Source organism: Nuphar pumila, chromosome 6, assembly GCF_984573655.1.
Source record: "Nuphar pumila chromosome 6, dmNupPumi1.hap1.1, whole genome shotgun sequence".
NCBI lineage: Eukaryota > Viridiplantae > Streptophyta > Magnoliopsida > Nymphaeales > Nymphaeaceae > Nuphar > Nuphar pumila.
In genome coordinates, this window is record NC_143254.1 from 98,688,586 (window position 1) to 98,760,674 (window position 72,089).

At 39.2% G+C, this 72,089-nt stretch overlaps 1 protein-coding gene across 1 annotated transcript; it reads right to left on the reverse strand.

Annotated features, from left to right (window-relative positions):
• Positions 1-3,957: 3,957 nt before the first annotated feature.
• On the reverse strand, positions 3,958-32,175 carry LOC149835362 (uncharacterized). The gene is made up of 8 exons (XM_090010507.1): positions 31,590-32,175; positions 29,733-29,817; positions 29,569-29,637; positions 7,270-7,382; positions 5,513-5,624; positions 5,286-5,429; positions 4,290-4,464; positions 3,958-4,209 (listed from the first exon to the last, which is right to left on the reverse strand). The coding sequence occupies exons 1-8, from the start codon at positions 31,639-31,641 to the stop codon at positions 4,084-4,086; spliced, it is 876 nt and encodes a 291-aa protein (XP_089866633.1). The 5' UTR covers positions 31,642-32,175; the 3' UTR covers positions 3,958-4,083.
• Between the last annotated feature and the right edge of the window lie 39,914 nt (positions 32,176-72,089).

The following is a 72,089-nucleotide window of genomic DNA, read 5'->3' on the forward strand; positions in this document are numbered from 1 at the left end:
AAATCCGAGGGTCAGAATTTTGTTTCCTTAAAGAGTTTTGAAAAGCATGCCGCTTGGAATAATCCCCTCGTCTGAAAAATAAAAACATGGAGGGTGAGATGATATATCACAGGGATACTCCAACTTACCTCTATGTTGTGTCCTTTCTTTTCTTTATACCTGGTGTCGTGTCCCTTTTTATACCTTTCCTAAAGAAAGTTACACGAATTATGACGTGTCTCATGTCCATGTGACATCATGGGTGAAAGGGAGGAGATTGTTGTGTTTATCTTGAAGTGGGGTGGGTATTATCTCTTGTACCAAACAGAGTTGCCATGTCGAACGCTGTGCACGCAAACAGAATCACAACACACACACACAACACAAAGAAACGGGTTATGCAGAGAAAGCCAACACCATGTTTGGACTGCGTGGTGGGCCCCACCGAAAAGATGCTCATTTGCCATGGAAAAGGTCCTCGAACTTCCCCCACCCAAAATGGGAAAGTTAATTGCTGAGGGCTTTCGGTGAGGAAAGGGATCTCGTTGGTGAGTAGGGATGGCAGTGGGGCGGGGCGGGACGGGGGACAAGGTCTCCACCCCCGCCTCCGTCCTCGTTTCATGTCCTCCATCCCCCGTTTAAACGGGGATGAGGAGGGGCGGGGCGGGGAAAAGTGTATGTCCATCCCCGAACGGGGATGAATTTTAACCTTTGTCCCCGCCTCCATCCCCGTTTCATACCCTTCATCCCCGGTCCAAACGGGGCAAGGCGGGGCGGGGCCAGCTTTCCCCCTGTCCACTGCCATCCCTATTGGTGAGTGTTGTGGAGGTGGGCCTGCTGAAACGCACGGGCATGTATCAGGTCAGAGCGACCTCTGGGGATAGTAAGGTTACCCTGATTGTTGTCCATCGATGCGATTAACGACATCCGGAATACCATGGTGGAACTTTGCATCCTTTAGATCGGTGTCACGTTTTTTTTTTTCAGAACCGTTGATGCTTTGGATGAGAGAATTAGGACCGTTCATCGCATGGATGAATAGCATCCGGGCGACCTCGGACGGATTACTGTCAAAGGTCGATCTGGCCTGATGATACACACTCGATAAATAGAGAAAAGCTTATCTTTACCCATTTGTAAGTTCGAAAAATCAGTCCAACTTTTTGTTGCCGCTACCAATGGGGGCGCTCCGCTTGTCTGGCAGGAGCAGTTAGTGTACGTCACTTTGTGTTGGGACGTTGCAAGTTCGAATCCCAATCCCAATGGTATGGTTGACTGGTAGGAGTCTGCCTCACCCCAGCTTTATCTGTAGAAAAAAAAAAACTTTTTGTTGTCCCTAAATGTCAAATTCATAAAGTCTTTTTTACATATAAGAAATCCTTCAACATTTCTTAAAATCCAGAAATATTGCTGCTGGAATTTGATTTTGGGATTCGAGTCAAGGAATCATTCCTCAATAACTACAACCACTAAACCCTTTTTTATTTCAACCATTTATTTTGTACTAATTTTATGGTCATTGAAAGCGATCTCCCACAGCCACCAACCTTTATAATTTCGTTTTTGAATTGTAAATGCGATTTCTTGTCGCCGAGTGGTGGAAAGTGGGCTTTAAAACCTTACCTGGGATTAACAAGACTAGGAAATTTGGGCTCAAGTTGTGAATGACGTGAGCTTAGGGTCAGCTCCAAGAGCAAATTGTGTTGCGAGGCTAGTGTAAACTTGTTTTGAGCGAGCCCCTTCCAAGCCCACTTTTTTTTTGATAGGCAAGCTGGGGTTAGGTAGACCCCTACCCATTACAAGAGAAGAACCTATTCAAATCAACATACTGAAGGAAATCAATCTGGTGGTTTATCAGCAGTCCCATTCTGAGTCTAACCTGATTGGTGTCCGTACCCGATAAGATCCATGTAGACCCAATTAAGCATAATCTCTTTACTATGCTTAATAGGCTCTCAGGGTCCTTACTGAGTATGACAGAATGGCCAGGCTTCGTTTGGGATCCTAGGGATGGCAATGAAATCTCAAATCTTGGATATGCCTTGGGAGAAGCCTTATCCTTTCCTTGTATGGTTAGTCAAGTAAGAGGCAGTAATGAAATGCATTAAGGCTCTCTTTGGAAACTCGCAGTGGAAAGGCGCTGAAGAGCTTTTATGGAATCCACCGCTTCCTCCTTGTTTGGGAGAGAGGGGAAATTGGAGAAATAGGAACTGGCATAGCAATTGCCAACGCCAGTTCCTCACACAAACTACCACCGTGAGGAGGTGGAGGTGAAGGTGGTAGTTGTCAAATACTGTGCCAACTGCTCTCCCAACATACACTTTCTAATTTATGGCAACTCTATCCACTTAACGCATGAGCTTTCTCCAATAAATGCATGAAGTGAAGGCTCTCCATTCCAAACAACATTAGATGGAAGCGGTTCTCGGTGATTCCAAACAAACTAGTGGGAGCTGCGAAATCCACCAGCTCCTCAGGCTGTTATGGATTTCACAGTTGCATATCCAAAGGTAGGTTTTCAAGCAGACCTTAAAAAGAAATATGGGTTGGGTGTTGGACGTTTGAAATGGCACCTACAACCTCTTGAAAGTTGTGGTTGAAATGGGAAGATGCGAGGGCATCACCCATCTCACTTCCATGTTATTGGCATATCCAAGATCTCAAACGAATGAGGGAGATGCGGATTCCACATCTCCTCCCCCAATTGCATATTCGGGCTACCAAACAGAGCCTCATTGGTGTCAAAGCTGTGGCTTCCGGTGCCATTATTTCTGGCTTGGTTTTTGTGTTGCCTTCACCTTTTAGGCTATGTTTGGGAGCCTTGCAGGGGCGTAGCTAGGATTCATGTGAAGGGGGGGGGGGGGGGCAAACAGGGGTGTAGGAAAAAAAATTTATTTGTGCGATAGTTGGTGGTTCGGGGGCAGCGCCCCGGAATTTTTTTTTTTTGAAGTAAAATAAAAAATGGCTACAATTATTAATAAAAATCTATTTCATATGGACAAATCAAACTATTTGCTGCAGTCAGGGCTGGGCTAGGACTGGACTAGGCTAAAAAATGGATAAAAATCTATTTCATATGGAATCAGGGCTGGGCTTTTAAAAAAAAAAACAAAAAAAATTAACTGTTTCGCCCCCCTAGCTACGCCCTCAGCCTTGTAATGGGATGGAAACACAACACGGTTTCAGTGTGTTGCCAAAATATAGTTTTGTCAATCCGTGATGTTGAGAGATGGAGTTGAGAAAACCATTCCCTCGTGAAAGGTTGAAATGTGGTGTTGGGCCTGACAACACCAGTCCCAAGGCATTGCTTCAGCAACACCATTGATCCCAAACAGCAAGAGAGTATGGGAGCATGGCGGAAACCACAACACAACCGCTGAATCAAGGCTCCCAAACATGGCCTTATTTACAATTTGTGTTTTACTATTGTTGACAAGTATACAGAAGAAGCGTGCGTAGTTTTATCTATAATTGGTTGTCTCTAAGATGTATTGGGATACGGGTGATTGAGAGATTTTAGATCACCAATTCCCCTGATCAATACCACAATCTTTAGGCTCTGGTTGGGAACATAATGTCAGATGTTGAAGGGAAACTGGCAAATTTCCTGTCAAAATCTGCTTGGTTGAGTGGAAAAGAAAGGATTCAAGGCATTACAGTAGGAACCGGCAGCTCCAGTTCCTCAAACAAACTACCATCGCTGGTATAGCAACCCCGAGTCAAAATATGTTTGGGAGAGCGGAAAACAAGGATTCAAGGCATTACAGTAGGAACTGGCAACTCCAGTTTCTCAAACCAACTACCATCTCTGGGATAGCAACTCCAGCCTCCCACACCGACGCTCACCTCCGACGGTGCATTCAATTCCACAGGCCTCCGTACTACCATATTCACTATTATTACCTATTGAACTTCACAAGCTCTCCCTCTCTCTCTCTCTCTCACACACACACACACACACATCACCAGAAGTGCATATAAGTGAATTCAGTTGAATTTTATGGAAGATGCGATGAGATGGTCTAAAGTAACAGCAAGACGAAAAGCAGCAAAGTTGGGTATACATGCAAAACACACACATACTTTGAACCATGAATATAAGCTTCAACCATCTACCCTTGCTGCTGCAGAAGCATAGCTTACACTGCTGTCCCTCATGCTTCTGCATTGGCTAGATTGCTCATAGCGGAGGAAACTAATCTTGATCGCTGTTGTGCTGTGTTTCAACATCTGGAGAAAACACAATACAGGAAATGATCAATTTTAAGCTAAGCCTGAAAGTCAATATGCACTAGGCTGCAGTCACTTACATGAAGAAAAACACTAATTGGGTGCTGACCACAGATCGTATTCTCAAATTCCAGTAAGTATTCCTTGAAAGAATCAGGATCTCCGGTCTCTACTATATCCATGCCCATTCTGTCTAGAGCCTCAATAGACTTGTAGACGGCCCCATGTTTCTTATCCGAGTGCATGTAGTTAAACCTGCGGAAAAATAGTCAGCAATGGTCAGGAAATCTTAATGTTGAATCATTTATCTAAAAGTACAAACTGAGACAAAAAAAAAGGTGGAAAGAAAGCCCAGAGTGGGAGTTAAAAAGGATGTGGAGATCTTACCGAAGTGTCCAAGGAAGACCTTAATATTTTAGAAAAAAATAGCATTTGAAGGGAAAGGGCAACTGGAATTCTTCTGATGATGACACTCAGCACCTTCACTATATCTAGCTTACTGGCAACACAGTTCAAAACCATCCCTCTAATGGACCAGAAGTTGTACTCCTCATGGGACACTAACTGCAGTTACCAGAAAAGGATAGCCTCAAAATTGTCTATCTAGTTGCTACCACCCTCTATAGTCTTTTCTCTCTTGACCAAGGTGGGTTCCATCCATGAGTTCAGAAGATAAAAACAAACAAAAGGATCGCTCTCAGAATTGCTTCCCTTCAATAACACGTACAAAATTTCCATAAATAGTGGGCACATGTCTCTTGGTATGCGAGTAAAGTTTCATGAGTTCTGTTATAGTGCCAGAACGAGGAGAAAAACATTATGAAACATGATTGCCACCTTGTTTGTAATATTTATAGACAGCAATGCAGTTAGGTTGTATGTGTAATTATTCTCCTAAAAACAACAATCATTCAAAAGTTACGATCCATTCAAAATATTTTCCTCAATTGTGTGAAGTATTGTTTTGCAAGTAAACTTAGTGATCAAAGAATAGAAGACTAGAAGAGAGAAAATCAAACTGCATGAAGATAAATAATGATAACAAAGTATAAGGTAAATTTTTTAGAGGAACAGACCGTGAACCCCAATGGCAAAAGTCTGATGATACAGAAAAGAAAGTCTTAGGATCATCTACATATTTAGCCAGCAACCGCCCATACATTGCTTCATTTTCTGCATTAAGAGCACCAACCAGAATGGGTACAATTTTCACTGGCCAACTGCACAAGCAAGAAAAAGAACTTTGTTTCCATAAAACAAAACAAAGGAAAACTCTCTGTACTGTAAAATGACATAAGATTACCCATGGAAAATTTTGGCCAAGTAAGGCAAATGCATTTCCATGCTGTGTTCTGCTTCATCTACTTGGAGATTCATAAATTCAAATTTCCCCGTTGCCTTCAGTTCCTCAATGACTGGAGTTTACATAGAAAAATAGATCCAATATACAACAAAATAAGATTCAAAATTGCCATATATGAAAACTTAGTGCTACACCAACTTACATTTTCTTTAAAAACATTTACTACTTAACATGCAAAAGGTCAGGAAAAAAAGAAAAGAAAAAAAAAGAATGTGCCATACTTCAGTCTTACACTTCTTCAATCAACTTCAGTAAAATGAACCTGTTATGCTTTCCTATAGACAGAGAAATATTATATCAAAAAGTAAGGAAAGCTTCCATCTAAGGACTTAACTTTTACATGAAATTACAAAAAACAGACAGCCCTCTCAAAAAGGACATGTTAAGGTGTCAGGCTTTCAGAAACCGACAGAGGAAAACAACTACCATTAGATTCACCCCATCAACTATAGACTATAGTATTTTCATCTCATCATGGTTAGACATATGCACGATAATTCTAGATTATACAAATCATAAAATAGGAGGCAACCAGATTCTCTAGGCATATAGAACAAACTGATAGTTTTACATACCCCATTAACATTTCTATTAACAGAGATGGAAGATAACCGAAGGTTTGGCTTTGATCATTTTTACAAAACTTTAGGTGCCAAATATTTGTTACATGGGTATGAAGTTGACCCTTCTACAAAAGTAGCACGTGTGTGGAACGCATATGTGCTGTATTTGTTTTTCTTTGATTTTTTTGGGCGGGTGAGAGGTTGGTTGTTTTGTGTTGATCGGCTACTCTACATCTAAATATGAAATGAACTAATCCAACAACAGAAGGTAATCTACTAAACATTCAGCCATAGATAACGATTAGAGGAGGCCTTTGTGTTGATAATTAAACCCTAACCGAGTCTAAAATTTAAAAAAGTGGTCAAGTCAATGTTGATTTGAGTCCCTAAATTGGACAAATTTGTCAAGTCATCACACTCATCTCCTTGTTCACCCACAACCAGTCGTTTTCCATGCTCGTATCTATGTTACACCTGGAGCCACACATGACTCAAGCCAAGCTCTAGCATGGGCTGTTCAGGCTCAACCTATTACATGCAATGAGTAAGTTTGAGCTCAGTTCAGCACGAGCTTAGCCAACTTAACACACACACACACACACACACACACACACACACACACACATATATATATATATATATATATATAGAGAGAGAGAGAGAGAGAGAGTCTTGAAGGAAATTGGTTTCCAGTCTTTCAACCCATCATCAGCTGTTTGAGAGAGAACATCCTTACCACTATCTTTTTTTTACTGAATGTTCTTAAACAAACTTAACAAGCTCTCCACAAGCTTAGGCTTGAGCTAGAGCTCAGCTCGTTTAACTAAAAAGGCCTTCAAACTGAGCTCCATTTCAGCTCTTTCATTTAAATAATTGAGCTTGAATAAAGGACGACTGCACAAGCTTATTGAGAGAGCTGAGCTCATTGTTCACCCTTGTTGCACCCTGTGGACATGAATTAACATATCAAAATGCCCTTCTGAAAAGGATGACCTGTATTTGGAATTTCAAGTGAAACTGTGAAAGGGTACACCTCTAAATTGATTTCTAACCCAACTAAGACTTCAAAGTTCAAAAAGTCCTTGCCGAATGACATAAAACAAATACAAAAGAAAGCATTCAATATGTTCATACCTTCCAAATCAATTGGCAGGTCACCAAGAGGAGTCTTGTAGATTGTAGCTCTTGTAAGAGCACATTTTGGAGTATAATAATGGTGAGAAGGGCCAAGTAGAAACACCCGAGCACTGCAAATTTGATTATTCAATAAGATAATGACTTATAAAAAAATACAATTATGATGCTTATTATAAGACAAATTTGTGTAAATTTCCTCATCCAATTCAGCAGAATCTTCAGTGCAATATAGTGCAGTTTATCCTGCGATGGCTATCATAGGAATTTTATGCCCCATTGCCATACTCAGGTTGAAAGTTTTTTTCTAATTGTCATGCTTATTGATAGTCTAACTAGCAGTCAAGCATGTAAGAACTGCAAACTATTTCTTGCGGTTTGGTCCAAACCAAAGATATAAGAAACATTAATATTTTCTGAAGATGATGTGGTTAAGTTTTCCCAACATTTCTATTGCATCTACAAAGCAAATGAAATCCGACACACAAAAATTCTTTAGCAAATTGTCATATATGGTATCTAGACCAGGATTTTGTTTACATCTTCAGGCAATCAAATGATGGAACTTGGATAGAATTTTTTGTAGAATCTAACACCTATTAAGGTTGACAAGCATGTAGACTAATGCAAAAAATGATATAGAAAGACAATTTAGTTGATGCATCATTCTTTCAGAAGAGCCTTCTTGAGGGGTGTAATGTCTAAGGTGTAACACAAGCAATGTAGAATTACTTTAATCCAACCTATTAAAGTTGCCCTTCAGGGAAAAAAAAAATAACTGTTAAAGTTGAAGTGCATGTAGATTGTAAATATGACCCATTTAGTTTTTTAAAAAATGACATAGAAAGACAATCTGTACATCTGTCAATGTTTTTCGAAGAGCCATGTTGAGGGGTGTAATGCACAAGGAAGGGATGAAACACAACATGAGATACAGGGTCCAATTCAACAAAGAAAGGCAAACTTAATATGATGTTTTGAATTAACAAATTGGGATAAAAAATAGAACTCATTGTAATCTTTAAATTTTAGGCAAAAGAGATATACTAACATACATACATATAAGGTGCAAAAAATGACAAAATATTTTTCTTTCTACTAAGGCAGAGAACACCAAGGTTATTCATCACTTTTATATTTTGGCCAAACGTAAACGCCCACTTATCAAGTTTGATCTATATTTAATTATTGTAATAGTACAATATACAATTTTTTCATGAGCACAAAAAGCATCAATGTCACTTTGGCAAAGGAAAAAGTCATCACTACACCATGTCTTTTCTAAGCTTTGTAGACTTCTTCATGAAGTCATTGCCCAATTTAGCTTCTAACCACCCACAGGCTTTAGGCTTGGTAGATTGTTCTTAGATTACTTTAGCCTTTGGCCACTATTTTTGTACTCATTGTATTTACTGAACTTATTAAAGCATTTGGTTACCTACCTCTTTATATAGCATTGGGATATGCACAGCCTTGATGCATCCTTTTATTGAGTTATGCCTGTTATGGCAATGAAATCCATTTCAGCTCCATATCCTAGTGTATTTCATAATATTGCAACATTGGTTGAAAGAAGAGATAGGTTGAGTGAATCCTATCATTCCTAAAAAGGTTGACCAAGGTGACCTCACATATGGGATATTTTAACAATTAAAAAAATATAAGAAAGAAGAAGTAGAGCAAGAGCTTTTTTTTTCCCTTTTCATTGACATGCAAAAAAGAGAGAAAAAGGAAAGAGAAAGATGAAAGAAGTAAAAATATAAAAGGAAGAACTAAGGACAAATTATGAGAATGAAACAAAAAGCAATCTGTTACTTGGAGATAATCTCTACCAATGTCCACTACCTTACAAGTCATTGATAAAATGTGTTTTGATGTCATCGGATCTGGATCGGATCCAGATCAGTGCGTCTTATTATTCTTAGGGTGTTTTCTTGATGTAATGGCATCTCTGTTATTTTGTTATATTTTAAACCCTTTGTAATATATGTTGCATAATAAAGCATTAGGGCTAACCATCTCTTGAGTGGCTGCCGTTTTGAGCATTCTCTTTCTCTCTCTCCTTCTATCTCCTTTTCCTCTCATTTCTTGATAGCTGAATGCAATTGTGGTAGATTCTTACATGGTATCAGAGCGGGATTCCGATTTTCTTCCAAAAGGTATGCCCATTTAGATCAAATCTTGGTTTCTTCCGGTCCAAATCTTTCTTTCCCTTCTTTTCTTCCCTAATCTTTCTTTCTTCTCCACATTTTCTTCTACTATCTTATCTGTTACTTCTTTCTAACAGCTGGTTCTTCTTGGTTTTATTTATTCATTTTCGTGATCTTCGTTCTTGACGTCAATTTCTAACAAAAAAAAAACGAAGAAGGGTGAAACATATTTGACGTCAAATAGTGATTGTTTTGCTTCTTTATCTTAATCTGAATATTTTCTGACTGTTTTATATCCTAATCTGAAATTTCTAGGTTCAATTTTGTCCAGATTTATTTTCTGAAAAACGTGATTGATTTTGTAATTAAGTTTTTTAATTTCTCTCCATTATTTTCCATATTTTCAGCCGACATATTCATATTAGCAGCATCTTATTGTGACCATCAAGTCTGGTGCAGGAATCAGACTGAGTCTGGAATAGTGCCATTCTAAAAAAAAAAGGCACGTTTTATTTTATGTCATATTTCCTTCACTTCGCCTAATCTTCCTTGCAGCTCCATATTTTCTCTTGGCTGATTTTTTATTCTATCCCTCTCTTTTATCCTCTTATTATTGTTTTCATCAATTTTAATGGATTCCTCTACCTATGTTGGTCTCTCTTCAAACTTTTTGAGTCAGCTTGTTTCCAAAAAGCTTAATCTAATTTTCTGACCTGGAAGAGACAAATTGTTCCTTTTATAAGGAGCCAAGATCTGTTTGGGCATCTGGATGGATCAATTCCGGTTTCACCACAATTCATTCTACAAGAATCAAAGGATGATAAAAGAGATGTTTCGGTTAACCTTATTTTGAATCCTGAATTCACTGCATGGATGAAGCGCGACCAGGTATTAATTGCATATATTACTTTCACTCTATCTCAGGAAGTATTAATATCTATTTTGAATGATTGCACTGCTAGACAATTATGGAACAAACTTGCACAAACCTATTCTCAGATTTCAGAGGCAAGGGTTTTATTTCTAAAAAGAGAGTTTCGGAGTCATGGAATTTTTAAACAAAGTGAAATCTGTTACAGATCAACTTACTATTATTGGATGTGCCGTTTCTGACAAGGAAAAAGTGCATCAAACTCTCAATGGACTGGGTCCAAAATATCATGTTTTTTTTCACTTCTTTATCGGTTCTACCTGTGTTAACTAGTTTTGAAGATCTTCAAGCTAAACTTCTTCAATATTAAATGAACATAAAACATCTGACGGAAGGTAGTGAAGATACAAATACACATAATGTTTTAGCATCAGGTATATCTCATGGTTTTGGACGTGGAAGTAGTAGCCTTCAAAGTGGTAGAGGTCGAGGACGCTTTGGTCAAGGAGGTCGTGGAATTCTCCCTGCTAGGATTTTTCAATGCAGAAAATCAAAAAAGAGTGCCTACATGTTTTCAGTGTAATAAGAAAGGACATGTGAAAGTTGATTGTTGGTTTAATCCTCAAAACAAAGGAAAGAGTAATAAATAAGGGAACAAAAGAGAATATGATGGACAAAGATTCTCTGGAGATATGCAACAACTTTTGCTTGCAGCTTTATCACAGATGAGTATTAAGCAAAATGATGAAGGAGAATGGTATGTGGATTCTGGAGCAGCCACTCATGTCACAGGAAAAACAGGTAAGCTCTCAAATTTATCTCCCTATTTTGGAAAAGGTAGTATAGTCACTGAAGATGGAACACATCACCACATTTCTCATGTTGGAAGTGCACAAATTCCTTTGTCTTATTCTTCTCTTATCCTTTGCAATGTTCTTTTTGCTCCCAATATTAAAAAGTGTAACGGCCCCAACTCATACCCTTTGAAAATGCAGATTTTTTTTTTAAACACAGGTTTTACATCCTACCCCTCTTAAAAGAATTTCGTCCACAAAATTAGAATGTATCAAATAAATGTGGCTAGTGTTGACGCATATCCGCCACAGGTTCTCAAGTGTATTCCTCCAACCCGTGATGCTGCCAACGAACTTTAATAAACGAGATTGTCCTATTACGCAACGCCTTTTCTTTACGATCTGCAATCTCCACTGACTTTTCTTCAGTAGTCAAGTCAGGTTGTACCTCGACATCGAGACATGGAACACATCGTGAATCTGCAAAAACTGAGGAGGAAGTGCTACGGGTATGCAGTCTCTCTGACACGTCCAAGGACTTTGAAGGGTCCAACATACCTAGGACTCAACTTTCCCTTCTTTCCAAACCGAAAGATACTTTTCGTCAGCGAGATTCGAACAAACATGTGGTCGCCTACCTCAAAACTGAGGTCTCTACGCCGCTGATCGGCATAACTCTTCTGCCTACTTTAAGCTGCAATCAACCTTTGCCGGATTAAACGCACCTGATCCGCATAGTGCTGGATGATTTCTGAATACTCCACTTCTCTCACTCCAACCTCATCTCAACACAAGAGATCTACATGGTCGGCCATACAATGCTTCATACGGAGCCATACCAATACTAACATGAAAGCTATTGTTATAAAAAAACTCTGCAAGCTTCACATGCTTGTCCCAATCACCTGGCCAATCCAAAGCACACGCTCTCAACATATCCTCGAGCGTTTGAATCGTTCGTTCCGACTGTCCGTCTGTCTGTGGATGGAAAGCGGTACTGAACTTCAAGGTAGTGCCAAGGGCCTTCTGAAGCTGGCGCCAAAATCGAGATGTGAACCTCGGATCTCGATCTGACACTATCGAACGAGGCACTCCATGAAGTCTAACAATCTCAATCACGTAGAGATCGGCCAAGCTTTTCAAGCTTTGACTAATCCTGATCGGAAGAAAATGAGCAGTCTTTGTCAAGCGATCCACAATCACCCAAATGACATCTCACTATCGTCGGGTTTTAGGCAACCCTACGATGAAATCCATTGAGATATCATCCCACTTCCATTTCGGAATCTCGAGTGGCTGCAGAAGTCCACCAGGCCTCTGGCTATGTAACAGGGATTCAGCTAGTAGGGTGTCGCACCCGCGTCAACGCGACTCGACGCAGGTGCGGCACCGGGTGCGGTCAACCCAACCCTGGGTGCGTTGACCACACCCAGGATCATTTTGGTCCATTTTTTGGATTTTTTTTTAAATTTTCCCTATGAAATGGGCTGCGAAATTTAAAAAAAAAATTCTTGGACCCGCGACGGGAGGAACCCCAGACCCCCTTCTATATATATATTTTACATTTTTGCCTCTGCCGCACCCAAGGTTTTTGAAAGTGTCGCACCCCTGCACCCGCACCTATGTGACATAGGTCTCTGGTGTTCGATCTTCACCGGCTGACAGGTGAGACATCGAGACACAAACTCCGCGATGTCCCACTTCATCCCATTCCACCAGTAAGTCCCCTGAAGATCTTTAAACATCTTGGTGGAACTAGGGTGAACGAAATATTTAGACATGTGAGCTTCACTAATCAGCTCCTCCCGCAATGCTTTCGGAACCCACCATCTGTCTCCGAACATGATGGCTCTATCCTCCTCTCGGTGAAACTGCGCTTCTGGCTTCTGGGTACTTTCGCATAACTTCTCAAAGTCCGGATCTTCTAACTGAAGTTTCACAATTCGATCTATGATCTCTGATCGTACCTTCATCCCAGCACAAAGGATGCGTCCGGTGTTATCAACAAAAGGCTGCCACCTGACGAACTCCTCGACCAGATCCCAACTGCGTTCAATCAAGCTAGCAGATGTGACCGACGCCTTTCTGCTCAGTGCATCCACCACTACATTTGCCTTACCCGGATGGTAAGCGATGGAGAAGTCGTAGTCCTTCAAGAACTCCAACCACCTCCGCTGTCTCAAATTCAAATCTCGTTGAGTGAAGATATACTTGAGGCTCTTGTGATCGGACATGACCTCAAACTGCTCCCCATAAAGGTAGTGACGCCAAATCTTCAGCGCGAAAACTACTGCCGCTAGCTCCAAGTCATGCGTGGAGTGATTCTTCTCGTGCACCTTTAGTTGTCATGAAACATACGCTATGACCTTTCCGTGCTACATAAGAACACAACCCAGTCTAATCCCCGACGCATCACTGTATACCACAAAACCACCCGTCCCGGAAGGCAATGTCAAAACCAGTGTCGTGGTCAACCTCTTCTTTAGCTCTTGAAAACTATCCTCGCATCGAGGTGACCACTCAAACTTTACTCCCTTCTGCAGTAATCGAGTTATTGGGGCAACTACACGTGAAAAGTCTTGAATGAATCAACGGTAGTAGCCCACCAATCCCAAGAAACTCCTGATGTCTGTCACCGTCTTCGGTTGTTCCCATGACAAAACGGCTTCCACCTTAGCTGGATCAACCTCGACTCCTCTCTCGGATATCACGTGACAGAGAAACATCACCCTATCCATCCAAAACTCATACTTTGAGAACTTGGCGTAAAGCTGATGTTCTCTCAGTGTCTGCAACACAACTCGCAAATGCTCTTGGTGATCTTCCACACTCTTCGAGTATATCAGAATGTCATCTATTAACACGATGACAAAAGAATCCAGTCACAACTTGAACACCCGATTCATCAGATCCATAAATGTCACAGGGGCATTAGTAAGTCCAAAGGATATTACCAAAAACTCACTGCCCATATCTGGACCTGAATGTTGTCTTAAGAATACCCTCCATCTTGATAATCAACTGATGGTAACCAGAACGAAGGTCGATCTTCGAGAATACTTTTGCCTTTCTCAACTGATCGAATAAATCATCGATCCTAGGCAGAAGATACTTGTTCTTCACCGTCACTTGATTCAACATGCGGTAGTCAATACAAAGTCGCATTGAGTCGTCTTTCTTCTTAACAAAGAGGACCAGTGCACTCCAAGGGGACACACTCAGTCTAATAAATCCTTTGTCAAGAAGCTCCTGCAATTGCTTCTTCAATTTCCCTAACTCTGCAGGTGCCATGCGATACGGAGCGCGAGACACTGGTGCCGTACCAAGCACTAACTCGATCGAGAACACAATTTCTCAATGCGATGGCAAACCCGACAAATCCTCGAGAAAGACATCCGGGAACTCGCGAACAACATCTAACTGTTCCAAGAACACTGCGCAACCCTGCTTGTGGTACTTGGAGATCTTCAAAGCTGAGACGATCTTTACCCCGCTCATCGGTCTCGTCGAATGATATAACAATACAGACAAGTCGGGACACTCAAAGATAACTTTCTTGCCCCGACACTGGAGGGTCACATTATGCTTGGACAACCAATCCATACCCAGAATGACATCATAAAATGTCATATCCAAAATGACCAAATCGGCGGACAACTCATGGCCTTTTATCATAATAACTACTGCTGGGAAATACTCCCCGCAAGAAGAGGATGCACCCATAGGTGACATCACATCAAGAGCCCTTTCGAGACTAGATGGAACTGAATCGAGCAACTTTGCAAACGAAGAAGAAATAAAGTTGTGGATTGCACCCAAGTCAAACATCACACGTGCAAAGTGTTTAGCAACTAAGAAGATACCTTCGATCAGATCAGTCTGCTTGCCCTGAGAGGATGTTGTCGCCGCGTAGACCCGCCATTGGTCTTGCGCTGACCCTGCTATTGCTAAGGCCTCTGCTGCTGCATCCGCTCCTGGACGTAAGAAGGGAAGTAGGTGTCTAGGAACTCCTCCCTAAACATATCCCAAGGGGTCACCTCCATATCCGCGTACTTCACCCTCCGCAGAGTGTCCCACCACTTTTTGGCATCGCCCTTCAGACGATACGTGCCAAACGGTGTCTTCCTGTCCTCGGGGACTGGTAGGACGTCGAACGCCCGTTCAATCTCCTCGACCCAGCTCTCTATAGCCTCTAGGTCTGCCTTGCCTGAAAAGGTCGACGTGTCCATCTTCAAGAATCTCTCAAAAGTCACTCCCCCAGAGTTTAGAACCATCTCGACCTGAGGTTCTCGGGTTGTTGCCTGCGCAGCCTGTGCCTCCTGTAAGACCTAGGCCGCGTGCATCGCCTGCGGCCTCTGCTCTACCTGCGCCATCATAGCCTCAGTCAGGGTGTGGATAGCACCCATCATGAAGTCCCTCTGTTCCAGCCAGTTCGCAGGAACACTGGCAGAAGACGAAACATCACGACGATCGTACATCTACAATGTACAAAATTTATGCAAAATTTATTCTTTTGTTTTTCGATCCTACCCCCTTGGGGTTGATCCCGTACAAATACTTTTAGAAAGTCACATAAAATTACTAGTGTATTCTATAATGAAGTTTACCCATGGATACAAACAAGCATACAAAATGTTAATGCTTAAATGAAAGTATTTAAACAACCCTACCAATGAAGAAGATTGCCCTGGAGGACGAGGCAAGACTTGTTGACGCTTCACGACAGGGCTCACATACAAAAAATTCAAAATTTAGCACTAAAAAGATGATAAAAGTGTAAGTCTTTGTGGTGGCGCTGATACCAAACCTATAACGACCCCAACTCATACCCCTTGAAAATATGGATTTTTTTTTAAAACACGGGTTTTACATCAAAAAAAAAAATCTTTTAAAAGTATTCAGACCCGGATCGGACCCGACCCGGATTCGTAACCCGGTAGGGTTTTAAGTAAACCCTGTAACTGCCTGACCCTCTCCCTTTTAAAAGAAATCGCAAGGGGGGGGGGGGGGGAGAGGCATCATGCAACCTCTTCCCTCTTCCCCCCCCCTCTCTCTCTCGTTCTTCTCCCTGCGTGCGGCGGCACCAACCACGCCGACCGACGACACTGGCCGATTCTAGGTACGCCGTCCTTCCTTCTTCTCCCTCTCTTCTCTCCCTCTGTCGGCTCTCAGGGTTGTCGGGAGGCCAACAGGGAGGCGACGGCCCCCCTGCTGCGCCTCTCTCCCCTTTTTGTCTCACCACGTTTGCCGGGAGACCGATGGCCCCCCCTGCCATGTCCAGCTCCTCTCCCCCTCTCTGTGTTCGCCGGGAGGTCGGCAGGAGGCCGAAGGCCCCTGCCGTGCCTTTCCCCTTTTCTTTTCCCCCTTTTTGGGGACTTATCGAGGGTCGGCAGGTGGCCGACGACGCCTCTGTCGCCCTTGCCACCTCTTCCTTGGGGCCCTGCCGCCTTTTTTCCCATATGATCTGGCCAACAGGCAGGGGTCCCTGCCTGATCCCACTTGTCGGGGAAACCCACAGGGGCTCAGCTTGGTTGGTAGGAGCTGTCTGTGCACGTCTCCTTGTGGTGGGACTTTGCAGATTCAAAACCCAGGTGGTGTCCCAAGTGGTAGGTGGAGTCCTGTGCCAAGCTGAAGGCCCAGGTTCGGGTCCTTCTGTCATATAGGGCTTTAGAGATATCTGGCAGAGATCTGCCTGATCCTCCTTTTCGAGAAAGTCAGCTGGGCTCTGTCAGTCTGGTAGGAGCGGTGGATGCGTAACATCTTGTTATGGGGGAGGAAGGGGGTCGCGAGTTCCAACCCCAAATGAATTTCGGCATGATTTGAGGGAACTCAGGCAATTAGGCGGGTGGTATAGTTGTTTACAGATTTTCCTTATGTTCGGCAGATACCTCTGACGATACCTGATTGAATCGTTTCCTCGCCATTGGCATCAGTGTGCTTTCCCCCCAAGCATCGAATTCTAAGGTACGGGTACTTCTATATGAAATGGTTGAGGGATCGGGTAGAGATGAATTTCCATGCATGTGCTTGAAGGAAATCCATGGCGGAACAGTGGATTTACGAATCCACTGTGTTATATAGATATTTTTATGTGTTTTTCACCTGTTTAAAAAAGAAGAAGAGGATTTTATGATGTATGGGCTGGACTGGCTGTCAGGCCAACCGAGCTTGGCTCGGTTGGCCTGATAGGCCGAGCCTGGGTGCCAAATGTGCCTAGTCGAGTGGTCGGCTGGGTGTGGGCTGAACAGGCCCAGACGAGTGGTCAGCTGGGTGTGTGTTCTTCAAAAACAAAAAAAATTTATACAGTTGTATACATGAATATCAAATTTTCATTCCTCTTGTAATGGCAATCGAGTATGCTCATATGATTTTGGACTGGCTTGGTTAGCTGGCCACCAGGCTCACCAGTCCGGGGTTATCACACCCGACCAGTAGCTCAATGTCATGATGAATTGTGTTGTGACAGGTGAAATGCAAATTTACCATATGCAGAATTTTAATGTGTTATGGTTATGCAACAAATCATGAAAATTATGTGGTCATGCAAATACTATGTGACTGATGTTTCATTTAATGTGCACATGCATAATGGAGGGGTTCAGTCACGTGCACACGCACTCAAGGAAATATGCATTGGCACGGATACGTATATGGATGCAAGAAATACACATGACAAAGAGGCATGGGATTTGAGGAATTACATGCTTATGATTGGCTTTATTTTGCATGGGTGCACGTGCATTTGGCACATTAGTATAGTGTTATAAATAACACATTACTTTCCTTTTGATATGTGATGCATTTGATGGCCTAAATGGACTATCACCGGCCTGGAGAGCCGTGAGCTTGATTGCTTTTCATATGTATTTAATTACATCACTTAAACCACATAAGTTGGTATTGCACACTACTACACTGTTCTTGTTGTCCTCGTGGGCTGGAGTCTCGTAAGGGTCCTTGCAAGGGTGGATGCAAGCTTTTACCTTTACTTTTGCATATGGTGTTGCAAAACTTATAAAATTAACTTTTAATAAAATATAATAATTAAGAACAATGTAATATACGTTCTGAGATCTCCCATCTGAAGAATGAGGATCTTAGAAATCCGGTCTTGATGAGACTTTGAGGATAAAAAAACTTCGTGTGTTTTATTTTATCTCATGAACTCGATATTGAGGTTCCTTCTCCTGACTACAATTTTAAGGAGAGTCCGCCACTTTAGCTGAGAATGGTGTGTTTGACACAACTGTTGTTTTTTGTACCAAGAAAGTGACACTTGTGGGTGTGGTATCCTTTGTGTCCCCGACATTAGATATGAAGGTCTAATGTTCCGAAGGTGATTCGGTCAATGACTAAGTTTGAGACCCAGTAATAAAATACAACTTGTATGCTAAGCAACCTTGGAAACCTAACTTATCTTCGGAGATTATACCCGTTTGGTGTATCCGCGGGCAACGATAATTAAAAAAGAACTTAAAGATGTATGCATTTAATAGGGCATGCATATGAAAAAAGAAAAACTTAAATGAAAGATAATAAAAGGATTCATGCATTGCACATAAGTCATGCATTTTCTGTTATGCATTAGATTATGCATATGTTAATTGTTCCATCAATCATTACATGATGGTAATAGTGTGATGTTTACTTCCTATTTCATGTTAAAGGTTTGGTATCAGAGCCACCACAAAGACTTACACTTTTATCATCTTTTTAGTAACCTGTAACGACCCCAACTCATACCCCTTGAAAATGCAGATTTTTTTTTAAACACGGGTTTTACATCCTACCCCTCTTAAAAGAATTTCGTCCGCAAAATTAGAACGTACCAAATAAATGTGGCTAGTGTTGACGCATATCGGCCACAGGTTCTCAAGTGCATTCCTCCAACCCGTGATGTTGCCAACGAACTTTAATGAACGAGATTATCCTATTACGCAACGCCTTTTCTTGACGATCTATAATCCCCACTAACTTTTCTTCAGTAGTAAAGTCAGGTTGTACCTCGATCGCCTCATAGTGAATCACATGTGGGATCAGGTACGTACTTTCTCAACATCGAGACATGGAACACATCATGAATACGCAAAAACTGAAGAGGAAGTGCTACCCGGTATGCAGTTTCTCCGACACGTCCAAGGACTTCGAAGGGTCCAACATACCTAGGACTCAACTTTCCCTTCTTTCCAAACCGTAAGATACTTTTCGTCGGCGAGATTCGAACAAACACGTGGTCGCCTACCTCAAAACTGAGTTCTCTACACCGCTGATCGACATAACTCTTCTGCCTACTTTAAGCTGCAATCAACCTTTGCCGGATTAAACACACCTGATCCGCATAGTGCTGAATGATTTCAGGAGACTCCACTTCTCTCACTCCAACCTCATCTCAACACAAGAGATCTATATGGTCGGCCATACAATGCTTCATACGGAGCCATACCAATACTAACATGAAAGCTATTGTTATAAAAAAACTCTGCAAGCTTCACATGCTTGTCCCAATCACCTGGCCAATCCAAAGCACACACTCTCAACATATCCTCGAGCATCTGAATCGTTCGTTCCGACTGCCCGTCTGTCTGTGGATGAAAAACGGTACTGAACTTCAAGGTAGTGCCAAGGGCCTTCTGAAGTTGGCGCCAAAATCGAGATGTGAACCTCGGATCTCGATCTGATACTATCGAACGAGGCACTCCATGAAGTCTAACAATCTCAATCACGTAGAGATCGGCCAAGCTTTTCAAGCTTTGACTAATCCTGATCGGAAGAAAATGAGCACTCTTTGTCAAGCGATCCACAATTACCCAAATGGCATCTCACTGTCGTCGGGTTTTAGGCAACCCTACGATGAAATCCATTGAGATATCATTCCACTTCCATTTCAAAATCTCGAGTGGCTGTAGAAGTCCACCAGGTCTCTAGTGTTCGATCTTCACCTGCTGACAGGTGAGACATCGAGACACAAACTCCGCGATGTCCCGCTTCATCCCATTCCACCAGTAAGTCCCCTGAAGATCTTTAAACATCTTGGTGGAACCAAGGTGAACGAAATATTTAGACTTGTGAGCTTCACTAATCAGCTCCTCCCGCGATGCTTTCGGAACCCACCATCTGTCTCCAAACATGATGGTTCTATCTTCCTCTCGGCGAAACTGCGCTTCTGGCTTCTGGGTACTTTCGCATAACTTCTCAAAGTCTGGATCTTCTGACTGAAGTTCCTAAATTCGATTTATGATCTTTGGTCATGCCTGCATCCCAGCACAAAGGATGCGTCCGGAGTTATCAGCAAAAGGTTGCCACCTGATGAACTCCTCGACCAAATTCCAATTGCGTTCAATCAAGCTAGCAGTTGTGACCGACGCCTTTCTACTAAGTGCGTCTGCCACTACATTTGCCTTACCCGGATGGTAAGCGATGGAGAAGTCGTAGTCCTTCAAGAACTCCAACCACCTCCGCTGCCTCAAATTCAAATCCCGCTGAGGGAAGATATACTTGAGGCTCTTGTGATCGGACATGACCTCAAATTGCTCCCCATAAAGGTAGTAACGCCAAATCTTCAACGCAAAAACTACTGCCGCTAGCTCCAAGTCATGTGTGGGGTGATTCTTCTCGTGCACCTTTAGCTGTCAGGAAGCATACGCTATGACCTTTCCGTGCTGCATAAGAACACAACCCAGTCCAATCCCCGACGCATCACTGTATACCACAAAACCACCCATCCCGGAAGGCAATGTCAAAACCGGTGTCGTAGTCAACCTCTTCTTTAGCTTTTGAAAACTATCCTCGCATCGAGGTAACCACTCAAACTTTACTCTTTTTTGCAGTAATCGAGTCATTGGGGCAGCTATACGTGAAAAGTCTTGAATGAATCGACGGTAGTAGCCCACCAATCCCAAGAAACTCCTAATGTCTGTCACCGTCTTCGGTTGTTCCCATGATAAAACGGCCTCCACCTTGGCTGGATCAACCTCGACTCCTCTCTCGGATAACACGTGATCGAGAAACATCACCCTATCCATCCAAAACTCATACTTTGAGAACTTGGCGTAAAGTTGATGTTCTCTCAATGTCTGTAATACAACTCGCAGATTCTCTCGGTGATCTTCCACACTCTCCGAGTATATCAGAATGTCATCTATGAACACGATGACAAAAGAATCCAACCACAACTTGAACACCCGATTCATCAGATCCATAAATGTCGCAGGGGCATTAGTAAGTCCAAAGGACATTACCAAAAACTCATACTGCCCATATCTGGAACTGAATGCTATCTTAGGAATATCCTCCGTCTTGATTCTCAACTGATGGTAACCAGAACGAAGATTGATCTTCGAGAATACTTTTTTCTTTCTCAACTAATTGAACAAATCATCGATCCTAGGCAAAGGGTACTTGTTCTTTACCGTCACTTGATTCAACATGCAGTAGTCAATACAAAGTCGCATTGAACCGTCTTTCTTCTTAACAAAGAGGATCGGTACACCCCAAGGGGACACACTCGGTCTAATAAATCCTTTGTCAAGAAACTCCTGCAATTGCTTCTTCAATTCTCCTAACTTTGTAGGTGCCATGCGATACGAAGCGCGAGACACTGGTGTCGTACTAGGCACTAACTCGATCGATAACTCAATTTCTTGATGCGATGGCAAACCCGGCAAATCCTCGGGAAAGACATCCAGGAACTCGCGGACAACATCTAACTGTTCCAAGGGTGTCGCCCGGCTATCTTGAGCAGACACACTGGCCAAGAACACCACACAACCCTACTTGTGGTACTTGAAGATCTTCAAAGCTGAGACAATCTTTACCCCGCTCATCGGTCTCGTCAAATGTATAACGATGCAGACAAGTCGGGACGCTCCAAGATAACTTTCTTGCCCCGACACTAAAGGGTCGCATTATGCTTGGACAACCAGTCCATACCCAGAATGACATCATAAAATGTCATATCCAAAATGACCAAATCGGAGGACAACTTATGGCATTCTATCACAATGCCTACTGCCGGGAAATACTCCCCGCAAAAATAGGATGCACCCATAGGTGACATCACATCAAGAGCCCTTTCGAGGCTAGATGGAACTAAATCGAGCAACTTTGCAAACGAAGAAGAAATAAAGTTGTGGATTGCACCCGAGTCAAACATCACACGTGCAAAGTGTTTAGCAACTAAGAAGATACCTTCGATCAAATCAGTCTGCTCGCCCTGAGAGGCTGTTGTCACAGCGTAGACCCGTCCATTGGTCTTGCGCTGACCCTGCTGCTACTGAGGCCTCTGCTGCTGCATCCGCTCCTAGGCGTAAGAAGGGAAGTAGGTGTCTAGGAACTCCTCCCTAAACACATCCCAAGGGATCACCTCTATATCCGCGTACTTCACCCTCCGCAGGGTGTCCCACCACTTTTTGACATCGCCCTTCAAACGATACGTGTCAAACGGTGTCTTCCTGTCCTCGGAGACAGGTAGGACGTCGAACGCTCGTTCAATCTCCTCGACCCAGTTCTCTGCAACCTCTGGGTCAGCCTTGCCTGAAAAGGTCGATGTGTCCATCTTCAAGAATCTCTCAAAAGTCACTCCCCCAGAGTTCGGAACCATCTCAACCTGAGGTTCTCGGGTTGTTGCTTGTGCAGCATGTGCCTCCTGTAAGACCTGGGCCGCGTGCATCGCCTGCGGCGTCTACTCTGCCTACGCCGTCATAGACTCAATCAGGGTGCGGATAGCACCCATCATGAAGTCCCTTTGTTCCTGGCAGTTCACAGAAGCATTGGCGGAAGACGAAGCACCACGATGTCTGTACATCTACAACGTACCAAATTTACGCAAAATTTAGACTTCTTTTGTTTTTCGATCCTACCTCCTTGAGGTTGATCCCGTACAGATACTTTTAGAAAGTCATATAAGATTTCTAGTGTATTCTATGATGAAGTTTACCCATGGATACAAGCATACAAAATGTTAATGCTTAAATGAAAGTATTTAAATAACCTTACCAGTGAAGAAGAATGCTCTAGAGGACAAGGCACGACTTGTTGACGCTTTAGGACAGGGCTCACATACCAAAAATTAAAAATTTAACACTAAAAAGATGATAAAAGTGTAAGTCTTTGTGGTGGCTCTGATACCAAACCTGTAACGACCCCAACTCATACCCCTTGAAAATGCAAAATATTTTTTTTTAAAACACGGGTTTTACAAAAAGAATATCGTTTTCTGTATCTAAACTTGTTGATGATATAAATTCTTCTGTCAAATTTACTCGTTCTTATGTGTATGTTAAGGATTGATGTCTTTTTTTTTGAGAAAATGATTTTTGAAAATATATTTTTACATGAAAAACAATGTGAAAACCAGGCACCAAATATAAAACCGGTTCTCACAAGTGGTAGAGACCGGGTCGAACTCAGGGAACAGGGAATACTTTGTATTCAAATATGCAACTAAACTACGCTTTATTGCCAAAATGGAAAAGTACGAGAAAAATAAAACTACTTAACTATTACATCAAGTGAATACCCTACACAGAGGGTTTAAAATGGTTTTATTACAAACCCCAAAATTGAATTAAATTCCTAAATTTTAAAAGAAAAACAAAAAGTGTCTTCTATGCTTGTGTCTCGTGTCGCGTGTCGGACGCGCACCACCACGGATCTCGCTCGCTTGCCTTCACTCAGCGCTTTCCTGCAAAACACGAACACACAAGCAGCGAAAGACGAAAAACTAATACTAAACTAAACGATGGACAATACGCAAAAATGTGCAAAACGAAAGGTATGCAAAACGCGAAAATAAAAAATGCCTAAAATGCATAAATTGCCTAAAATGCAATGACGTAATAATCTAAATGAAATTTCCTAAAATGCGATGCCAAAAAAAATACCTAAAATGCCTAAAATGAAATGTCGTAAAAACCTAAATGAAAACGCCTAATATGCGATGTCATGAAAAATGCAATCCGTGAAATGCAAATTGCTAATGCCGTAAAGAAAAATGTTAAAAACAGGTTGCAGTGAAGATGCATTTAAAAATTGCCGCAAGATTTACTTGAAAACTAATACCGTGAAAATCAAAGGCACAAGGTGAAATCGGCTGGTGTGAAAATCAAAGTGCTGTGAACAGTGAAAATAACTCTCACCCGTGAAGATGCAAATCGCTGTGAATCATGCTCAGATATGAACAACAATTGCCGTGAAATATGTATTAAAAAGAATAATGCCGTGCAAAGAACTTTAAAAACAGGTTGCCGTGAAAATGGGCCTCACGATGGAGTGAAGATGGGTTGCCGTGAAGGTGGCTGCCGTGAAAAGGGGCTCAGGTGGAGTGAAGATGGCTGCCGTGAAGTTCAAACCATTTTTAACACTAACTTGTTGCCGTGAAATGGATTTCACGGTAACAGCAGAGGAAGCACGACAAGGGCAAAGGAATCAGGCATAAACAATAACAGATCCGGCTAGAACAGGGAATTCCGATCGATCTGGATGGTTTCACGATGGCTCAAAGGCATTCCGGCCAGAGATCTGATCGGAGGTCGGATTTAACTCCACTGGATTCAAGAATGCCAGATTAGATCAGATCAGAGAACTTCTGATCGGATCAAGCATTCCGTCAATCAAACACTCCGGCAGCACGAAAAGGGATTCCGGTAGAATCAGGGGCTTATGGCCGATGTAAAGCAGAGGAGAGATTTCTGAATCTCACGATGATTTTCCGGTGAATGACTCTGGCTACAATTTTGCACGGTAGATCAAAGGAAGCTCCAGCAGATCAGAACTTCTTCTGATCACAGTCAATCTATCGATTTGTTTCTCAACAGATGGACCGATCTCTTTATGAAATGCACAGCAGATTGATCGATTTCTTTATGAAATGCACAACAGATCTCTTGCAGCTTTCACAACAATTCACACAAATGGATGCTATGAATGCGCATTTGATGTTCAGATGCTCTGAATGAATGAGATAAAAAAGATGTTGCAATGAGATGGATGCAGAATTCTACAGAACACTCGAACTTGATAATGCTATTGAAATTAATGGAACTAAAACGAAAATGTAAAAACACATTAGATGTTAAATCAGATTACAATTCTAGATTAAACAAAAATTTAGAATCAAACAGATTACACATACGATCTACTTTTTTTTTTGTTTCTGAACAACATAGACTAATTTAAGATGCAAACAGAAAAATTGAATAAGAAGAAAGAAGGAGAAGAGGTAGAGAAGAAGAAGGAAGAAAAGGGAAGCAATGCTTACCGTGGCTGGACTGGGTTGAGGAGAGAAGCGGCCACTCCCTTGCCGTCGACGAAACTCGATGAGAAATCTAGAACTCCGGTGAAGAAGGAGGGAAGAAGAAGAAGGAAAGAGGGGGAAAGAAAACATGAGGGAAAGAAGAAGAGGGGTTCACGTATTGGCAAAGAAGGACCCCCTTCTCAAATCTATATGTGGGGTTTTAAAGAAGAGTTTTAAAATTGCCCCACGTATTTTTCCTAAATTCTAAAAAGGGCTCCCTTTACACTTCTCTAAAAACTCGAATTTCTATGTTTATTCAACCTAAACTATTAAAACTATCTAAAAAAATATTACCTCTTTATTTTTTCGAACCTAATTTAATTACAAATCTAAATCCTAAAGAAATTATCACTAACTAATTCCTAAATGACCTAATTCGCCAAATTAACTCACAATTTATGCTTTTTTCCAAATTTTACCTTTTCGCGTGTTTTCTCGAAACTAACGATAAATGTGGGAATTTAATGCAATTATTCATCGGATCATGCATGAATTAGTATGATAAAATGTTAAAATAAATGCATGATCAAGGATCTTCAAACGAAGAAGACATTCACTGAAGGGGAGCGACGAGGAAACATGCATATCTTCAAGGAGGATCCAACTTCTCATTCTTCTTATGCCTTGAAGTCACCTTTTTTGGCGCCAACATCTCAGAGTCTCAAGTCTTGTCATACAGATATTTTTAGACTTTTTCATTGTAATAAGCCAAATTTGTGGCACAATAGATTAGGTCATTGTAGTCATGGTTTTATTAAGAAACTTGTGGCAGAAATTTTGATTCCAAAGTTCTGTTTAAATTTTGGCTTAGATGTTAAAAAATGTGTTATGTAGGAGTCATGTTTTTCCTTTTAAATTGGTTAATAAAAGAGTCTCAAAAGCTTTTGAAATTGTGTATCCTGATATATGGGGGCCAGCTCCTGTATGTTCTTCATCGGGAAGTCAATATTATGTTTTATTCATTGATAGTTATTCTCGTTTCACCTGGATATATTTCATGAAACATAAGTCCGAAGTTTTTAGATTGTTTCAAGACTTTTGTGCCGTTGTTAAAAATCGTTTATCTTCCAATGTTGTGCATTTCCAATGTGATGGTGGAGATGAATATTCTTCAAATGACTTTATTGATTTTCTTCGAAATAGTGAGATAAGTAAGTGTGTGTCCTGTAAACACACTCCTCAACAGAATGGAGTGGTTGTAAGAAAATATCGACATATCGTTGAAAGTGCCATGAGTATGCTTCATGATAGTAACATTCCTATTAATCTTTGGACAGAAGCCTTTCATACTGCAATACATGTGATTAACCGTCTGCCCATGGGAATTTTAGAAGACAAATCCCCATATTTTAACTTTCTTGGAAAGCATCCCGATTATAACAACTTGCACACCTTTGGTTGTGTTTGTTATATTCATATTGACAAATCTGTAAGGAATAAATTTCATGATAAAGCTGTGAAATGCAAGTTTGTTGGATATGTGGATGATTATAAGGGGTACATATGTTATAATCCGGTGACCAAGCATATCAAGATTTCCAGAAATGTTGTCTTTGATGAACAAAATTTTGAGAGCATGTCATTAGTAAAAGATCAGAACTCATTTCAAAATCTTGAAGTTTATGATCCCTGGTTAAGGGTTGAACTGTTTGAGAGTGAAAAGAGATCTCGTCTGCCATTTTATGAAGAATTGAATTCAAATGAACAATGTCTCGAACCTTCACATCCTCCTGAAAATGAGGTGCCTAAAGAATTCCAGAGATTAAGGGCAAGAGATAATGTCACGGACAATGCTAGGAAGGGTAAGAGTCAATCTTCTTTGAGAATATCGGAAAGGGTACGTCATCCTATTAAAAGATGGGTCAGCTATGATAATTTTTTATGGATTTTCAGTTGTTTATGTCTCAAGTAGAAAAACATGATGAACTTATTAATTTTCATCAAGCCATTAAATCGCATAAATAGATAGAGGCTATGAATGAGGAAATGGAAGCTCTTCATGAATGTCAAACCTTGAAAATTGTTCCTAGACCTGAAAAGAAAAATATTGTTGGATGCAAATGGGTTTATAAGATTAAGTATAAACCTGATGGATGCATTGAAAGATATAAAGCAAGACTTGTGGCATGCAATTTCACACAAGAATATGGGCAAGACTATGATGAGACTTTTAGTCCCGTTGTTAAGATGAGAACAATATAGGTTGTTTATATCTATGGCTGTTGATTATGGTTGGCAGTTAAGCCAGCTTGATGTTAAAAATATCGTTTTACATGGAGATTTGAAGGAGAAAGTTTTTATAGAGCAACCTCCTGGATATGCTAAAGGAGAACCCAAGGATTATGTCTGTAAACTGAAAAGAACTCTTTATGGATTAAAGCAAGCCTCTCGTTCTTGGTTTGAGAGTTTTTCTCTTAAAATTCAAAACTATGGTTTTTGCAGATGCTCTCTTGATCACTCTCTCTTTATTTTCAAGAATAAGGATGTCACTACTCTTTTACTCATCCATGTTGATGACATAATTCTTACAGGCAGTTCTAACAGTCATATACAGATCGTGAAAGAACTATTGATGCAAAATTTCAAGATGAAAAATCTTGATGACTTAAGGTATTTTCTCGGGGTTGAGGTGGATAGAAGAGATGATATTTTAACTCTTCCTCAACATAAATATACTCTTGATCTTTTGAGCAAGGTAGGTATGTCTAATTGTAAACCCCTAAGCACACCTTGTATTCTGCATCAAAAACTAAGTTCTAATGATGAAGACTTATATGATGATCCGACCAAATATCGGAGTATCGTTGGAATGCTTTAGTATCTCACCTTTACCAGGCCAGACATCGTATATTCTGTTAATCAAGTTTCTCAATTCATGCATGAACCAAGAACTGGTCATGTTGAAGCCGTGAAAGAAATTTTAAGATTTTTGAAATGAACTATTGGCGATGGTCTTCTTTATAAAAGAAATTGGATTGACAATAAAGAACATGAGATCATCACTTATATTGATGCGGATTGGGCTGGGGATCCGGATGAAAGGCGGTCTGTTTCTGGATATTGCATATTTATTGGAAAAAATCTGGTTTCATGGAGTAGCAGGAAACAAAGAGCCATTTCCAAGTCCAGTACTGAAGCTGAATACAGGTCTATGGCAGCTAGGACAACTGAAGCTACATGGGTCAAACATCTTCTTGCAGATCTTGGAGAAGGAATCCAACAATCATTTTTGTTGTGTGACAATCAGAGTACTATTAACATTGCATATAATCCTATACAGCATGGTCGTACAAAGCATATTGAGATAGATCAACATTTCATCAGACAGAAGGTTGAAGACAAAGAGATTGAGCCTCGTCACATTCGTACAAAAAGTCAAGTTGCAGATTTGTTCACCAAAGGCCTAACAAAGCATCAATTTTGATTCTTAAATAACAAGTTGTCCATGGTCCATGACCATCCACAACTTAAGGGAGGGTGATAAAATGTGTTTTGACATCATCGGATCCAGATCCGTGCATCTTATTATTCTTAGAGTGTTTTCTTGATGTAATGGCATCTACATTATTTTATTGTATTTTAAACCCTTTGTAATATATGTTGCATAATAAAGCATTAGGGCTAGCCATCTCTTGAGTGGCTGCTGTTTTGAGCATTCTCTTTCTCTCTATCCTTCTATCTCCTTTTCCTCTCAGTTCTTGATAGCTGAATGCAAGTGTGGTAGATTCTTACAATTATCAATTGCCCAAAGAAAAAAGGAGAGGATTTATCTAGAGAGTTCATGATTATGCAAAGTAGGCATGTCAAAATCAGTTACTACTGCCCTCAAAGAATCATGATCTCAGCCTTATTCAACATGATCACTTTTTTCCTATTATTGAATCAACATCCTGAACAATCACCACCTATTCAGAGTCCCACAAACTCCCATAGACATAACTTTGAGAAGATGTCAGGTTAAGTTAGTACATCCTATTCAAGTGTCAACACTGTCCACAATTTTGCTTTTTCCAGACAAATGCACGCACCCTTTAGAGTTTGTTTCCATGCATACTAACTCATCATATATGTGCTTCATTAGCAGTTAGTGTTTGTTGGCTGTGGAAAAAGAAATAATACATCCAAAAATAAATACGTTAAGCAATACTTAGACAATAGGCAAAGAGCTGAAAAGCAAAACAAACAACTTACATATTCTCTGGATCCATGTTTGCAAATGCATAAGCCGCACAACGCCCTGAATATGAGTAACCAGCATGCCTGGAGTTGGGGGTTACCAGTAAAAACATGTAAGGCATAACATGATCTAAGCATTACAGCATGTAACTTTCTTAGAGGATTGCATTAATACTTACGGGGCAATTACACCTCGAACACCAGCGGACTTTGCAATGCCAGATGCCCTAAGCCATCCATCAAGCTCTTCCTCCAGTTTGACAGCTAAATATAGTATATAAGTACAAGAAACAGAACAAGTTAGAGATTACCAAACACAAACAGGCAGATCAGCTTTCAAAAGTGTTTTCAACGCTCCCAATCTACACACATACTCCCAGCATGTTATTCAGAATTGCATTGGAGGGAAGGTCGAAGACATCAGAATTTCAAGTGCAAAATGATGCACTGCGTAAATGTACCATATAACAAACCAATAAACATTTTATTGCAATACAAAGCAGAGTGTTGATTATTGAACATATGTTCAAATTTACAATGCATATGTGGGCATGCATGCATGTGCATGCACATGCCTACATATTCAACTATAGCTTCCCAGTGCAAGTTGAGCTCAACAGTCGACACAAACAGCCACAGTGTTCCCAGTCCCACCAACTTCCCTTTCTACAACTTGCTTCAATTTGTCTGCTTTCTTTCAAATGAAACTCCATCAGGAAATTTCATCCTTCAACATTGTAAGCCATCAAACAGAGCAGGTCAAGCTCAACAGATGATACAAACAGCAAGTGCACATGAAAAAGGAAGATCAAATTTCCAACTAGCTTTTTTAAATGCTCTTGGGGCTACACAAAAAGGAAGATCCAATCGTATGGTGACTTGCTATTGGATACTACATGAAAAAACCATCGGTTAAGTTCCACGTACAGATGTTGAAGAAACCCTTATAGAAGTAAAATTAAAGAGAAAAAAGTGCTTTCATCCACAGAACATTTCAGATGATGATATGATCGATCACTACCTATTCAATAACTCAACAACAAGTGAGGTTGCCAAATATCTCAAGGGTGGACCAACTCAAGACATTCCCTGATAAAGTGGACTTGATTTTCATATTAAACACCACTATTTGGAGGGCTTTTACCCACCTCGTGTCCTAACTGGAAGAATCTAAAATAAGGAAGAATGTTTTAATATTATAATTTTACTGTGAGTTGGCAACTTGGTAAGGAATTTCTTCATACCATGAGATGGACTATGACAGGGTAATGCATTGACCACAGACTTTATATGGTTTGAAAGCCACAAGCATTATACATTATGGATTTTGATTATATAAGGGTGCTCTATCTCAAAGTGTTCAATTGCTATTTTTCAATACTCGTGCTTTTAATTTTTGAAATCATCAAGTGCGGGCATTAGGACCAGTACTTCTTGCTACACACGATAATGTGCGTGCATTGATTAAGAACATACACACTCCATTTAAGATCTACTTTTCCTTGAGGATTATGGAGATGAATCACCACCGCCATAATGCTTGACGTTGTTCAATGCAAATAACACTTCACAAATGCTTCCTACACCTCTTCCTATCTATTAATTACATCAACTTTATTTCAGCATTCGTCTGCTGTTTTTTAACCACTCTTAAATTGTTCTACATTAACTACATCTAAAGACAATTGGAAGCTGTTTCGAATGATTTAGTATCCAGAAGATACAAATCCGATCACGATTATCGGATACAAACATCTACAAATGTCGTGCATGCTTAACAACTAAAAGCAGTAAACGCAGAGCTTATCCAAACAGCCCGAACACAATATGATTGATACAATACACCAAACCAAGATTTTCCGGTAAGAAACTACAGAAACAAAACGAAAACGTGAATGCTAAATTTTCAATTTCTCGTGATTTTCAATTGCAATCAACTCTCATGCGATCTTCAACACGCAACAGAGAATAACGGAACCGAAAAAAAGGAAAGCAAAACGTCAATATTAGAACAAGCTCAGGATCAAGGAGATCACCGTTGTCGGTATACCACGACCCAGCGTGAGACGCCCGTCTGATCCTCTCCATAATAGAGCGGGAAAAGGATAGTAATTGCTTCTCGGATAAGGAGAACACGAGAAAGAGAAGAACCAAACAAAACCCTAGCTCCGATTTTCAGAAGGAAAAGGAGCTACAAAGACTGAGGAAGTTCTTCAAAGATTTAGGAATTGGGGAATCATATAACTGAAGGCGCATGCAGTGTAGCTATCCACCGCGATTAATCGGGAAGAAAAATCGCCGATCAACTTCGATCTGCTGCTCAAACGACGATCTTTTACAATTTGGGCGATGAATCGATCTTCGATTTGCAGGAAAAGTATTGTGAAAACGATGATTTGGGAATCAAAGGAGTCACGGAAGGGAAATCAGATTCCCACAGTCGGAGAGGCCGATACTCTATTGCTTCTCCTGCTGCTTCTTGGCCTCCTCCAGCTCTTTTCTTATCCGCTTCCCACTTTCGTCTCTATCTTTTCTCGGCTTCCTCCACACTCTTCAGAAATCAGCTTCCCCGCCGACCATCCTTCTTCTTTTTCCCACCAAAAAGATTCACGCGTGTCAGTCAAGGCTTCACACGTCACAAAGATTCCTCAATTTAAGCCCGTGTCGTATCCTTTCATATATTATTTTAAAGTAGTTATTTTTTACAAATTGATGCTCACCTTATAGCCAATTTGCAAAACAGTGCCTGTGTCATATGCCACTTCGCAAATCAGTGCTCGCCTTTCTCACCACCCGACAAGCTGAATATGACCTAGGTACTCGGCTCGACTTGTACAAGCTCGTTAGTCCGTAAAAAATATATTTTAGATATATTTTACATGTATTCTTTTGTAATCCTATTTCTTCCAACCAGTGGCGGAGCCAGAAGTTTTTTGTTGGGTGGGCAGACTTCGGGTGGTGATCATCGGCCTCTGTCGGTGGCGCAGTGGCACGAAGCTTCCATGGTGGTGAAGATCATACATCGAGATCAAAAGCCTGTTTCGGTAGTTGAGCCACCTCCTTCTCGGTGGTGATCCAGCAGCAAGCCGAAGGTCTTCCAACTGAGGTGCCTCAGCTCTCTCGGAGGGGATGGTCCTCGCCACAACATCGAGGCAAAGCAACTCTGTATCGCAGGGAGGTGTGATCTCCCACTCTTGCACGACCCTGCTCTGATCTTCTTCGACAAGCATTCACAAGGAAAGAATGTAACCTCCAAATCGTGGGGAATGAAGAAGAAGACCAGAGTCGTATCATATTTCAACTCGGTTTCTAATTTTGGGGTGGGTGACCGCCCATCCATGCCCACCCCTGGCTCTGCCACTGCTTCCAACAGTAAAACAGTATATTTTTTCTATAAACAAGCCAGTTGGAACTCTGCTCGTTTAACTCAAGCCGATTATCAGCTCGAGTTCGGCTTGGCTCACAACAATAATGAGCCAAGCTTGAACACTTCAAGCTCAAACTAGTCCTTCTGTCAATAGAAGTTAGTTTGACCATGGTCGAACACTAACCATGGTTAACTGGTCACCAAGATGCGCTTCATCAAATAGTGGTTAGTGTATTCACATTTTGCAAATTGGTTCTTCTGTAAGGGTAAAACCATCGATTTGTTTGCTCTAAAACAGTTACCATCAGGAAAGCTAACAATGTTAACGAAAGGACATGACGTTGTAGAACACGCTGTCTCGCCCTGTCCAGCGCCCTCAAATTTTTTTAATTTTTTAAATGTTTTTTTTTTGTGCACGTCCTCTGCTGTCCCGTCCTTGTTCCAGAGAGGGAGAGGGGGGGCATCCGTGAGGTGCACATAGCGGGCGTCTGCACATCCTGTGTTTGCATGTGCACGGATGCATGTAGGGCCCATGCGCTGAGTGTCCCACAAACGGGCGTCAACGAGGACGCAAACACCCCACCAAGAACTGATTTTCAAGTTGAATGAAAACGGGCGTCCTCCTGCCTCATTTTAGCAACTGCTCCGGCCAGACAAGGAGTCTCAGTTGGTGTCCCCCTGCCTCGTTACCAAACGCAATAAGCTATATATACATGAACGGCCTGATTTTTTTTTTATGAGAAATAAAGATCAATAAAGCAACATAAAATTATTTATAGGAAGCTCACACAAGCAGCCAATGGAGATCCAAGCATTGTACAATTAAACATCAAAAGCTGAAACTTTCTGCCAAGGATCCAACTTAATTCAATTTTTTATTTTAGACATGATATATAATGTAAATGATGACTCATGCTTGTGGTATCTACGTTATAGTGATTTGCACTTCAATGATTTGAAATTGTAAGCTTGGAGAGCCAAAATGCATCTTAAACTGGTGATATATGTGGACTGATACAAACTATATTTTTAAAGAAGAGTAAATATTTTTTATTATTTACTTATGATTTTTTTTTGTATGAGTTAAGTGTTCTTTCTTATTCAAAAGTTAAAGGCGTTTGAAAATTTTCAAGAATTTAAATCCTTTATAAAAAAAGAAAGTAAACATGTTATAAAAACTCTCAACACTCTAGGATTCCAGTATGGTGATAAATAATAAGACCCGTACTTGAAGGTTCTATTAATATATAAACCCTGATACAGTTTGTGAAATTTTATACCAGACCCGAACCAACCCAACTCGAGTTTTGATTAAGACCCACAAATTTTCAATGTAAAAATGATAAAAAAATACGGTTTTATCGGATATGGTCTGGTTCTAGTTCATGTAGTTTTTATTGGATTTGGGTATGGTTTTTTCTTATAGTGGACCTGATTAGACCTGAGTTCAAACCCATATCATACTCAAAAATCGAGTCCAAGTTTGGTTTCACCTGGGTTCGAACCAAACCCGACCCGTTGACACCCCTAGTCACCTTTGGGACTTGGCCTGATTCTTTTTTTTTTTATGACGAAGAACCCTCGCCAGGAAAACCCTGGGTGGGGCCCACGACCACCTTTCCTTAGGTGGCCCACCAGGACCTGGCCTTATTCAAGCATGAATGGGTACAAAAAAGACCAATTTATATCAGACACGGGGGGGGAACTATAAATGAAACCTTGAAAATATTACGATGTTCCCATGTAAGGCTTTTGGTGCTTCAAAAAAAAAAAGAGCTAGAGCCCAAACAAAATTTTAATTACACTGTAAACAGCAGGTCAAGGATGTCATTTTTAAGATGTAATAAAGCATCTGATTTTTTGTTGCCCTCGCTTTTGCTTGTATAATATTTAGGAAATTTGAAAAGACGACCTGCGTCTATTTGACAACGGATATATTTCTGGTTGAAATCACGCTACATTTAACCAACAGCTCTTGAGTTCAAATCCTATCAATAACTTTCTCCCAACTTTTAGGGGTTGATTCTTAGCAAATCGGACATCTGGGGTTGTCATATTAAGTATATATTTTCTCTATATACATTGAAGAATATATGTGAGGGGGTAATAGCTAGCTTAGCAAATTATATTTTCTCTATATATATTGAAGAATATATGTGGCATAACAGCTTATTAGTGATTTTAATTGTGGACTCCAAGTTACATGCTGATGAACACTGACATCAGCTGTTGGCAAATACACGCCAAGGATCATAGACAACCTTAGTGAAAATGTGATAATTAGTGTTTTCAATTTTGGCGTTATTTTTAAATGCCCTATGAGCTGCTAAATTTTGTAGTCTTTTACTTTTTCTTGCTCAAAGATCTCTCTTAGGTTATGCTTGAATCATTGTCCTTCGCCTCAAATGGGATGAAATAAACGTGGGGGACGATGATTTTAACAAACTTTGGATGTGGTGGACGCTCGTAATAGCGTCAACTTCATTCCTTTCCCTGTTAAAAAAAATTAGGATGCGGGGAAGACGTTTAAAAAAAACAAGGGTAAGGGTCCTCCAACTCTCTCTCTCTCTCTCTCTCTCTCTCTCTCTCTCTCTCTTTCTCCTTGGCAACCAGTCTCTCTCCTTGGCAACCAGGGAGTCACCGACGTTGGGGATGAGGCTGCCATCGAGAATCCAGTGACGCCGTCAGAAATGAGGCCGCCGTTGAGGTTTCCCCTTTTCTTTCTTCTTCTTTCTTTTATTTTGGTTTGAATCAAATTTTTTAAGGCATTTTTAGGTTTTCATATGTGAGGGTTTTCTTAGATTAGGAGTTTTTGTTTGATTTTCATAGATTAGGTTGGGTGGATGAAATGGAAAAGTGCAACTGGAGTGTTGTGCGATCGTAGAATGCCATTGCGGTTGAAGGGAAAGTTTTATAGGATGACTATTAGACCCGCTTTATTATATGGTAGAGAATGTTGGGCTGCCAAGAGACATCATATTCAAAAAATGAGTGTAGCTGAGATGCGGATGCTTAGATGGATGTGTGGAAATACAATAAAAGATAAGATTCAGAACAAGGAGATGCGTAAGAAGGTAGGTGTTGCACCCATTGAAAATAAGTTGCGAGAGAATCATTTACGGTGGTTTGGACATATTCGGTGAAGGCCTAATGATGCTCCAGTTAGAAGGTTGGAGAAATGGGAAAATATATTAGTTAAAAGAGGTCGGGGTAGGCCTAGGAAGACTTGGATGGAGATGATAGGAAAGGATATGAATGCTTTGAACCTCACCGAGGACATGGCATTGGATAGAAATGATTGGAGGAAAAGGATTCATGTGGAAGACCCTAAATGAATTTCTTTTTTTGTTTATATCGCTGACCCCAATTGTTTTGGGATGAAGGCGTAGTTGTTGTTGTTGTTGTTTGTCGTAGGTTTTTGTTTGATTTTATTGATTAGGGTTCTCTTCTTTATTAGGGTTTCTTCTTCTTGATTATTTTTTTTTCTATATATTGATTAGGGTTTCTTGTTCTTTTTCATTCTTTTTCCATCAAACAAAGGACATTTGTTAGATTTTAAAAATGTTCTATTCTTTTTGTTCATTTAGTCCAACCCTTGGACAAGCTATGAAACACAGTGTTGTGAGAGGCGTACGCCTCAGTACCTGAAGCGTACGCCTCAGAGGCGAGGCGCACGCTTAAAGTACTGAGGCGTTGCTGTGATGCGCCCCTCATCAATCTCCGACCAGTTGTGACCACCGACCACCGGAGTTGCTGTGCTGCTGCTCAGTCTTCTCCGACCACCGGACGACCAGCATATCCCTCGCTTCCGTACCAGCTGGGCGCATGGTCCTCTTACTGCATCCCCTCCCACCGCTTCACTTCCATACCAGTTGTGAGAGGCGTACGCCTCAGTACCTAAGGCGTACGCCTCAACGCCTCGCTTCGCCTCATCGCATTTAACAACCTTGATGAAACATACCTTAGGGTACACTCTTGTAGGACCATTAGAATATAAGAACAAGAAATGTGAGAATTAAAGTGTCAAATCGAGAGTTTGGTAGTTTTTTTCGATGTGATATGCATGCAACGTGCTCTTAAATTGATAAAGTGACAACTATCAAGTAATTTAGTCTGTCCTAAGCTTAATCAATGCAGGAGGGTTTTTTTCCTTAGCTATTTCTCATGAAAAAGAACACCTCTTCCTGTCATGTCCTACAGCTTTACAGGTCTGGAAGCTAATTTGCAGCCGATTCAATCAATGGTTCTTACCTTCTAGAGTTATATTGCTTTCCCTGAAAGGCTGTACCCACAGGTTCAAACAGAAACAATTGAACCAAGCATGGTTAGTGTCGCTTCCAATCACTATTTGGAAGTTATGGCAATTGAGGAATGCCGTTCGTTATGTTTGAAAATCTCCTGAACCAAGAACTATTATGGCATGATATGAGCCCTGATTGGGCTCTCCTTTGTAGCTCTGTAATTTGGTTTATCCTTGCGTGGTCCGCCTAACCCCAGCTTTCTCTGTTGAAAAAAAGAGAAACCGCGCTCACCAAGGGGCGGCTCTTCGACATCATGTAGGAGCAGTTTGTGCAATTCTCCATGGGACGTTGCAAGTTCAAACCCTACTGGTGTATGGGTGGTTGAATAACTGCCTGATAATTTGAACAGGCCTAATTCCCCAGCTCAGTTGTGGGAAAAAAACAAACCACACTCATGGTTCATACGTCTCACTACGGGCCAAGAGGTGCCATGTCCACTATGGCCTACTTTAGTGTCCATAGTGTAAAACTCAAATTTTGGCAAGTATAGGATAAGCTGTGGATTGGGTCTGGCTTCAACTTTAGATTCTCGTACTCCAAGGTGGACATACCTTGATTCATTGTCTCAAACATTGTATGTTTCTAGATCCAAAATGGTGGCTTGGTTTAGATCTAAATTAAGATTTGGTCCAAGCAAGGGACTGTTTAGGTCAATACAGAGGGTTAGGCGTAGCTCAGACCAAGTTGGTGCCAGTGTTAAAGCCTAGGTTCAAATTTAATTAAAATATGTGATCTAAATCTGCTTCTAATCCAGAATAAAATTTCGATTTAGGTACAAATTGGGGTACGATTAATGGTCCACGTTCAAGTTTTAGCTAAACCTAGATATCAAGTTTACATCTAAACCATCCTCAAGCCCAAATTCAAATAATTAAGAAGTCTATATTGAACAAGGATCAGAAGGAAAAGACCAGATTTGTTTCTGAACACGGATCCTCAACTTTTTGCAAATGGAGGGTCCTCAAAAATCCCTCAAGTATGGTTTGAGGATCCATGTTTTGCAAAAAGTTGAGCGTGTACAAAAACAAATGGAGGGTCCTCAAATATGAGATTCACATATTTGAGGGATTTTTGAGGGCCCTTCATTTGCAAAATGTTGAGGTGGGCCTCACACCAGTTGCTCTCTCTCTCTCTCTCTCTCTCTCTCTCTCTCCACGGAGGTGAACCGGACGCCCACACGCCACCGCTGGCGACCCTATTTTGGTGGCCAGCACCGCCGGCCACCCTTCTTTCTCCCTGCGCCCACCACAACCATCCTCCACAGGACGCCATCGACTTCCCTCTCCTCTCTGCTATTTCCGGTGATCAGACCCATCTGCCCGGCCAACCCTGCCGCTTCCCCCTCTATTTTTTCGGGGTTCGGCAACAGCCATCAAGGCTGCCGCCTATCTGCCCGGCCAACCCTGCCGCTTCCCCCTTTGCTTTTCCGGCATTCGGCTACAGCCATCGAGGCCGTCGCCGACATGCTCGGCCTGGCCGCCTCCTGCCTCGACCTCTTCTCCTTCCTTCTCTCACTTTCTGGCGAGCAGCAGCCTCTTCCTGTCCAGCCGGTGACCCAAGTGATGCAGTCCTCCTCTTCTTCCTTCTTTCTGGCAAGCCGCAGCCCCACAGGCAGGGCTACATGCCATCACCTCCATCACCGTGCTTCTTCAATTTTCGAAACCGAGCTCGACGACATAGCCGCTTCGCAGCCTTCTTCGTTAGGTGATGAATAACCCGCGTAGCGAAGCTTTGACCACACGTGCATTTCCAAGATTTTTTGCATGGGACCTGTGGCAGTCGTTAGGCCTCGCCCACACGTTCGGATCGATTAAGAGCACGGTAGAAAAATCCGTAGGGGCATTTTAAAGATTTTTTATAAAGGTTGAGAATTTTTATATATTTTTACATAGGATTTTAATATTAAAATATTCATATATATTTTTTATGAGATTTTACGTAAAATAAAATTTGCATGCATACTTTCTTATGAGATTTTACGTAAAATAATTCACATGCATGTTTTTCTATAAAGTTTCACGCATGATAGTTTCATGCATACTTGTCAATAATCACTATAAGAAAATTGTCAATTAGAGACAGATATTTGCGACAGATTTTACTAGCGATGGAACACTTTCATCGCAACATCCGTTGCTAGTTAGCGACGACAGGTTTTTGTCGCAACACACCCGACGTTTAGCGACGGATTTGGTGACGAACATTTTTCCGTCGCTACTTAGCGACGACGTTAGCGACAACACTATTCTGTTGCTAACTGGTCATCTAAATTTACGAGGGCATTGCGACGAAATTAGGCCGTCGCCAAATCCGTCGCTAACTTTCGCGTAAATCCCTAATCAGAGTCATTTTTCATCTTTTTGTTTTGTCTCTCCCGCCTGCCCGACGCAATCCTCCGTCGCCCGCCGGTCTGTCGCCCGACCTGTCGCCCCCCGCCCGACGACTCCCAAGTAAATCCATTTTTAGGTTTTTCTGATAAAAGGGGCGCCTGGCCCTTTTATTTTTTCTGGCAGGGGGTCGGCCCCCCTGCCTCGTTTGTATTATGCGGCAGGGGGGGCGACCCCCTGCCGCATTTTGTGTTTTTTGGCAGGGGGTCGCCCCCCTGCTTTTTCAGCAGGGGGTCGCCCCTCTGCCGCGTTTTGTGTTTTTCGATAGGGGGGGCGACTACCCTGCCTCGTTGTTTGATTCGGGCAGGGGTCGCCCCGCTGCTTTTCTGATAGGGGGTTGCCCCCTGCCTCGTTTGTTTTTTTCGGCAGAGGGGTCACCCATTGTCGCGTTTTATGTTTTTCGGCAGGGGGGCGACCCCTGCCTCGTTGTTTTATTCGAGCAGGGGGTCGCCCCCCACCCCCCCGTCGCGTTTTGTGTTTTTTCGGCAGGGGGGCGACCTCCCTGCCTCGTTGTTTTATTCGAGCAGGGGGCGCCCCCTGCCACTTTTTTTCCGGCAGGTGGGGGGGGGGGGCGACCCCCTGCCTCATTTTTTTTTCGGCAGGGGGTCGCCCCCTGCCTCATTTTTTTATTTGGGCAGGGGGTCGCCCCGTGCCTCTTTTTTTTTTTTGGCAGGGGGGCCGACCCCTGCCTCATTTTTTTTATTCGGGTAAGCCCCCCCCCCTGCTTTTCCGGGAGGGGGAGGGGGGCGACCCTGCCTCATTTTTTTTCGGCAGGGGGTCGCCCCACCTGCCTCATTTTTTTTTTCGGCAGGGGGCGACGGGCCGGGTGGCGCCCAACGATCGCCGGGTTCCTGAACCACGGCATCACCCCGTGCCTGCCGCTTCGGGGGATGATCACTGGCTCCGGAGACCTCGTGCTGCTGTCGTACATCGTTGGCCTACTGACTGGCCGACCGAACTCGAGGGCGGTCAGGCCGAACGGAGAGGTGGTCAACGCCCGGGAGGCGTTCCGCCTCACCGGAATCCCGTCCGACTTCGATCTTTATTCTAATTTTTTTTCTTTCGGCAGACGATGACTTCATTTTAATACAGTGTCTTTTGCAGATTTCTAAACGGATCCTGCTTGTGCCCCACCACCCGTGGTAAGTGACAAAAACAATGGAAATCGGGTAAATACCCGTGGTGAGTAAGTGATGCAAGCGCATCACATGTTATTTAATTTATTGGATGCAACACTTTATTGTCCACACACTCACTTAGTTGTTGATATCTAGGACTGTTTTTATTGGAGTTTGGAGATCATGCTGAGCATGATTTTAATTTATGAGAATAGAAGTGTTCTTATTTTTTGAGTACGTATTTCATGCTAGGCATGGTAGTAGTTAGCGGGATATTGAAGTGTGTTTACTGTTGGTACATGTTTGACATTTTTTTATATGAATGTTTTCGATGTATTGCAATGTTTGATGTGATTATATCCATGCTTGCATGTAGTTACTTTCAATTTGATTATGACTTACATGTGAAATTGTATAATGAAAGCATGCTTCAAATGAATATATCGTGTTATGAATAGTTTGCACATGAAAATATTAAGTTATTAATACACACATCATAATTCTTGTGATTGTACGACATCATATATTGCATGATAAATTTGATATTTTCTTCATCATACTGATGATTCCCTTTTAACTGGTTAGGATACTATTCGTAACATTATACAACAAAATGACTGCAAACCGTGAATGAATATACCGTAGGATAGTTGACAATGAGTTATCACATGAACATATGGATGGTGTTGAAAGTTTTATTGAATTTGCAACGGCAAGTGTCAATACAGTGGATCCTACAGGTCGGATTAGGTGTCCCTACAAGATTTGTAAGAACAATCGATTTGTAGAACCTCATGGCATTAGACATCACCTATACATGAAGGGTTTTGTGAGCGATTATCAAAATTGGACGTTTCATGGTGAAGAATTTAGAAACAATTTTGATATACGGGTGAATGTGGTGCACGATAATCCATATATGGATTTGATATTTGATGTCGTAGGAACAAAACTGGGTTCTGCTATGGGTCCTAATGATGTAACAACTGCAGTAGATGAAGAATCACCAAACGATGCAGCTAGTAGATTTTATGATTTACTTAGAGATGTTGATGAACCACTTTGGAACAGTTGCGAGAGTCACACTATCTTGCTTGCAGTTCTTCAACTAATGAATTTGAAGTCCGAGTATAATTTGAGTCAATCATGTTTTGACCGTTTGTGCATGATTGTGAAGAGTATGTTGCCCAAAGATAAGAAATTGCCACAAAAATTTTATCATGCGAAGGTTGGTCAACACTCTAGGTATGGGGTATAAAAAAATAGATGTTTGTCCAAATCACTACATGTAGTATTTTAAGGATCAGAAAACAACATATCATGCCCGTCATGTGGGCATCCTCGGTTCAAGCCAAAGACAAGAGGCAATGGTAGCACGAGATCAAAAGAAGTTTCATACAAGTCGCTATGCTACTTTCCTATCACTCCGAGATTGCAACAATTGTATATGTCTTCAAGGACAGCTAAACACATGAGATGACATGCAAATAAAGTTTGACATAATGAATACAAGATCACGCATCCTGTTGACGCGGAAGCCTGAAACCACTTTGATCGTACTCATCAGAACTTCGCAATGGAAGTGCGAAATGTTAGACTCGGTCTATGTACAGATGGATTTAATCCATTTGGGGGTAGATCAACTCCATACTCATGCTGGCCAGTATTTGTAGCTCCATACAACCTTCCACCAAGTTTGTGTATGAAGCGTCCAAATCTTTTCTTGTCTCTATTGATCCCTGGTCCGACCTCACCTGACCAAAATCTTGATGTATATTTAAGGCCATTGATTGATGAACTAAAAGTACTGTGGGATGACGGTGTTACTACATATGATGCCAAAAAAAAACAAAATTTCAATATGAAGGTCATTTTTCTATGGACAATAAGTGACTTTCCTGCATATGGTATGTTATCTGATTGGAGCACACATGGGAGATTGGCATGTCTGTACTGCATGGAGGACACAAAAACTTTTAGATTGACGCATGGAAGGAAGCCTTGCTGGTTTGAGTGTCATCATCGATTTCTACCCAGCGATCATCCATTCCGACGACAAAGAAATGTGTTTCAAGCAGACACAACTGAAATGGAAGGTCCACCCATAAAATTGTCTGGTACAGAGATTTTAAGAAGATTGTGATACTTTTCAGATGTATTAGCAGATGCCCGTAGTCTGACACCCTTCCTTAGATTTGGGAAGGATCATAATTGGACAAAGAAATCTATTTTTTGGGAACTACCATATTGGTCGACCCTATTGATACGACATAATTTGGATGTGATGCATGTGAAGAAAAATGTGTTTGATAATGTGTTCAATATAGTAATGAATGTTAAAGAGAAAACAACGGATAATCTAAAGGTCTGTATGGATTTAAAAGTAATATGTAAAATACCAGAATTGGAACTCAAAGAGTATAATGACAAAGTACTGAAACAAAAGGCAAGGTACGTGCTTGGACCTGATCAAATAAAACAGGTAGGTCAATGGTTGAGACAGTTGAGATTTCCAGATGGATATGTCTCTAACATTGCTCGGGCTATGAAGATTGACGATGGACAATTATATGGGTTGAATGGACAGTTATATGGCTTGAAGAGCCATGATTGACATATCTTTATGCAACGATTGATACCCCTAGCATTCTATGATATATTAGACAAACCTATGTGGGGGGTATTGTTTGAGTTGAGTGGATTTTTTAGAATATTGTGCGCATTGAAAGTCGTAGTATCTGATGTAAAAAATCTAGAGGACTCTGTCATCACTACTGTTTGTCTGATAGAAAAGTTTTTTCCGCCAACATTTTTCGATGTTATGGAACATTTGATCATACATTTGTCATATGAACTAAGGGTTGGTGGTCCTGTGCAATATCGATGGATGTACCCATTTGAAAGGTATATGTTTTTTTATATTTGTTTTTTCAATGACAGATATTTCAAATTTGAAGTGTATATTTTTGACAGATGCATGTTTGACCTAAAAAAAAGTTCGTAATAAAGCAAGAGTAAAAGGCTCTATTTGTGAGACGTACACTTTAAAAGAGATTTCAAATTTCTCATCTATGTACTTTGAACCTCACATTCCAACACGTTACACATACCCGCCTCGTAATGATGATGGAGAACATGTAACTGTAGTTAACAAGCTGTCGATATTTCAACCACTTAGGCATGCATTTGGTAGTTTTCAATCAAGACTCTTGACAGATCGAGAGCAAGATGCAACACACATCTATATTCTTTTTAATTGCTCAGCGATCGACCCATACATCGAGTAAGTATATATAGACGCAATATAATTCTAAATCCTTTTATGTTCTATATGTGCATACATGGTTCGGTAATATAAGTATTTGTGGTTTGCAGATGATTTGATCTGGAGTTGCGAAGAGAAGATTCACATCTCACTGATGTAAAAGTACAAAAAGAACATGAAACTAAGTTTGTGGAGTGGTTGAAACAATTGGTAAGGACGCTCACATAAATTATGTACTTGTAAACAACACTAAGTTACTTAATTGGTCGTGATCACAATCATTGTTTATGTTTGTGTGTAGATCCGCTATGGTGATGTTAAAGATCAAGGAATATGTGATTTACAAAATGGTCCGACCAAAGTTGTGTAATGTTACAACGAGTACATCGTAAATGGTTATTGATTCCATACAAAAGATTACGGTATAAACAAATCAATGATGAATAGTGGCATGTGTGTCAAGGGTAGCAACTACGGTGAAAACGAACATGATTACTACGGTGTTATAGAGGAAATAATGGAGTTGACTTACTTAGGTATAAATAATAGGGTAACTTTATTCAAGTGTCATTGGTTTGATCAAACTGCAACAAGAGTCGACAAAGCATTAGGCATTGTGGAGGTGAATCATAAATCAAGATTTGGAACATATGAATCATTCATATTAGCCTCACAAGCTCAACAAGTTTATTATACTTTATATCCGAGTACAAAAAAGTCAAATAGAAATGAATAGTGGGCAGTTTGCAAGGTAAAGTCCAAACTATATCCCGAATATGATTAGTTACAGGAAGACAAGTTAACTGAAGAGAGTGATTACTATCAATCAGATGATATCTATGACTTCTCTTATGGTGACGATGTTGCGCATTATATGCATGTCATATCTCTATTGGTCGATGAAACATTCATAGAAGACTGTGATCCAAATGATATACCAAGTGGATGGGCAAACAATGAAGAAGATAAAGAAAAACAAGAAGAATATGAAAGTCAAACAAGTGATGAGGAAGAATTCTCAAGCTAGTGAGCAAAATCTTGTAACACAAACCTCTATTTGAATGTATTGCAACACTTGATGTGAATGATTTGAATGTATTGCAATGATGTGAATGATTTGCAGGTATTCCAATGATGTGAATGATTTGAATGTATTGTAATACTTGATGTGAGTGATTTGAATGTATTGTAATACTTGATGTGAATAATTTGAATGTATTGCAATACTTGATGTGAATGATTTGAATGTATTGCAATACTTGATGTGAATGATTTGAATGTACTGCAATACTTGATGTGAATGATTTGCAGGTATTCCAATGATTTGAATTATTTGAATATATTGCAATACTTGATGTGATTGATTTGAATGTATTGCAATACTTGATGTGAATGATTTGAATGTATTGCAATGATGTGAATTATTTGAATGTATTACAATACTTGATGTGAACGATTTGAATGTATTGCAATGATGTGAATGATTTGCAGGTATTCCAATGATTTGAATGTATTGCAATACTTGATTTGAATTATTTGAATGGTTGCAATACTTAATGTGAATGATTTGAATGTATTGCAATAATGTGAATGATTTGTAGGTATTCCAATGATTTGAATAATTTGAATGTATTGCAATACTTGATTTGAATTATTTAAATGTATTGAAATGTATTGCATTGATGTGAATGATTTGAAACAATTTGAATATATTGCATGACATTTTTTATTTGTTAGAATATGGTTCGTAGAGCTTACAGTGGTCGTTCATCCAGTAGTAGTCAGACTCAACCTTCATCTTTACAGGCTCCTTTGATAGGTATATCATTTAACTAATTGGATGCCTGATTAGTTGAAATATGCATTTTAAGAATTTCTAACATATTTTTTACAGATGATGTTTTGCCTGTACATAACCCACCTACACCAGTTGATCATACAAGTCAGGAGCCAACACAGGATCCAGAGTCTTCTCAGACTAGCACAAGAAGACTCATTCGAATAGTGTATATCAATAATCGACCGTAAGTGTTTTATTTCCACTTATTGCATATCTTATAAATAATATATATTGATATTTACTGTGTACCAATTCATGTGCAGCACGAGGTTTGAGCCACAAGAAGTAGTACGCGATATTAGGAATTCACTTCTTCAACATCTACCAGGATCGATCGCTAAATAAAAAAAGTATCCAAAAGAGGTGATAGACAAATTGTGGTCCTCATTCACGGTATATAGTTATCCATCATAGTTAATGCGTTTCATATTTAATTTTTTGTTATAGTCATGTCCACTAACTTTTTGAAAATATATATAGGCTTCGAATCGCTTCGCGACTACGATGGAGGAACATGATGCAAGGAAGGTGTGACAGAAGGTGGCTGCCAATCGATTTGCAGACATGCTGCACAATATGAAGACTGCAACAAAAAAAGCATCTGGCGGAATAGATGACCCACTGCAATGGAAGGGTCATGACCCTATTACTGTCAGGCGAGATTATTGGGAGGGAATGTGCGACAAGTGAGTGAGAGATGCATTTTAAAATCGCTCAGCGAAGACTGCACAAAATCGAGCAAAAATGCCTGAAGCCCATCTACACACAGGTGAATCTAGGACTTTTGGGAGCCACCTGAAGAAAATTGTAACTCATTAATATATATTGTCAATTTTATAAGTATTGTTGCAAACCTGTTAACTAAATCTTTTATCATTTCACTTCGCAGAAAGCAGAAAAAGGAGACATTGTACCATACAAGGATGTGTTTGTTGAAACACATAAACGTAAGACCACGGGAGAGTTTGTATCAGAAAAGGTGAGAACGACAACGGTATGTATTTATTGTATTAATAATCATTATAGTATACAAGTTATCATAAATATTATAATTCTTAATTATTAATGCATATTGTAAACATTATTTTGTAGGAGGCATATGAACAACAGATGGTAGAGCGATATGGCGATGACTCTACTCAACATCCATCATTTGATCCTGCAGCATGGGTGACTGCAGCAGGTGAACCCAAAAAGGGTCATGTGTTCGGGTTTGGGAGTAATATGAACACCTCACCAGTCGTTGCTTCCTCCAGTCACGGCTCACAGAATTCTCCCATCGACATCAGCTCCAAGCATCCTATTTCTTCCGGTGATGATGTACGCCAGATCGTTAAGGACACAATGTGTGACTACTTCTATGAAACAATTGCCGATGTTCTCTAAGATGAGTTCAAAAGTTTTTTGCAAAACAGGGAAACTTCGATTGCAGGTGCTTCTCAAGTATGAAAGTTTCATATGATATATTGTATGTCGTTAGATTTCATATCACTTTGATTGCCTTAACTTAGGTGCATTGGATATAATTTATTTCAGTATATTTTGTTTATCAATACTGACCTTTTATATAATATTTCAGTATAATATTTTTACTGCCTTTGAACACATATGAGCACGATAGAATCACATATATAGTTTTTTTACTGTCTTAGAACATATATGAGCATGATAGAATCACATATACAGTTTTTTTACTGCCTTTGAATACATATGAGCATGATAGAATCACAAAAACAGTTTTTTACTGCCTTTAGAATACATATGAGCATGATTGAATCACATATAAAGTTTTTTAACTGCCTTAGAATACATATGAGCATGGTAGAATCACATATACATTTTTTCCCCTGCCTTAGAATATATATGAGCATGATAAAATCACATATACATTTTTTTTACTGCCTTAGAGCACATATGAGCATGATAAAATCACATATACAGTTTTTTGTCTGCCTTAGAACACATATGAGCATGATAGAATCACATATAAAGTTTTTTGACTGCCTTAGAGCACATATGAGCATGATAGAATCACATATATAGTTTTTTTGACTGCCTTAGAACATATATGAGCATGATATAATCACATATACATTTTTTTGCCCGCCTTAGAACACATATGAGCATGATAGAATCACATATAAAGTTTTTTGACTACCTTAGAACACATATGAGAATGGTAGAATCACATATAGAGTTTTTTTTACTGTCTTAGAACACATATGAGCATGATATAATCACATATAAAAATTTTTGTCTGCCTTAGGACACATATGAGCATGATAGAATCACATATACAGTTTTTTGACTGCCTTAGAGCATATATGAGCCTGATAGAATCACATATACAGTTTTTTTGACTGCCTTAGAACACATATGGGCATGATATAATCATATATACAGTTTTTTGACTGTCTTAGAACACATATGAGCATGATAGAATCACATATAAGGTTTTTTTACTGCCTTAGAACACATATGAGCATGGTAGAATCACATATAGAGTTTTTTGACTGCCTTAGAACACATATGAGCATTATATAATTACATATATAGTTTTTTGTCTGCCTTAGAACACATATGAGCATGCTAGAATCACATATAAAGTTTTTTTACTACCTTAAAGCACATATGAGCACGATAGAATCACATATACAATTTTTTTGACTGCCTTAGAGCACATATGAGCATGATTGAATCACATATAAGTTTTTTTACTGCCTTAAGAACACATATGAGCATGATAGAATCACATATATAGTTTTTTTACTGCCTTAGAACACATATGAGCATGATTGAATCACATATAAAGTTTTTTTACTGCCTTAGAACACATATGAGCATGATAGAATCACATATACATTTTTTTTGACTGCCTTATAGCACATATGAGCATGATTGAATCACATATAAATTTTTTTTACTGCCTTAAGAGCACATATGAGCATGATAGAATCACATATACTATTTTTTTATTGCCTTAGAACACATATGAGCATGATAGAATCACATATACAAATTTTTTACTGCCTTAGAATACATATAAGGATGATAGAATCACATAAAGAGTATAATTTATTTCAATATATTTTATTTTTCAATATTGACCTTTCTTTTTTTATGTATGTTGCTGGCGATAATCAACGTAGTGGAGCTGAAGGGACATATTAAGATAATGAACAAGAGGATGCACAAAATCTTGTCGATGATTAGATTCATGTGTTGAATTTTTTTTACCTTCTTTTTGTTTAAAAAATGTAAATGTTGAATTGTAAATAATTAGAACTTGCGAATTTTAAAGTGGATTGATTAATTGTTTTAGTTTCCTTTTATATGTATTTTTATGTGTACTTTGTTTTTTATTCACAGAAAATATAAATTGTATCACGAGAATTTTTTCTCAATATTTAATTTTCAATTATTTTTTTCCTTGTTTGCGACGGATATATTCGTCGCTATTTAATATTACCATTGAAGGTAGCGACGGATTAGTGACGACTATAAATACGTCACCAAACCAAAGTCGCCGTATAGTAACGACGACCTTGCGACGGATGTTGGCATTCGTTATTTCGTCGCAACTTAGCGACGGACTGGGCGACAGATACAGTCTGTCGCTAAATAGAGATGGAATGGACGACATATATATTCCGTCGCTATTTAGCATAAAAAATTTCGTGATGAAAGATATCCGTCGCTAAGCTGTTTAGCGACGACTTAACGGTGAATTAGCGACAGATTTAGGTCGTCTCTAATCCACAGGTTTCTTGTAGTGAATGTCTTTACGTAAAATAGTTTGCATGCGTTATTGTCCATGATATTTTCACGAAAAAGAATTCACATGCATGGTATTTTTATATATGACAATCCAGATGCATACTTATTAATGTTAGCTTACATACACGCTTTTCAAAGATAATTTACATAAATATTTTGCATACATTCTTATCTATGATGTTTTCACGTAAAATGGTTTGCATGTAGTCATTCTATGGATAATTTACATATGATGGCTCACATGCAAACTTTTCAATAAAGCTTTACGTGAAATAGTTTGCATGCATATTTGTTCAAAAAACTATACTTGAGAAATTTACCAACACGAACATAAAAAAGGGTTTATATGCATAAAATGGTGATTGATGTTACTTTCTGAAAAGATGGATAATATGCATGTCTAAGGTTCATATTAAAGTCTATGGTTCAAGAAACCAATTATGAAATATTTATTGAAATATGTATGTTTTGGTATTATAAGACGTGCACTAACATGCATATATGAGTATCACTCATGAAGAGCAATGGGTTGTTGTGAACTCAATTGTGGGCGCAATGCACTCTCATACATGAAATAAAAATATATACATAATTAATATTGGGATCACCTTCATAGTAAAGATGCTCGTTAGGTTTAGATACCCGAGCATAATAAATGAGTTATAGAAATTTGAGACTTATTCGTACCCTGGAATGATACTTGGGCTAATGAGCCATGGGATATTTAGGTATGACAAACATCAATAAATGAATGAATATGCCTTAATTTAACCAAACTCGATAATCCATTCAATGTTTTACTTACCTTGGAGAGAGTAAGGGGTATAACATCGAGTGGCATTCTGTTGTTACTTTTTCAGAGCAATGACGTCTCATTGGTCTCTAGTTACTCGTCGGATAGGATATCAGGGCAATCAAACACTACAACAAAGCAGTAGATTAGCGACGACCACATTCCGTCGCTAACATGGTTAGCGACGGATTAGCGACAACGAGGCGACAGTATGCTTACGTCGCGAATATTTCGACGCTAACTGGCGACAGAATTATTCCGTCGCCAGGTCCATCGCTAATTGCGACGGAATAACGAGCGCTATATTCCGTCGCCAATCCGCCGGTACTAAACGGCGACCACGGCTTGGCGACGGATTTAATTCCGTCGCTAGATTAATATGTATAGCGACGGAATCATCCGTCGCTAATCCGTCGCAAACACGAAAAAAAAATCAAAAAAAATTTATTTAAAAATTTATATTTCCTGTACAATTTCTATTTCATGTACAATTTATATTTCCTGTAAATAAAAAACAAACCACACAAAAAAATTCATATAACAAGTATCTACAATAATTAATCATTCCACCTTAAAATTAAGAAGTTTAATTATTTACAATTCAACAATTACATTTAGGAAAAATAAAACTTCTTCAACACAGTCCTCTAATCATCGCCAAGATTTTGTGCGTCTTCTTGTTCATTGTCTTTATCTGTCCCTTCAGCTCCACTATCCTGATTATCGCTAGCAGCCTACACAAGAAAAGAACAATCAGTATTGATAAACAAAATATAATGAAATAAATTACACATTATATGTGATTCTATCATGTGCTCATGTGTGATCTAAGGCAATAAAAAAACTCTATATGTGATTCTATCATGCTCATATGTGTGCTAAGGCAGTCAAAAAATTGAATATGTGATTATAGCATGTTCATATGTGTTCTAAGGCATCTAAAAAAACTCTATATGTGATTCTACCATGCTCAGATATGCTTTAAGGCAGGCAAAAAACTATATATGTGATTCGATCATGCTCGTATGTGTGCTAAGGCAGTAAAAAAATTGAATATGTGAATGTAGCATGCTCATATGTGCTCTAAGGCAGGCAAAGCCAAAAATTTTATATGTGATTCTATCATAAATGATATATAACATGTTCATATGTGTTCTAAGGCAGTTAAAAAACTCTATATGTTATTATAGCATGCTCATATGTGTGCTAAGGCAGTCAAAAAATAGAATATGTGATTATAATATACTCATATGTGTTCTTAGGCAGTCAAAAAACTGAATATGTGATTATAGCATGCTCATATGTGTTCTAATGCAGTCAAAAAAACTTTATATGTGATTCTATCATGCTCATATGTGCTCTAAGGCAGACAAAAAGTTAAATATATATATATATATATATATATATATATATATATATATATATATGTGATTCTATCATGCTCATATGTGTGCTAAGGCAGTCAAAAAATTGAATATGTGATTATAGCATGTTCATATGTGTTCTAAGGCATATAAAAAAACTCTATATGTGATTCTACCATGCTCAGATGTGCTTTAAGGCAGGCAAAAACCTATATATGTGATTCGATCATGCTCGTATGTGTGCTAAGGCAGTAAAAAAATTGAATACGTGAATATAGCATGCTCATATGTGCTCTAAGGCAGGCAAAGCAACTTTATATGTGATTCTATCATGCTCATATCTGTGCTAAGGCAGTAAAAAAATTGAATATGTGATTATAGCATGTTCATATGTGTTCTAAGGCATCTAGAAAAACTCTATATGTGATTCTACCATGCTCAGATGTGCTTTAAGACAGTCAAAAACTATATATGTGATTATACCTGAGAGGGACCTGGAATCGAAGATCCCCTATCCTGAACAGCGGCCTTGATCTCATTTCGGAGAAAGGGGGCGACGGTGTATTAGAAGTAGTTATTCAGTGATTCATTAATGATCTCGCGTACATCATCACCGGAAAGAATAGTCGGCTGCTTGAAGCTTATGTCGGCGCAAGAAGTCGGTGAGCCGTAACTGGAAGAACCAATAACTGGTGAAGTGTTCATATTACTCCCAAACCCGAACACGCGACCTTTTTTGGGTTCACCTGCTGCAGTCACCCATGCTGTAGGATCAAATGATGGATGCTGAGTAGCGTCTTCGCCATATCGCTCTACCATCTGTTGCTCATATGCCTCCTACAAAATAATGTTTAAAGTATTCATTAATAATTAATGATAACATTATGATAACTTGCATATATATTGCAATGATTATTAATAGAATTAATACATACCGTTGTCGTTCTCGCCTTCTCTGATACGAAGACTTCCGTGGTCTTCCGTTTATGTGTTTCTACAAACACATCCTTATATGGTACACTGCCTCCTTTTTCTGCTTCCTGCGAAGTTAAATGACAAAAGATTTAGTACACAAGTTTGCAACAATACTTATAAAATTAATATTATATATTGATGAGTTATCATTTTCTTTAGGTGGCTCCCAAATGTCTTAGATCCACCTGTGTGTAGATGGGCTTCGGGCATCTTCGATCGATTTTGTGAAGCCTTCGCAGAGCGATTTTTAAATGCATCTCCCGCCCACTTATCGCACATTTCATCCCAGTAATCTCTCCTGATAGTAATAGGACCATGGCCCTTCCACAGTAATGGATCATCTACTACGCCAGATGTTTTTTTTGCTGCAGTCTTCATAGTGTGCAGCATGTCTGCAAATCGATTGGCAGCCACCTTCTGCCACACCTTCCTTGCATCATTTTCTTCCACCGTAGTTGCAAAGCGATTCGAAGCCTACAAATATTTTCAGAAAGTTAGTAGACATTGCTTAAATAAATTAAATATGAAACACATTAACTATGATGAACAACTGTATACCATGAATGAGGACCACAATCTGTCTAGCACCTCCTTTGGGTACTCTTTCTATTGAGCAACTGGTCCTGGTAGATGTTGAAGAAGTGAATTCCTAATCTCCCGTACTATTTCTTGTGGCTCAAACCTCGTGCTGCACATGAATTGTTACACAGTAAATATCAATATAAAATATTTAAAAGATATGCAATAATTGAAAACAAAATACTTACGGTCGATTATCGATATACACTATTCGAATGAGTCTTCTTGTGCCAGCCTGAGAAGACCCTGTTTCCTGTGTTGGCTGTTGACTTGTGCGATCAACTGGTGTAGGTGGGTCGTGTACAGGCGTAACATCATCTGTAAAAAAATACATTAGAAAATTTCAGAATGTGCATTTGAACTAATCAAGCATCTAATTAGTTATATGATATACCTATCACAGGAGCCCGTGAAGATGAAGGTTGAGCCTGGCTACTACTGGATGAGCGACCATTATAACCTCCACGAACCATATTCTAACAAATAACATATGTCATACAATACATTCAAATAATCCACATCAAGTATTACAATGCATTCAAGTCATTCACATCAAGCATTGCAATGCATTCAAATAATTCAAATCATTGTCATCAAGTATTGCACTAATTCAAATCATTCGTTAATTGCATAAATTATAATACATTCAGATAATTGAAATCATTCACATCAAGTATTACAATGCATTTGAATCATTCGTATCAAGTATTACAATACATTCAAATAAAATTTTTAATCATTCACACCAAGTATTGCAATACAACTCACATCAAGTATTACAATGCATTTAAATAGAGGTTTGTAGTATAAGATTTTGCTCACTAGCTTGAGAATTCTTCCTCGTCACTAGTTTGACTTTCTTCTTCTTCTTCTTCTTCTTCTTCTTCTTCATTGTTTGCCCATCCACTTGGTACATCATTTGGATCACATTCCTCTATGAATGTTTCATCAGCCAATGGAGATATGACATGCATATCATGCGCAACATCGTGACCATAAGCGAAGTCACAAACATCATCTGATTGATAGTAATCACTGTCTTCAGCTAACTCATCTTCCTGTAACTGATCATACTCGGGGTATAGTTTGGATTTCACCTTGCAAACTGCCCACCATTCATTTCTATCTGACTTTTTTATACTCGGATATGAAGTATAATAAACTTGTTGAGCTTGCGAGGCTAATATGAATGGTTCATATGTTCCAAACCTGGATTTATGATTCACCTCCACAATGCCTGAAGCTTTGTCGAGTCTTGTTGCAGTTGGATCAAACCAATGACACTTGAATACCGTAACTCTGTTATTCATGCCTAAGTAAGTCAACTCCATTATTTCCTCTATAACACCGTAGTAATCATGTTCATTTTCACCGTAGCTGCTACCCTTGACACACACGCCACTATTTATCGTTGATTTGTTTATACCGTAGTCTTTTGTATGGAATCGATAACCATTTACGATATACCCGTTGTAGCATTGCACAACTTTGGTCGGACCATTTTCTAAATCACATATTCCTTGATCTTTAACATCACCATTGCGAACCTACGCACAAACATAAACAATGATTGTGATCCCGATCAATTAAGTAACGTAGTGTTGTTTATAAGTACAAAATTTATGTTAGCTTCTTTACCAACTGTTTCAACCACTCCACAAACTTAGTTTCACGTTCTTTTTGTACTTCTGCATCAGTGAGATATGAAACTTCGTTTCGCAACTCCAGATCAAATCGTCTGCAAACCACAAATACTTATATTACCGAGTCATGTATCCACATATAGAACATAAAAGGATTTATAATTGAGTTGCATATACATATACTTACTCGATGTATGGGTCGATCGCTGAGCAATTAAAAAGAATATAGATGTGTGTTGCATCTTGCTCTCGATCTGTCAATAGCCTTGATCGGCAACTACCAAATGCATGCCCAAGTGGTTGAAATATCGACAGCTTGTCAGCTACAGTTACTTGTTCTCCATCATCGTTACGGGGCGGGCATGTGTAACATGTTGGAATATGAGGTTCGAAGTACATAAATGAGAAATTTGAAATCTCTTCTAAAGTGTACGCCTCACAAATAGAGCCTTCTACTCTTGCTTTATTACGAACCTTTTTTTTTAGGTCGAACATGCATCTGACAAGAATATACATTTCAAATTTTAAATATCTGTCATTAAAGAGACAAATATAAAAAAACATATACCTTTCAAATGGGTACATCCATCGATATTGCACAGGGCCACCAACCCTTAGTTCATATGGCAGATGTATGATCAAATGTTCCATAACATCGAAAAATGCTGGCGGAAATATCTTTTCTAACAGACAAACAGTGGTGATGACAGAGTCCTCGAGATTCTTTACATCTGATACAATGACCTCCGATGTGCACAATGTTCTGAAAAATCCGCTCAACTCAGACAATACCCCCCATATAGGTTTGTCTAACATATCATGGAATGCTAGGGGTATCAATCATTGCATAAAGATATGACAATCATGGCTCTTCAACCTATATAACTGTCCATCGTCAATCTTCACAGCCCGAGCAATGTTAGAGACATATCCATCTGAAAATCTCAGTTGTCTCAACCATTGACATACATGTTTTATTTGATCAGGTCTGAGCACGTACTTCGCCTTTGATTTCAGTACTTTGCCATTATACTCTTTGAGTTCCAATTCTGGTCTTTTACATATTAATTTTAAATCCATACGGGCCTTCGGATTATCCTTCGTTTTTCTTTTAATATTCATTACTGTATTGAACACATTATCAAACACATTTTTCTCTACATGCATCACATCCAAATTATGTCGTATCAATAGGGTCGGCCAATACGGTAGTTCCCAAAAAATAGATTTTTTCGTCCAATTGTGTTCCTTCCCAAATCCACGGAAGGGTGTAGGACTGCGGGCATCTGTTAATACATCTGAAAAGTATCGCAATCTTCTTAAAATCTCTATGCCAGACAATCTTGAGGATGAACCTTCCGTTTCAGTTGTGCCTGCTGTAAATGCATTCTTTTGACGTCGGAACGGATGATCGCTGGGTAGAAATCAACGATGGCAATCAAACCAGCAAGACTTCTTTCCATGCCTCAATCTAAAAGCTTTGGAATCCTCCATGCAGTACGGACAAGCCAACCTCCCATGTGTGCTCCAACCAGATAACATACCATATGCAGGGAAGTCACTGATTGTCCATAGAACAACGACCTTTATGTTGAAATTTTGTTTTTTGTGGGCATCATACGTGGTAACACCGTCATCCCACAGTACTTTTAATTCATCAATCAATGGCCTTAGATATACATCAAGATTTTGGCCAGGTGAGGTCGGACCAGGGATCAACAGAGACAAGAAAAGATTTGGACGTTTCATACACAAGCTTGGTGGAAGGTTGTATGGAGTTACAAATACTGGCCAGCATGACTATGGAGTTAATCTACCCCCAAATGGATTAAATCCATCTGTACATAGACCGAGTCTAACATTTCGCACTTCCATTGCGAAGTTCTGATGAGTACGATCAAAGTGCTTTCAAGCTTCAGCGTCAACAGGATGCGTGATCTTGTTTTCATCGTGTCGAACTTTATTTGCATGCCATCTCATGTGTTTAGCTGTCTTTGAAGACATATACAATCGCTGCAATCTAGGAGTGATAGGAAAGTAGCGGAGCGACTTGTATGAAACTTCCTTTGATCTCGTGCTACCATTGCCTCTTGTCTTTGGCTTGAACCGAGGATGCCCACATGACGGGCATGATATGTCATTTTCCTGCTCCTTGAAATACAACATGCAGTGATTTGGACAAGCATCAATCTTCTTGTAACCCATACCTAGAGCGTTGACCATAACTTTCGCACGATAGAAATTTTGTGGCAATTTCTCATCTTTAGGCAACATACTCTTCACAATCATGCACAAACAGTCAAAACATGATTGACTCAAATTATACTCGGACTTCAAATTCATTAGTTGAAGAACTGCAGACAAGATAGTGTGACTCTCACAACCGTTCCAAAGTGACTCATCAGCATCTTTAAGTAAATCATAAAATCTACTAGCTGCATCGTTTTGTGATTCTTCATCTACGGCAGTTCTTATATCACTAGAACTCATAGCAGAACCCAGTTCTGTTCCTGCAGCATCAAATATCAAATTCGTATATGGATTATCGTGCACCACATTCACCCGTGCATCAAAATCGTTTCTAAATTCTTCTCCATGAAACGTTCAGTTCTGATAATCACTCACAAAACCCTTCATGTATAGGTGATGTCTAACGCCATGAGGTTCTACAAATCGATTATTCTTACAAATCTTGCAGGGACACCTAATCCGACCTGTGGGATCTACCGTACTGACACTCGCCGTTGTAAATTCAATAAAACTATCGACACCATCCATATATTCATGCGATAACTCATTGTCCACTATCCTACGGTACATCCATTCACGGTTTGCAGTCATTCTGTCGTATGATGTTACGAATAGTATCCTAACGAATTAAGAAAAAAACAATCAGAATGCTACGATGAAAAAAATATCAAATTTATCATGCAATATACTATGTCAAACAATAACAAGAATTTTGATGCATGCATTGATAACTTAATATTTTCATGTGCAAACTATTAATGACACGATACAATCATTTGAAGCATGCTTTTATTATAAAATTTCACATGGAAGTCAAAATCAAATTGAAAGTAACTACATGCAAGCATGGATACAATTACATCAAACATTGCAATACATCATAATCATTCATATCAAATAAATGGCAAACATGTACCTGCAGCAAACACACTTCAATATCTCACTAACTACTACCATGCTTAGCATGGACTCCGTACTCAAAAAATAAGAACACTTTCATATTTCTACATTAAAATCATGCTCAGCATGATCTCCGAACTCCAACAAAGCAGTCATAGATATCAACAACTAAGTGAGTGTGTGAACAATAAAGTGCTGCATTCAATAAATTAAATAACATGTGATACGTTTGCATCACTTACTCACCACGGGTATTTACCCGATTTGCATTGTTTTTGTCATTTACTTACCACAGGTGGCCGAGCACGAGTTGGTTCCGTTGAAAAATCTGCACAAAAACAAAACAAATTAAGTAACAAACTAACTAATCATGAAACAAGATGAAACACTAACTAAAAAAATTAAAACAAATTAAAACAACTCTAACTAATTGAAAGAAGAGAAAAGAAAAATAGTATATATGTTAAGCCAAATCTAACTAGAAGATGCTAATGTTTCAAATAGTCTATTATATTTTAGCAGTGTGGTTCTTCATAACTACAGTGTGGTTCTTCATGTAACATAATTTTGCAGGCAACAGGACTTAATGCAAATGAAGAGATCAATGGAATTAGTCATTTAAGCAGTTACATAACTTACATTCTTTTTTCCCATAAATAGAAGTTAAAAACCAACTGGGCCGTTGTAGCTGAACAGAAAGCACTTCTAAATATATGCCCAATCTGTGGAGTTGATTTTTTGGTAATAGAAGAAAAAAAAAGACTTCCTTACATCAAAAAAGAAGAACACCAATTAGCGAAAGAGAAAACCAATAGAGCTCGGTGAGCCCAGGTGAACCTTCATGTTCCTAAATGCAACTGCTTGTTTGTTACACATCGGTTTCTCCTCATCTGGACAATGTGCTGAAGTGTGATACAATTTACACTTCCAGCATAAACTAAAGAGCAGGCCTCTAAGAAACACAATGGATCATCAAGTTGCTTGGCATACTAGATACTCCATTTATTGAAGAAAGAGGCCAAATACAAGGTGAGAGAAGCTCAACAAACGCTAGGAGTTAGTCAAATTATATGTGCAAAATCTTGTCAACTTTTGTGACTCCGGATGAGTGAAGGAGTCTGATATGGGAAGTAACATAATTCAAGGACAAATTACTCTAAGAGCATTCTGCTAGATCAAGCGAAAAAACCTCACAATTTCAAAACCAAAGGGAAATTTGTGTCTATGTTCAATGGATCGCACCTGTCAAGACAAAATGTTTTGAACAACAAAGACGCAATTTAAAAGCTCACTGCAAATCTAATGTACAACTTTTCCAAGCTAACTAAGATTATCGATTGAAATTAAGTAAAGCATGAACTGTGTTAGAATTCAGAAACCCGCTGACTCTTTACAATGGCTACCATGGGATCAGATTAAGCAATTACTATGCCACAACGTCCTCATTAATAAATAATAAGAAGAAGATACGACCAAAAGATGTTAAATTTTAAGTATTGAAAAAAAAAACTTTTGAATAAAAAGACAATGGGCAACAGAAAAAAAAACACATTTTCAACCATCTACGTGAATTTCAATACTAACGAATGAAGCTTTTGATGTTAAATTTCAACAAAAAAATGAAGGAAAATAAAATGGGAAAACATTGATCCAGAGTATTCTATAGATGAATAAGATACAAAAGAGAACAAAATCCAAATTTGAAAATCAAATTAGTCCCGAAATCGTACGCAAAAAACGATCATCGGTAAAGCGCTAACAAAAGAGCGCCTAGAGCACGAATCGTAGAATTATACACAACAATGAGCGAGAAAAACAGGAATCTGAGCTCGAAACACAAATCTCATGGACAAGTGAAAACGAAAACAGAGTCCTGAACACGCATCGCCGAATTATACACGATAACGATCTACAACAAGCATAAATCCGAGCACTAAACGCAGATTCCACCAAATCTTCCACAAAAAGCCTGAAATCTAAGCCGAAACCACGAGATCTGAGCAATCTAGATAAAAAAACATGGGAAAGCCCCGACAGCAGAAAGGGGGAGACCTGGAGCGAAGCTCGGGGGCCACTAGGTCGCCGGAACTCAGAGCAGAGGCGAAGAGGTGGCTGCAGGGAGGATCGTCGGTCGTCGGCGGCTGAGGACGCCGGTTGCGAGTCGCCGGCGAAGGGGAGACAACACCTCCCGGCAGCAGCCACAGGGAGGAACAGCAGGGAGGAGAAAGAGGTCAGCGGCGGGTCGCCGGTGCTCGGTGTCCCTGGCGCAGCCGCTAGCCAAGCAGGGAGGTCGGCAGCGAGGATCGTCGGCGAGGCGGCGGCGGCCGGACGGTGGCGAGAGCCGATGGGCGGCGGGAGGGAGAGGGCGGCAGGCGGGAGCAATACAGCGAAACAGGAAAAAGAGAAAGAGGGATGGGATTAGGGATTTACGCGACATTTAGCGACGGCTTAGCGACGGAAAAATTCCGTCGCTAAGCCGTCGCTAAATCAAAATACCAAAATACAAAAAATGCGACGGAATATATTCTGTCGCTAATTAGCGACGGATTAGCGACGACAGAGTTCCCTCTCTAAATCCATCGCTAAAATGGTGTTCTTGTAATAAAAAGTAGCGACAAACAATTTAGTCGCTAATCCGTCGCTAAGTAGCGACAGATTAGCGATAAAATTTGTTTCCTCGCTAATCCGTCGCAAATTAGCGACAGATTCTATCTCTAGCTAATCTGTCACTAATTAGCGACAGATTTTTTCCGTCGCTAATTTCCGTCGCTAATTAACAATTTTCTTGTAGTGAAATGTGTCTTAGGTGACATTTCTGTAACTACTGCAACTAGTCTTGAATGCAACCTTAGCGAGTTTTTCCTTTCGGTCACTGACCACCCGCTTTGATTTGGCTTTAGTCAGTCGCCCGGGTAAAAATAAAATTCCTGAATAAAATATCCATGGAGTCGTCTGGACTGTTGCATCAGATTTTCCTACGTGCCTGAGTGTATACTAATAAGTTTAACAAAGTACTCTTGACTCTCACAATTTTGGTACTGAAGATATGTCTTATCAATTCAAAATGATTAATGAGCATGATGTAAATGTTACTCCTGAATATTCATATGTTGCATGAATTGTATAACATATTTTACTGCTTTCGAATAATTGAAAACTATCATGATAGTTTTAATGCTATTCTTCTTCTAAAGTGTTATGTACCTACTAGACTTTCATGAGTTGAGCCCTATAAAGGGATTTCAAGTGATTGACATGGTGGACAGCGGATGGCGAGATGCAGTGACAACGTCAAAGGCCAACACTTTTGTAGATGCATGATCGTATATAATCATATGCCCAACATAATGACATACCTATATTCGACATCATGTTTTAAACATGCATTCAATACAAGCATGATTGTAAATCAGATTTCATGATTAATAATTACCTTTGCATAAGTGCTCTTATGTAGCATGATCAAATTTTCCAAGGGCTCATACATAGCACATTTACTTACCAAAATCATATTTCACTACATACAAAATATCAGATTTCAAACTTAGGACATAAATTAGATTTTAGATTTAGGACATAAATCAGATTTTAAACTTAAGACAAAAATCAGATTACAAACTTAGCACATTTACTTACCAAAATCAGATTTCACTAGATACAGAAAATCATATTTTAAACTTAGGACATAAATCAGATTTCAAACTTAAAACAAAAATTAGATTACAAACTTAGGATAAATATCATATTCAAACTTAGGACATAAATCATATTTTCAAACTTAGAACAAAAATCAAATTTCCAAACTTAAGACAAAAATCAAAATTTCAAACTTAGGATATAAATCAAATTTCAAACTTAGGACATAAATTAGATGGTCGAACTTGGGATATAAATCATGTTTTCAAACTTAGGATTAAAATTATATTTCAAATTTAGGATGAAAATCAGATTTCAAACTTAGGACAAAAAATAGATTTTTAACACTAAATGCATTTATATACCTATTTAAAACTAAATGCATGCACATACATATTAAAAAATGCATACACATATATTTAAAACTAAATGCATAATCAAAATTAAATGCATGTACATACATATTCAAAATGCATATACATATATATTTAAAACTAAATGCATGTACATACATATTCAAAACTAAATTCATAATAAAAACTAAACGCATTTACATACATATTCAAACTAAATGCATGTACATATATGTTCATAACTAAATGTATGTAAAAAAATCACGTGTAGACATCATAAAAAATCTACTCATGTATATAGATATAATCAAACATGCATATTCTTCACTATAAACATAATACAAAAAATCTACACATGCATAAATTGCATTTAGACAAGAACCAATATATACACCTTGTAAACATCAATGTATTTTAGCATTTTACAATTCCTATGAGCTTAGTGTAATATTCCTACCTTGATTAGGTAGAAACAAAAACTTGAATCTACCCAAAAATGCAACTTCAATGCAAGAGCATAAGCCCTAATGTTTGAGAGCTTTTCTCAAACTTGTAGATTTAGGGAGAGCCTAATTTGTGGGCACTCCCAAAATCATGAAAGAGGTAGCTAAAACTGTGAGTTTCTTTAATCTAGATGAGGGGGTTTTCCTAAAAAATGTGAATGCAGGGTGAATAAGAGAAATGAGAGAGACAAGAGGTGCGAGAAAGAGAGTGTTAGAGCTTAAGAGCTCTTTCTCAAAGAAAACAAAAATAAGAGGGAGAGGAAGACCACTCATCACTCTTAAATAGTGGAGAGAGAGGGGATGAAGGGTGGAGAGAGAAGAGAGGGCTTGGGAGTGGTGCCCACCCCCACAAGTGGAATGTCTTCAACGACCCAAATGGAGGTGGCCTCTTATAGTGTCAAATCCAAGAGTGGTCACCACACTAGCTTTTCGTAGGCTCACAAGGAGGTGGCCTCTCAAGTTGACCCAAAATTAGATTTGACATTTAATGACTGAATTCAATTTCATTTATGGATCCAACTTAAACTACAAAGTAGAATTGCAGGTTTAGATATGATCTTACCCACTCTGATATTTGATCTGCAAAAAATTATATTGGTTTTCATGTAAAATATATAGTATGAGTTTAATCAAACCCTGTTTTGATATGGTCTTGGACCTATTTATTTATTTGATTTCAAGATGGATATGCCCAAACCTGACATTATTTGTTTTGAATTCAACCCACTATTATAAACTGGACACTATTTTATGAACCATATTGGCTCGATTTACCTCCAATCAGGTCAGGTATCTGATCAGAATCAGACTCACTCATTCGTTTAATTTCAAAACATTAATTTATTATCAGGGGAGGATTGGAAGTAGGGGTTCAAATGTGTCAAAATTAGGTTGGATCTTGTCAAATCTGAAGATGAATCCAAAACACATGTAAATAATATATCCAAATCCAAATCTAGATCCGAGGAGGTAAGGTTGAATCTAAATCCGAAACCGAATAAGACCCGACGAGGTAAGGTTGAATGCAAATCTGAAATACATGTTATAATACTGAATCTAGAAAAAATTGAACAAAAACAAGTCATTTACATGTAAAAAATGTAATCAAGTCAAATTTTGAATCAGATCAATTCTAGATCCGACTTTTTGGAAATTGGTAGTTCGAGGGAGTTTATGCATTTGGAAAATGATAGTTGCCAAATTCTGGATTTAGCTACAAGTTGCCTCCATGATTTTGGTGCAAATACGATGATAAAACCTGTGTGAGGTTCCTAAAACTGATTTGGGTGTGGTCATGGACAATGGGGTATATGCGCCAGAAGGAGGAATCAAACCTCTATCTGTGTGATGACACATGCTCTACCTTTGAGCTATTCTAGCTCAATCTACATGTGATCCCCTCTATGTTCTTTCTCAAATCCTTTTCCTAGATAATTCTCTCTATTGTTTTTTCATTGGCCTCATCTTTTAGGCCTACACAAAGGGTTCATAATATCCATCATTTAATCTGGAGAATCATGCCCCACTAGCCAATAACTACCTCCACAATTGCACAACAAGGGCCAGCTACTTTGTCGTTCATTGGATCTTTTTATGAGACCCAATGACCATACTTTGGATTCAATACTAGGATCCAACACCTCCCACTTGGCCATAGGGGCAAACAAACATATTATATCACAACTAATGCATCAAGTATCATATGTAGCAAAATATGCACCAAATAAACTTGCATGATTCTAAGGGTTATATCAATATCTTAGTATGATATTTTTTTCACATGCTATAAGTTATTTCTCACCTAGTCGTGTGGTCTTTTCATGATTATATGAACCATGTTTCTTTTTATATATAGTATGGATTCAACCATGACATCACGAGGTTTTGCATATACTAGTTGGATTTTCTTTTCATTATACATCTCTATCACGAAGATATTTATAAACTAAGTTAATTTTCCATCATAGTCCTTTCATGCACTCATTTTGCATATCTATATGGGTTTTCATTCACGTCAAAATTTCAATTATCACCCTTAATATGTGTAGACACCCAATTTTTGACCAAGAATTTTTCATTCAAAAAAGCCATGTCTTTTTATCTTTTCCTAAAGCAAGACAGACGCCTTCAATCTGATTTTTGGCCTTTAAAATAACTTTTTTTAGTTTTTTTTACTAAAAGAAGAGTTAAAGAGGAGATTCTTAGCTTTTCAATGAGCCAAATTAAGGTTTTTTCGATATCAGGATCAAAAGTTATAGATGACACCAATTTTCAGTCTTTAACGACAACATAACTTGTTCTCAGCCCTGTCTTGAATTGTGGTCAGCGTCCTCAAAATGTCACCATTGTCTTCAAATTGGTAACATTATCTTCAAGTTGTCATGAGTGAAACCTCCTTTTTTGAAAGGTGATGTCATTCATCCCTGACGACACATTAAGTTGTCGTTAGGGCCCCTTCGTGACCCATAGTCTATCACTAACGATGATTCAATACCATAAGTTGTCATTAGCATCCACCTCTATGTATAACATAACTTGTCGTCAGAGCAACTTGTCATCACCTGCCTTTTCTTGTTGTTGTTGACTTTTTTCTTGCACCTTCTAGTCAAGATTCACCTCTTCAACCTTCCAAACTCGGAATTAGAAAGCCACCAATTCCTAAATCTCTTTTCCTTAGAAAAAGCCTCCATCCAAGGCAATAAACTTTGGATTGATCTAAGCCCCTCATTCAAAGGCAACCCATTAGAAATTGTCCATCTTGATGGATCCCAAATATATGAGAAATATATCTAGATCCACTTAAAAGACTATAAATAAGAAGCCATTTCTCTATTTTAGCATTTAGAGTTCATTTATGGCTATGTCGTTACTCTACCAGAGTCTTTATAAGGCCTAGTCTAGTCCACCAAGCCTAGCCGACTTAGTCTATCCGATCAAGCCTCTTCTAGCCTAGTTTAGGACCCAAATTCTTGATCTCATCCCTCATTTGGAGTTCGTGCCTAGCCGAAGTGTCGCTCGTGTCCGTCAATCGTATAAAGAGCTACCTAAGCCCAATGTGAGACTTGGTTTGTTTTAATTCATATTCTATTTATTTTACATGTTTTTCTTAGGTTTTGATAGCTCTAATGTTCATATATTGCTTGTATCATATTCTTTTTGAGTTTTGGTGGATCTCGCCATCGAACTCACTTTTTTTATAGGATTGTGCATTAGGTACGAGCTTTCACTATGTCATTGCTCTAAAAATGAAGATCAAAGATTCTTATTTTGGTTGATCCATGCTTAACGAAGGAGGAAAGATGCATAACCTTGAAGAACAACCCCCACACTCTCTTAAATTCAGATCCGGTTTCTAGACCCATTTTAAAATATTTTTTCAGTGAAAACCTTTATTTTTGTTTTAAAAATTTTGGGGATCCACAAAATGGCAATCACAATAGGACCATTCATTTAACTTGAAGATATAAGTTTTTCTAAAAAATTGGCATTACAAGGTCATTGGTTTGAGTGTTTTTTTGATTTTCGGATATTGGATCCACCTCAAATCTAAAATCTCATTTATTTATTTATTTATTGCCCCTATCATGGTGACAGATTCATATCTTTGTGTTGTGTTCTTAGGTTTGTTGGAAAGCTGACAAACATGGCTATGTTTTATATGTTTGGCCCATCTTTAGATTCTATTTCCACAGCTTCTGAAAATAGGTACAAACAATAAAAAATGGTCATTTTTATAACTTTTTTGCACGAAATACCTGTTCTTTTATTTGTATCCTAATGATCCAGTAACAACTCACGTTTTTAGGCTTGTTGGAAAGCTAAGATATAGATCTAAGCCTGTCTAGTTTTCAATCGGAGCCAAAAATTCTAGAGTGCTCATTTTTTCAATTTAAAAGCTTTTCCTGGTATTTTCTCTATGTTGTGAAACAGTCAACTAGTCTACATTCTCAAGAGATTATCTCCCCAACCTCTTGTCGAATCATTGTGATTCTAGCAGATTAGAAAAGATAATAGACCCCTATTTGGCTGTTCCTTCTGCTGTTTTTCAATTTTTAGAGCAGGAGGCCAAAAAATAGGTTAGAACTATCAGAATAGGTGTCCTAGTACCTATTCATCACTTGTTTTAGGAACATTTTTGGTGCCATATCTCAACACCCATCTGTTGGTTTTCAACGTGTTATACGTTGTTGGAAAGATATTTTTATTGACTTTATGTTCTCTATTGAGAGATTTTTCAAAATTTGTCATTTTCTGGGTCCAAAATTAGTAGAAACATCTATTGTTGTTTCTTTACTTAGGATGTTTTGGGCAAATCCTCCTTTTTTGGACCATATTCAATTATCCATTGGGTTTTGGAGCCCTGGTTCCCAAAACCCAAGTGTGCATCATGTTTTTCTATGCTCTTATTATCGTTTGGACTAGGGTGGATTTTTTGGATAAGATCCATATGCGGATCTAAGATCTGATCCATTTTCATCTTTTCATGTGAAAAATCATTTTTGATACAAAACCATAGTGTTTTCTCGCATGCATTTCCTATTTTTTCTAGGTAAAGACAATAGATAGATTTTGTGTTTGCATTAGAAATAGCATAAAAACTATCATTTAAGAATTTCATGTATGAATTTCTTAAAAAAATATCATCCTCCAACAAGTTAGGAAAGTCACTTTGATGGAGACATTGCTTGCTTTGTGATTGTCCTTCCATATTCATCCTTTCTTTCATAGGATTCTAATTGTAGAGCCACTATTTTCTCGTGTGATTTTTTAAAACCATATCCCATCCTATATTTCAGATCTTCAGATCCCCCATTAGTATAAGAAGCCTTCAATTTGGGTATATCGGTGGTGGACCGAGGACCCACTTGCAATACCAAGAACCTTAGCTCGGGTATATCACATAAGGCCCAGTATGAAAAAAAACCCATCCTATTAGATCCTATTTGAAGTGACCTCTTATATTCGTGGTGATTTTGATGAGATCTAGAAAACTTATTTCAAAATCTTGATCCATATGTTGTTTGATTGATTTGAACTCTCATTTGCTCATAAATCTCAAGCCATGGTTTTGCAGAAGGATCCCACAGATCCTCTTATGAACCCGAATACTGAAGTGGGCCAGGGTTCTCGTAACCTTGACCAATATGAATCTATGGCCATAATTCTACCTAAAAATACCAGGAAACTGCCTAGAGGCACATCAGAATTGCGATCCTTGTTGGGTGTAGGTCCTGTCAGAGACTAGAGGGAGTGTTCCTACATAGATCTTTTAGTCATCTCAATGATGCATAGTTGGATCAGCTAGAATAATGAGAAACAAATCCTGAAGAAGAAGATGATGAAGTCCAATATGTGTAAGCAAATAAAGGCAAAGGAATCACACATGAATTCCCAGATAAATATGCTTTAGAAGAACTAGAAAACTCAAATGCAACTTTGAAAGCAATGATGCAAGAGGTGCAACAAAAGTTCTTGAAAAATAAAGCACAATTGAGAATCTACAAGCGGAATCATAAGCGAAAGGTCCAAAGTGTTCTACTCAAATAAGGTCCAGTTCGTTAGAATTTTGGAAGCAACAGTCAGAATCACGAATCCTTGGGATTGTGCGAAAGGTCCAGATTGTTGCCGCCTTTTTTTTATTTTATAATTTGCTTTTGTTCTCGGTTCCTTGGGATTGTGCGTATGAAGCTATTGATATAAATTGAGAACTATTATCGACAGGAAGAAAGATTTTTCACTGAAAGTAAGTGAGCTCTTTTACCATAAAAACAATGCTAGTGTAAATTGAGTTCTTCTAATATAAAGCTTTGATCATATATCCACTCATATTACAATAATTCCTATTTTTTATGATGAGGAACTCTTGAAAAAGCAAGAAAAACCTGTGTGGAGCCCCACAACCACCCTCTCTTACGTGGTCCACCTTTCAAAGCTATATAACACCCATGCGCCAGTGGGGTTTTATCTGGCACCCTCATCTTAGCACCTTCATAACCGCCCAATTGGTCAAGCGAGTGCGACCCGATGATGGTATTGCAACAATTCCTTTAAATTGGAACATTTAGAAGGTGGATAGCATTCAGTGAGGAGTACTCAAATTTTTTAATCTGTGTATACTATCTTTAACTAGGAATTTTGATATTTAATTTGATTAGGGATTTGAATAAAATGTGTTAAATTAAAGTTTTTTATAGTTAATTTGATTAGGGGTTTTTTCTTTGATTTTCTTTAATTAGGGCTTTGAATCAAATTCTTTTAATTGGGTATTTTATAGTTAATTTCGTCAGGGCTTTTCTTATTTTTGATTAGGATTGTTTTTCTTTGATTAGGGTTTTTATATTTAATTTTATGGTTTATTATGCTTTATTTTTCTTGTTGTTTAAGTTTTTTTGGTTGATTTGTAATTTATTTTATTGTATTTTAAGGTTTTATGATTTTTGCATTTGTATACAAAAAATATGAATTCTTATTTTTTTCCTTAAATTATAAAAAATGTACACATTTTTTGGTGCTTGGATCCGGTTTAAGATTCATATTCAGGAATAAAATACATATTTTTTGACAAATTTTCATAATTGTATCTAATATGACACTGATTAAAGCATTTATATATTAATTTTTATTTTTTATAAAATTATCCAAAATTTAAATACGTTTTGGTGTTTTAGATTCATTGAGATCTATATCGGGGATAAAATCCATAATAAACATGTTAAAACACTCGTATGGTGGCATGGGGCAAATCAAGTTATCTCACACATTATCTTTTTGTGTTGAAGTTGTCTAAATAGCGTAAAATAAAATGTCAGGCACAAAAAACACAACTTCATGTCCAATCAAAACAAACACTAAGCATAGTACAATTTCTATTATGTTGTGTTTTTTCTTTCAATCTTGGATGCACCATCAATCACACCCTAAGGGCCTTCTAAATACTTGACCCAACACTCAAACAACTAATTGGTGACTTCAGATCAAGTACAGTGTAATTTCACAAACAATTATGAAGTCGATCACATGTCATTGGGCTTCAGAACAAAAAAGGCTAAGAAACCAATTTAATTTTGTGGGGCCCACAGCCTGAACGGGACAGGTGTTGGGCTCTAGGTGGAGCGGTACGATTTATTGTGCAATCACATTGCACCCGATCTTGCCAGTGAAGGAAATGCGGTGCCTCCTCCATGTCACATTAGGCAACTTTTCACTCAATATAAACATAACCTGTTAGTGGCCAACCAAGACTTCACTTAAAAGAAACAATAAGAAAGAAAGGGGCATTTCTTTTAAAAGAATTGTGAGTTGCTTGTTTCTATAGGGTGTTGAGTGTGCACCCCCAAACACGCACTGTAGCTACAGTGCATGTTTCGGGTCTCTACTGAGCGCCGTGTGGCGCTTAGTGGGTGTAGAGGAGCCGTACGAGTCTGCAAGATGTACAGCTCCCCCTACACCCCTACTGAACGCCACGCGGCGCTCAGTGAAAATCCCAAAACACCCACTGTAGTTACAGTGCGTGGTCATGGGGGAAACATATAACCTGCCCGGCCTCTCTCTCTCTCATTTCCAACGGTAACAAATAACAAAGAGAGCAAGAATATAAAATGCGTTAGGATACGTAAAAAGAGACCCCCACCTCTCTCTCTCCCGCCCAACCAAAGATCTCTATTTCTACCCATTTTGGCATCTCTGAATCCCATTATTCTTCTCTCCCTCCTCTTCCTATCTGATTTCCCCACTACCATCTGTTTCACTCATTACAGAAACCACAGTTCGATACCATATCATTCTGATATCTCTTCTTGGCCTGCCTTTGATATCAAGCACCCTCCTTCCTTGTTGCATATCAAGATGGAAGGTTTAAGTAGTGGCCATGGTGGTGAGCCTTCTTCCAGCAGCAGCGGCGGCAAGGAGGCGGCACCGTCGAGGCTGACGATCACAGGGTGTTGGTGTGGAGAGCTGGACGTGGATTTGGTTGTCTGCACTGTTGCCATGGTCAGGCAAGAGATCGCCACACGATGCGATTGCACGCCGGATGCCATCAAGATGATCAGTGGCAGCAGGATTCTCAAAGACAAGGAGGAAGGAGGAGGAGGAGAGAAGGCCCTTTGCGAATTGGGGTTCGAGAACAACTCCAAGATCTTGGCCATCAAGATTCAGTTGGAGGAAACCAAGGCCTTAAAGCAGGCCGGGGAGAAGCTACAGCACCAAGATTGGCTGGAATCCATGATGTAATTCTCACTCTTTGTGGTTCTTGATTTTTTCGTTGCCTTTTTGTGGTGGTGTGTGTGTGTGTGTTTGCTCGGATTGCCTGTTGTTCATACTTCCTTTATTGGATTTTTTCATGCAAACCTGAAGTGATCCAAGTGCCAAGAAAATCCGAATTCTTTAATTTTAACTGAAAATGGAGACAAAGCTGCTAATCGATCTCTTGCTGTTATATATACACACTGATGGTATGCACATGAAATATGTTTCTTATATGTTATTATTAATATATTATATATGATATGCATTGTAATAATCATTTATGAATGCAAAGTATTATTTTTATGATATGTTTATTATATATTATTAATATATGTATACGTATCTTTCTTCTATATATAACAGACCTCATTATGACTATTTTTCGGAAGCAGATCAGGTCATGCTGAACATGAGCGTTTTTGCTCATGCCGAAATCGTGGCCGTCTGTTTGCATTTTGGATGAATGCCACGTGGTTTTGTTGACTTTTGAGCTTTTTAAAATGCAAATCGGATGGCCACGATGTCAGCATGAGCAAAAACGCTCATGTTGTTCATACTTCCTTTTTCTTCAATCGGCTTTAATTGGAAAGGCCTCATAACTCTCGTAAGTGCAGCTGTAAAGCTACGTGGGCCATCGATGCTTCTACGCGTAACTCGACGACAGAGGGTGAAAGCTCCAGTAATGAAGCGCTGGTGAAAATGCACTCCTTTGCCGCAAAGAGGTTTGTCAACTTTGCATCTGTACATTTGATTATGGGTGTTACTAGAGTAATTATTTACATAATGAGAGTTCCAAACAATCAATTGACAGAAAGATTTTCACTGGTCTGATGCTTCACCACTATGGCAAGTGTCTAATGAAGGCAGGCAAATACAAGGAAGCTAAGGAAGCACTGCTAAAAGCAAAGGTGTGTTGATTAACTAATATCTTATTACTTCGTTTCATGGATGTTTTTTTTAGATTGGACGTTCAGTTACGTATAAGAAGCTCTCCTATGATCAGTTGATTATGTGAGTTGAACTGCCACGGAGAAGAACTTCAAAAGTTTCTGGTCGGCTTAGTCCTTTTCTTCTTTGCTAAACTTGAACCTATTTTTCCTCGTCTCCAGAGAATGGACATTAAATCAGAAATCTGGATAGATGTTGCATGGTGTAATTTCAAGCTTCGGGACATCTTTTGGCCTTTTAATGCAGCATTTCAACTGACACACGCTCGAGAAGCGATCGAGAACTATTACAAT

What these genes read in the sequence shown, in the direction of transcription:
- LOC149835362 (XM_090010507.1), bottom strand. Translation starts at nt 31,641, where the DNA reads ATGGAGAGGATCAGACGGGCGTCTCACGCTGGGTCGTGGTATACCGAC. An exon ending in GTTCGAGGTGTAATTGCCCC is followed by an intron (nt 29,638 to 29,732) that starts GTAAGTATTAAT and finishes CCCCAACTCCAG; the next exon opens with GCATGCTGGTTACTCATATT. An exon ending in TTGGCCAAAATTTTCCATGG is followed by an intron (nt 5,430 to 5,512) that starts GTAATCTTATGT and finishes TTGCTTGTGCAG; the next exon opens with TTGGCCAGTGAAAATTGTAC.